The sequence below is a fragment of the Mytilus californianus genome, unplaced genomic scaffold, assembly GCF_021869535.1.
Source record: "Mytilus californianus isolate M0D057914Y unplaced genomic scaffold, xbMytCali1.0.p SCAF_6, whole genome shotgun sequence".
NCBI lineage: Eukaryota > Metazoa > Mollusca > Bivalvia > Mytilida > Mytilidae > Mytilus > Mytilus californianus.
Window position 1 is genome coordinate 62,043,815 of NW_026262712.1, and position 64,081 is coordinate 62,107,895.

The following is a 64,081-nucleotide window of genomic DNA, read 5'->3' on the forward strand; positions in this document are numbered from 1 at the left end:
TGAAAGGTTCTATAATTTTTAAAGAACAAAAGGGGAAAAACGTTATAAAACTCTTGTTAGGAAATGTTTGACTGAATTACATTCTCCAATAAAGCAAACCGATTTCTTTATAGAATTACAAGTGAATAATTATGAATATCCATATCTAATGTATCTGTTCTGTAACCCATCAGTAAAACTAGATATCACAGTAAATGAGTAAATGAATAATTCAAACATGGAATAACGTGTGATCTGATAATTCGTTACTTGAATAAAAAAAAAAACAACAGAATATCTAATGTCTGAATACAACATCTATCGTTAACGATATAACATTTTTTGTATATAATGTTGATTTGGTTACTTATGTAGAAGTACTGCCGGTGAAATTGATAATAGACTACTACCAAAGAATAATATTTATTGAAAATACGACTGATGTTTATCAGCAAACAATGCTGGGTTGTGCACGGCTCCTCCCTCACACCAACAGATGTTGTCCGGCGTGTTATTGCAAAGACATATCGACATATCAACCGGGTGTATATTTTTTTTGTACCTGAAAAATGGTGTGTAGCAACTGAATATAATGGAAAATGGAGCAATAGTTATCTATATATAAGGTTTTGATACAAACGTTTTTAATTTTTTGATAAAGTATTTTAATTCTACACATACCCGAAAAGATTCAATCCATGCAGACTAATTATTCTTTGAACAAAACATCATTTTCAAAATCAATTTTTACAAATTATTAACATAAACACATAGACTCTAAGATCAATGCAAAAAAGGAGAACGTCCATAAAGCCTGATAAAATTAAACGCTAGACTATATTGACCAATGGTATGAACGGAAAACAGCTGTCGTATTCTAGGCTTAATTGGTACAAGCAGTCTGCATAACACAACACCATAGAAAACTAAAATTTGAGCAACACAAACCACACCTAAAATCACGGGTGATCTATGGTGCTCTAGAAAGGTACTTAGATCCTGCTGCACATTTGACACCCATCGTGTTGCTTTCCAAGTAAGTCCAAATTCGATGATTTCATATTTTAGGAAAAGACGACTTGATTACGGTTATGACAATTAGTAACCGCACGTAGGAAGAACGTTTTCTCAGGAGTTAGTAAGTGACAAGTTGCTAGGCAAACCATCTGTTCCTATCCTCATACATGTGGGGCATATAATAGACATTGACCTTATCCTATCATTGTAGTAGCCTGGTTACGTATTTTGAGCATTTAAGCAGTTTTTCGTAAAATAAACCGGATATTATTTTTTGACTATCTTAAGCTAAACTGTCACTTGGAAGTAAAGTTATTAATGTATTTCGATTAAAGAATATTTCAGTTTTGTTAGCGGTTTCTTTCGATGCAAAATTTGGCAATTTTTTTTTGTATCAAAATGCCTCCAACAGCATTATTTATCATTGACTAGCATTTTCAGTGGATAAAAATACGTTAAGTTGTTTAAGAATGTTTTAAGTAGAATAAATAGACTCTTTAGCATAAAATTTCCACTAAGATTTGACATTTTGACCCTTCTATTTTTAATTCACATTAGAATAGTAAGCTACGCAATGATTTGAAAAACTTAAAAACGGTCGTCAGTTAGTAACAAATTTCGGTATACTAAAACTCTTTCGTTAATCAAAGCTGTATTATTTGTAAGACCTGTTGGTTAAGAGGACAAATTTGCTCTGTTAGGAACAGTTAGCTTGGAAGCATCTAATTCAAAATGCTCTGGTTGCGCAAAAAAAGAAGCGGAAGGTACCAAGGGAAGACTAAAAATTTATAAGTTGAAGCAAAACTGACAAGGTGGTGGCAAAAAAAGAAAAAACAACAAAAAGACAAACCAGTAAGAAACATTACTTAAACCATAACGATTCAGAAACAAAACCTCACAAAATACAGGGGTATCTCAGCAGATCCTGCACCAATAGTGTCACCTATCGTCCTGCTCATGTTCAGTACAAATTTGGTAATTAGTCTCATTCGGGTTAGTTACAATCAAGGAAAAAGGACAAGATTGTAGTTACGATATTTGGAACATGTCTGTGGTTATAAGTGACACAGATATTCCATAATAGTCATGGTCTTCGTACAATTTTCGAAGAGATAACATCGACTTTAGCACAACGAACCCTTGATTCACTAGATTCATTGTACGCAGCAACCCTCTATGAAGGAAATCATTATACGAAACGCATGCGCTGGAATATCAACAACTGGAGAAATAAACTTCAAATGCAGGCGGTGATGAAATGTTGCTACATAGAAATGGAAAGTTTATAAATAGTAGGCTGAAATGAACTCAAAATTGAATAGAAATATTCTTCTTACAATGTCCGTTTTTCGATTTCCTTTTCTATATATTTTTTTTTCTTTTTTTCAAGAAGGTAATATTTTCAATAATGTCATGTTAATCTCTATTGATATAATACAACACAAAGTCAATCAAGACTGTGATGCCTCGTTATTAAAGGAATCAAATTTATTTTGAGTGTTTCGATAGCAATACTTGATAATACAGATATTCTTTCCTTTCAGTCGACGGATACTGGATCGTTGGTTATAATTTCAACCATGATCATGACATGGAATGGATAAGTAAACCAAACCAAGTTATGCCATTCAGTAACATGAGATCGGGACAGCCCAATAAACCTGTGACCCAGCCATGCATGATGCTTTGGAGAGCTTTTGATTTTCTTTGGGGTGATCATTTTTGTTACACCCCGCTTTCATATATTTGTGAATTTGAGTTCAAATAAACTAGACCGGATCATACATGTATTGTTACTCAGTATGTTACCAATGACGGGATTGGTTAGGTTTGCATGATTTTTTTTTTTGAAAAACTGAATATTTTTTGGACAAAATATCATTCAGTGTCTTATATTGTTCGCCTTTGACTATTTGATATTGAATAAGTTCTTCCCTTTAATCTTTATCTGTATCTAATAGCTTCTATTCTCAATAATATGTTTGTTTTCAGTATTTATTATCCAAATAAAATGAAATTAATTGTACAAGCTTCGTACGTTCGATGTGTTTAACCTTTGCAAAAACAATCAGTCCTTTTTTATGTATTGCTGGGGTTTTTGTGATTGAATTTTTAAAACAGTCTTGCTTTTGATTTTCGTGGTTTAAAAGGAAAGACATCTCAGTATTTTACGCCTCTTTTTATGCTAACAAACAGTTTTCTTATGATTGTGCGTTGGTAGATAGTGATTAAGGGAGCAGCTCGTCAACATTGATACAAAAATAACTAACACTAAATGATATATGTTCCACTAGAAAATAAAATAACTAGGGTAAAAAATTCCGAAGAATTAAAAAAAAAAAATGACTGCAAGTGACGATTTAATTTTGCTCGAAGCGCTTCCTGCTAAAAGTGTGATAATCATTTCGTATAAATTGAGTAAAAACATTCAATTCTTATATTAACAGATCATCGTGTCTGAATCCACGTGCAATCATTTATACGTCATACAACTAACATTGCCATGGTAAAGATGTCAATTTCAAAGCCGATATACAGTTTGTTAAACAATTATCAAATTCCCTTAATTATTATACATGTTTGTCATCGGATAATAACGTACCGCTGTCAACCAATCAGACAATAGTTTTAAGCCGAAAAAGGCCGAAAAGTACATTAAGTGGTGCTTTATAACTAGTCGACACATTTGTCTTTAAAAATACATGTAAGGATTGTAATGATTTCATGTGGATCAATTTATCGGTTTCAATAGCTAAATAGGTAGCGCATCATCTCTACAATGGCTTCCACTTTCACGATAGAAAAACAAATGGCGTAAAGGGAAGATATTTTTGACAAAGTGAAATCTTGACTGTATCATGCTGATAAATCTGCTTATTATTACCATACTTACATTTAGAGCTCCATTTTGTGTTTTTATGTAAATATTGTATGCTTTTTTTCTATTGTATTTTTATGTCTTGTTTGTCGGTTAAAAGCTCAATAGAGCTTATATTGTGCCCACTTAACCATACACAGATTTGTCTTACGAGTCCTTACGGATCTCAGAAATTCACAGAAGATTTCTTCACATTTAAGACCGATTTTAAAGCTGTAACGAGTTATGTCGAGTTAAAACACTATTTGCACAACATACACGATCAATGTAGGAAAATTGTATTGATTAAGTAGGTGGACACAGCTTATTTTTTAAAACTACAATCATTGGTTGCTTTCAAACTAATTAAATGCAGGTGACGGATTCAAATAATTCGTTTTCAGCCAATATACGATCAGATTATTTGATAAATAAAGACGTATGCATAGAGTTTAATTTTTTTATAAATCAGATAATGCACACAAGAAGAAACAAAAAAATTTAACAACGGAAATTCGTTCAATTAGATAAACAAAACCGTCGATTTTCTAATTTAACCATGTGTATCTAAATATTTCTCACGTCATTTAACAAATGCATATCGATCTGTCGTACAAGTATCAGTTATTGTCTTTTTTACTTATTTTGTACAGAAAGAGGTCCGGGTGGTACATTCTTATTTAATGACAAATGCTATAAAACAGAGAATAAAAAAAGACAAATAGCCAATAAACCATCATTTAAAGAAGCTTTTAACAAAAACGTATCTGTAAACAACATGTCTGATATAATTTCTAAAATAATTTAAATTTAATTCAAACAGAAAGGTTCCTAATATTTAAAGAGCAAAAGGACAAAAGTCGTAATACAACTCTTGTTTGAATTTTATTTACGTGACATTTTCCAAACAAGGCCGACCAACTTTTTTCAATATAAAATTACAGGTGCATAATAATTAGTATGTGAATCAAGTGTCTCTGTTTTTTTACAAATCAGTTCAACTGGAAGATTTTTTAATAAATAGTTCGAACATAGAATAGGGTTGATGATTTATTACTTAAATGAAACCAGAGTATTTAATGTCTTAATATAACATGAATCATTAACAAATGATTATTCCCTGCATATGTAGAGGTACTGCAGGTGAAATTATCAATAGACTACCACAAAAGAATAATATTCAATGAAAATACGATTGCTGTTGATCAGAAAACAATGCCCGGTTGAGTACAGTCCTTCCTTCACACAAAGAGATGTTGCTCTGCAGGTTATTATAAAGACACATCGACATGTCGCCTTGATATATCTGGCAAATTATACGAAGCAACTGAATAAAACAGAACATCGAACACAATACGCAGCATATATAACATGTATAATTCGTTGATTCTTGTTGTTTTAATATCTAATACCTTTTTTTATCGTTTAGTATAAACCAGGATGTTGCTTTTCTCTATTGACATTTCACAATTTCGAAGCCATTTATAGCTTACTATACGTATATATGTAAATATTTTACTCATTGTTTAAAGCCATCCTGTATAATAAACTGGATCTTTGACTGTTGCTGTTGTCATATACCTCTTAACGTTGCAGTGTATTTAAGTATTCTTGGCTTTTCAATATTTAGATCTGAGCGTTCAAGATGAAGTTTAATCTAGAAAAGTGTTTCAGACTCACGGAAATTATGAAGTGTTTATTCATTTCTAAATATTTATTGAACTTTTAAACAGACATTGTCTTGAATAAACATATTTTCATGCTACCAATCGATCCGTTTAATTTCTCAGTACTTTGAAAAAACAACCATCTCATTTTTACTTAACGTTCACCCTAATCATTGTATTTGAAAAATCCGGGGTAAAAAATATTTTCCCGTACTAAGCTCATTTTTTATAATTAAATCTGTTAACTGACACCTTTTAAGATATGATTTTATTTTTTATACCTTATGTGCTATCCTTATGTCAGCAGCGAACATTCTTTAGTTTGTTACAGAAAATCTCTCCAACAACTGTGAAAAGATAGGACAGCAAAACCAACGATTTTTCCGATAACACTGAAATCAATAGGATCGGTAGTAAAGACACCAGTTATAAACATTATCATATGAAACGAAGAAAATACCGACATAAAAACACAAAGTAATTTATGTTCTTAGGTCATACCTTCCTTTTCTATAATAATCTATGTAATGTAATTCCATGTTAGTAGATTGAAGGATACGTATCCAGTCTGTCTTTGATCCTTTTTTTTACATTACGTTTTAACCTTTATGCTTTTCAAAAGTTGCAGCATCCAGTATATTCCTGCATTATCTATATGTATTTTATTGCCGAAAGAATAATTAATAAACTCAAGAAACAGTTCCGCATGTTTAAGTTAAACTATTCTAACATGTAAAGTTCCCTTCGCAACTAAAAAGATATCAAGGGAACAATAAAATATACATTTAAGAAAACGACCTCGTAATGTCAAAAAAGTGGTGCAATTAAAAGTATTTTAACTTCCCAGAAAACTAGAGATTAATCAACACAACCTCTGTAACTAGAGGTGTTCTTATGAAATGGTAAGCGGATGCTGCTCTACTTATTTAAAATGTTGTATTATAAATGACTGCCCATTGATGTTGGACGACTTTCAGTTTCAGAGGGTGCTATCCACCAATTAGAAAATTAGTAAATATTGGATTGGTTTCAATTATAAGTTTCGTTTTTAACTTTCGGTTGATAGATTATGAACTTGTACTAAAACTTAACCTGCAGATCTTGAATATAAGGTCATACAACGTTTTGTATCATGGCTTTTTTTTGAACGATGGATCTCAAGCGCACCTGATGAATTTGATATATTTGAAATAGGTGTATTGCACACTAACACTTGTAATACTTTTGTCCTTTAAGATAAATGCCCCTCTGTTATGAAAAATAGCAATACATTTAGTATAAATTTGTCTCCAAAGACATGTTATGCGTAAACAGTTGACCTGTTTCATGTTTAAACGAATTTTACGCATTGTTTTTGTGAATGGAGATTTATTCTTTACAAGGTAATATAGGGTTTTAACTTGTTTAAAGACTTTTCGCGCACTGTATGAACACCACAGATTGCAACTGTGGTCAATTGTGTGGTGTGTAACTAATCAGTGTTCTTGTTTTAGGTTTTTTAATTTAATACAGACTGCTTACTACCGTGAACACTACGGATTATTCTCCTTGGTAATTCTCTGTATCTTTGTTTTTGGTCTTAAAAAAAAATGATAAAATTTGACATCTGTTGTGTTCTCTGACTCCAAATTATAGATATCCGTGCTCCGTGTAATAAACAAAGGGATACTCCTTTCCCGAGGTCTATCGCTGTAAAAGACGTCATTAAACGAACGACTCTAAATGTGACGTTCGAACATAAGCATTATACTATAAAATTGGAAGTCGTCAAAACATAGTAACATAGACAAATTATGATACTAAGTTGTTCAAAACCCATGTTATTACATAACAGTAAGATTTATTACATTTGTTAAGTTATTAATTTAGTAAACATACAGATAAAATATATGTATGTATAAAATTAGTATTATATGAACACAGACTTGTTGAAAGCAGAACACATCCAATTTGTTTCATTGGACAGTGTCGTTTTGATGTAAACAAATACTTATTCCTTCTTTTCCGACATAAATACATGCAATAATTACATTTTAATAATCATTTAACTTCATCCAAACCTGTCTTAGAATGTTATTGTAAATTGTTTCCGCATCTGCATGTGTATACTTTCATAAAAAAGTTGTCAATTTATAATTCATTTATACTATTCACTTTTTAATACCAGTTTATGACGGTAAGTGGGCAAACATATAGAAAAACACACGCTCAGAACTATGATGAAAATAAATTCATCATAGATACCAGGATTCAAATTTTGTACGTTATACGCGAGTTCCGTCTACAAAAGACTCATCAGTGATACAGTTAAAATGTATTTTTTCAATTTTTGGTGTAAACGCATGAAGATAATCAACGTTACACAGATACTAGTGTTGCCAGTTAATTTCGTGTATTTGCTGACTATGTGTTAGTAATAATAGTGTGAAAAGGAAAATTAATATTTCTTAATTTCAATATTTTTAATATACTAGTCTGTAATTTACACATATCTTTTGGAGAAATTTAGTCTGCATTCACTAAAGTGTATTGACCCTTTAAGAAAATAGTGTTAACGTAATTTAAAAGTAGTACTTATATAAACCTACTTTCTATTTTAATTCAATTAAATTTGCGCTAACGATTGTTTTTTGTCTTTTGGCAAAACCACGAAATCAAATTTCTCGAAAACATTTTTTCTCTCAATCGTTAAAACCCTTCATTACCTTGTCGTAGACGTTATATATTCTACAGAATAAATATCCATTCACAAAAACAATGCGTAAAATTCGTTTAAACATGAAACAAGTCAAGCGTTTACGCATGAAAATGTCGTTGGAGACAAATTTATATTAAATATATTTCTTTTTTTACAACAGAGGGGCATTTATCTAAAATGATAAAAGTATTACAATTGTCAGTGTGCAATATACCTATTTCTAATATCAAATTCATCAGGTGCGCTTGAGATCCATCGTTCAAAAAAGAGCTATGATACAAAACGTTGTATGACCTTATATTCAAGAGCTGCAGATTAAGTTTTAGTACAAGTTCATAATTAATCAACCGAAAGTTAAAAACGAAACTTGTTCCCTTGATATCTTTTTAGTTGCGAAGGGAATCTTACTTGTAAGGATTGTTTAACATGCAGAACTATTTCTTGAGTCTGTAAATTATCATTTCGGCAATAAAATACAAATAGGCATTTATTGGCTGCTGCAACTTTTGGAAAACATAAAGGTTAAAACGTAATGTCAAAAGTTAAAGGATCCAAGTTAGACCGGATACGTATCCTCCAATCTACTAACATGAAATTACATTTGGTAGATTATTATAGAAAAGGAAGGTATGACCTTAGAATATAGATTACTTAGTGTTTTTTTGTCAATATTTTTTTCGTTTCACATGATAATGTTATTAATTTGTGTCTTTACTGCCGATACTATTGATTCCAGTGTTATCGGAAATATCGTTGCATGGTTTTGCTGTCCTTTCTTTTCGCAGTGTTCGGAGAGATTTTCTGTAACGAAATAACGAATGTTCGCTGCTGACATCAAGGATAACACATAAGGTATAAAGCACCAAAATCATATGTTGAAAAGTGTTATTTAACAGATTTAATTATAAGAAAATGAGTATTGTATGGCAGAATATTTTCACTCCGGATTTTTTAAATACAATGATTAGGGTAAACGCTATGTTAAAGTGACATGTTTTTTTTCAATTTTACTGCAAAATAAACGGATGCATGGTATTATAAAAATATGTTTTTTCAAGGGAATGTCCTTTTAAAAATTCAATAAAAATTTAGAAATGAAATAAACACGTCATAAATTCCATGAGAACGAATCGCCTTTCTAGATTAAACTTCATCTTGAACGCTCAAATCTAAATATTGAATACACTGCAACGTTAAGAGCAATATGACTAAATTGCCAATAAGACCAATATATAGCAACAGCAAAAGCCAAAGATCCAGTTAACTATACAGATTGGCTATCAACAATGAGTAAAACATTTACATATATACGTATAGTAATCTATGAAGGGCCTCAAATTGTGAAATATCAATAGAGAAAAGCAACAGCCTGGTTGATACTAAACAAAAGCAAAAGTAATGGCAGATATTAAAGAACAAGTATTTATGGATTGTTACCAGTGATTACACGTTCTTTACGATTTCATTCGGGTCGTGTTACGGTGACTTTACGATTTAATACAAGCATTTGACGTGAAGTTGCGAGTACTGTACGAAAGATACGCACACTTTACGTACTCTTACGTATTGTTTACGATTTGGGGAAAGATATCAGAGCAGAAAATCGTTAGGACTCGTAAATTATTGTTATTTTTCTTACAACACGTAAACAGGTCGTAAATAACACGTATAACTTAGCTCTGATGAATTGTAAAATTCCGTAGCAATCCATAAAAAGCTTTTAGAAAGCCCGTACGTTGCTCGTAGTTATCCGTGTAATTTTGCCGTAAATACATCGTAATAACTCGTAACATAAAATCAGACGTAAAAATGGACATATTGAAAGAATCCGTGAACGTGTGCGACCCGCAAGGAAAATGAAATATAGTGGGCATAACATAAGCTGTTTTGGGCTTTAATTGGACAAACAATGCATAACAATATAATACAAAAGAAGCATTTAATAAATTCCATAAAACACAAAATGGAGCACTATTCTTAAGCATGGTAGTAGAATGCAGATTTATAAGCATGATACAGTCAGGATTCCTCTTCATCAAAATTATCTCCTCATTACAGCAACTTTTTTTTCTATCGTGAATATGGAAGCCATCGTAGGGTTACCAATGTAGCTCTTTGAAAACCGATAATTCTATCCACATGGCATCATTACGATCCTTACATGACTGTGTTTTTTAAGAGACAAATGTGTCTACTAGATATAAAGCATCACTTAATGTTCTATTTGGTCTTTTGTCAACTTAAAATTATTGTCTGATTACTTGTCAGATGTAAGTTATTATTAAATCTGTTTAATCCATTTTTAACCCTAGTTACTTTATTTTCTAGTGTTAGGAAGAATTTATTCAATATCAAATAGTCAAATGTGTATAATATAAGACTGAAATATTATTTTGTCTAAAATATATTCAGTTTAAAAAAAAAATCATGCAAACATAACCACTTCCATCATTGGTAACATACTGATTAAAAGTACAGGTATGATCTGGTCAAGTTTATTGCACCTCAAATTCACATATATATGAAAGTTGGGTTTTACAAAAAAAATCACCCAAACGAAAATCATAAATTCTCCAAAGCAGCATGCATGGCTGGTCTACAGGGTCATCGAGTTGTCCTGCTTCCATGTCGCTAAATGGCAAAACTTGGGTTGATTTACTTAGCCATTCCATGTCATTATCATTGTTGAAATTATTACCACCGGTCCAGTATCCGTTGACTGAAAAGAGAGATTATTTGCATCATTGTATATACAATATATTCGTTATCATTTTACAATTCGAATAGTTAACACGTCATTTGTCATGTTTGTGCTTTTGGTAAAAGGCGTAGCTCCTCTAATTTTCTTGACGGTTGTCACATCTTCTAGGAACGGTTATTCTGTATGAAGTCTTAGTTTTTTATGTGTTGTTTGTCTTTTGATAGTTTTTCGTTTTTTACCATGTCATTGTCAGTTTGTTTTCGACTTATGAGTTTGAATGTCCCTTTGGTATCTTTAGTATCTCTTAGATATAATAATGCACACAAAACAGCACAAACGAGAATAGTTGAAGTTTATTTTTTTGTTTTGGGGTTGTTTTTTTGTTTTTGTTTGTTTTTTTGTTTTTTTTTTTGGTGAGGTGTTCATTGTAATGCTAATTGTATCGCTTTGATAGATTTTGTGGAGACCCGGGCCGATTTACAGCTTTTTGAATAAAAAATCCTATTAAACTGTCCATTTAAAGACCCTATTGATGCATTTTGACATTGTATCGTTGGGTTGCTGTCACGCTTAAGTATGCCGCACATCAAGTCAATGTCGATCTGCAAGAAAAAGTACTTTAAGTCTTCATTATATATTGTTATCAATGTAATGTTTATACCCAAGCTCTTGTTCCAAACCAGGAATTTGTATTTTGTTTTATTATTTCATAATGCCCTTACCGTTTTAGACGCTGAAGATTTTGAAAAAGTGTATCACACTTTCCATATTTTTACCGATTGTTGTATTTGATTATGTTTCCTTCGGTTGCGTTCATACTGAATATTCCGCGCATCTCTTTTGATTCATATCTCTAGTTCTGTTAATTTCTAAGTCTCAACAGGTAACACATTGTATAAATAGTAGTAGTATGTCAATACACTTGTGATACGTGTTAAAAGTTAATATCCTGTTCCTTTAGAAAAGAAAAAAAATTTCTTGTATGCAATTCCTTACAATTTGAGACGGGATTTTAATACTAAGTATAACAACATTTTCGTCTACTTTAATGTTAAACAGCATAATATGTCAAACAAAAAATGAAGAAAAACGAAAATGGGTGGTGTCATCATTTTTACATTTTTTACCTTAAGGTAATTTTGCGTTGTCTGGACGATTCATAGTTTGTAATATTGTATACACATGTATCTTTTGATGAAAACTGTGTGCTGACCTTTTATGATCTTGTATGTTAATGGGTTTTCTTAGTGACTTATACCTCATATGTTTCTTATTTGTATTTAAATTAGAAAAAAACAATTACCTCCAGTATTCAGGGTCCTCACTTTATCCTTAATAAACTCATTCTCCTCTGAGGTTTCCAATTCCACCAGCTTACCTCCCAGACATTTACAGCTTTCATTAATAAAAAAGCTATTGGCAAAATGGCTTTTTTTTTTCGATCTTTCAAAAACTTAAATATTTCATATGTAAATGTTTGTATCTTTGTCTTTAGAGAGTACGACAAAAGAATCAACATATTTGGGGGTAAAAAAAAACGATGCTTAAAGAATATTAAGCTCAATTAACGAAGAAGTTTTCTTTTGTAGCATAATCATAAAAAGCATCAAAAGGATATGGTAATACACTCTACAAAAGCCATTGGTCTATGAATAGAACTTAGCAGGCATTTAAACACGATAAACAATAGGCGAAAGATACCAAAGTGACATTCAAACTCATAAGTCGAAAATAATCTGACAACGGCATGGCTAAAAAAGAAAAAGACCAACAGATATTATAACCTTAGGCAATAATATATAGACATAGAACTAATAAAATATGTGTAAAATGACGGAAAATACAATAATATATATTGAACTTACGGTAGATTTACAATGTGATAGGTGACTGTTGAATTTGCGTATGATTATCAAATAATCAATATGTCAAATTTAAAGCAAATTTATATTTTAAAATATTTCCGCAAACTTTTGTTATTTTAGCTACATTGACATGATTAACTTGTAACATTTTAATAACCATTGACACATTACCCTTTTACTAAGCTTTGCTTTACAAACAAAGTAATGGTGATATGATGATACGAAACAGATTCTTTCAGTATGATTTATTCGATAAGTAGTATGTTGTTTTTTTTATCTTGGAAAGTAGAAATATTTGTTTGGTTTCAAACTCTTTTTGTTACTCGTGCTGTTGATAAACTTCACATTTGTATATTGCTTTTCTCTAAAGATTTATCTGCGTATTTTTATACACATGAATCCCAATTTGTCTTGCTTGCTAAAGGTGAACAAACAACTTTATGTCTTCTTATTCTATATTCTGGCATGATAGCTTTTCGTTACGTTCGGAAAAAAGAGAAAGGAAGACCGTTAATAGTAGATTTTATGAATAAGTGGCCCTTTATTTTTTAGCACTGTCAAGATAAATTCATTTATGAGTATTCATCCATATTGCCATTAAAATTCAATGATTGCCACAATTTTGTTTAGAACATATATTTTGACTATTCAAAATGATATAAAAATAAAGTTAAGTGACCTTTCTCATAGGTTCACATCAACCCTATAAACTAATAAAATGTTCACTTACTTTCGCCTTCTCCCATTCTTTCAAATCTTCAATTATAGAATACACGGAATTGGCAAAGCTAATGCATCCTGCACAGGTCATTGGTACTTAAACAACAAATAATTTAACATTGATCATCAAAAGCTTTGCGGTTGATGATTTTGTTATATAGATTTGCTTTTATTTAAACATATTGACTATTTGACAATCATATTCCAATTCAACAGCCACCTATCACATTGTAAGTTCACTATATATTATTGTATTTTCCGTCATTTTACACATATTTTATTAGTTTATTAATTTCGGCATACATTAAACAGCAAGTAAGTGTTGTAGTTAAAATAATTATTGAAATTATCAACAGGAAACCTTGCGTCTTTATTGTTTAGAATAGAATAGTGTTAAGATTAATACATTACAACTTTTAAATATGCAACAAATGTTTCAAGATTCAATCATATTGTCTTAATATTTATCAGTATTTTTGATTATCCATGATTACATGTTGTTGGATAGTTTCAATAGATACCATTGGCTTGTTTGGTTTATGTTAAAATGATATTTAGATCTTTAAAAAAATTTATTCTCAAACAATAATGTCAAAAAAAGTACTGAAAAATACACTAAAAGTGCGTAACAAAAGTTTTGAATTAGGAAACAAATCCTAGTGTGTGACATGTCCTAAAAATTCCTGACTTTTGAGAGGACAATTAAACATATTTGATTTTATCTTATTTGATAAGGAGTGAGTTAACATGGAATTTTTGGTATACATCCTCGAGGAAAAAAGATAAATTCAAAATAGGAAGTCCATAAAATCTGACAAAAGAAAACGTAAGACTATATCAACCAATGGAACGAATGTAAAACAAGTGTCATAGTCTTGACTTGGTACAGTCATTTTCAGATGAAATTGGTGGGTTAAACCTAGTTTTATTGCTTGCCAAACCTTCCACTTGTACGACAGATGGTAATAGTTCGTTATATTGACAGAATTGGGCGAGCAACCAAAACAGACATAATTGGTCAGAGTGACAAAAAAATTTATCCAGCGGAAAAAATCAGATATACAACATGTACAACACAACTGACTAAAAAATTCGAACAAGCACAAAATCAAACCTGACAAAGACGTCAACATCAATTTATGTTTGTAGTTGATAGTACATACAGTATAATAAAAAAAACAGTGTTTATAAAAAATATTTCCACAGTCTTTCTGCAGACTTAGAGTTTATAAAAATGATTCAAACTTATATGATTTATATTTCTTTAGTAAAATCCATTCATTCGTAATTTAATTACGTAAGCATATTATTTCTAAAATATCTCTCAGTATATTTTAAAAACATAAATTATTAGGGTCTTTATTATCATATATAAATGCCCTGATTTGACTTCAAAAGTTCCTTATTTGCCTTACATTCTGATCATATTTCAAAACATGTTGTTTCAGATTTCAGTTTAAGCTATCTACTCCTTTTTTCAATATACATGATGTAGTATAAAAGAATGAAAATTTCAGTGAAAATTACATGTTTGAATTCGAAATTTGTTTATATTGTTGAGTTCACAAATAAAAATTGAGGTTTGCACGTCACCGCTTATAAGCTAATTGTTTACCCTATATTTCAACAGATATAATTACACCATAAGATCTGAATTTATACAACATTGATGGGAATTTGCAGATGGCGTATGCCATCATATCGGTTTTTTATTTGATGTATGAATGCACTGTATTCAATTTCATATGTTTGGTAGAATTAAAGGTAGATATTAAATCTAACATACATTGAAAAAAATGTTATTGGAAGATAATGTTTCACTCGAAATCAATATAATACTTGTTACTAGCGACGAATGGTTTGTTCTATTTTTAAGTTAACATTTAACATTGAATAGTTCTTTTAACATTTCTTAACTGTTATATGTTTTACCACCAGTACCACCTCAATTAAGCAAAACACAATCAACATTTATTCTGTACATAGTTGATCATGCATGATTTTTAATCTGGAATCCGTTTCCAAAATACAATTTACCCTTCACGCCCTTTTACAATATTTGATGAATTGATATGTGATTCCGGAACTGTTTTTTGATTAGCTAAATGTTAAGTTATATGTGTGTGTATCTTTATTCAAATAACTGAAATATTAAAAAAGAAAAAAAAACATTTAAAGCAACCAATATCTTGATATTCAATATCGATAGTACTGCTGTTTTACTTTACTATATTATTAAACGGAAAATACCAAAAAACCGAACTCCAAGGATTATCAAAAACGGAAAGTCCCTTATCAAATGACTTGGTGCAGGCTTTTTCTTATGAAATGGTGGATTAAACCTGGTTTTATAGCTAGCTAAACCTCTCACTTGTATGACAGTCTCATAAGATTCCATTATATTGACAACAATGTGTGAACAAAAGAAACATACATAATAGGTAAAAATGTCTAAAATAGGGGTACAGCAATCATCATTATGTTATAATCTTAATCACTATAAAAACAAACAAATGTGTAAACAAAGAAAAATCCCCTTTACCTAAAACAATAGTGTTACAGCTGCCTAATATTGCTTTCATCAACTTCATTTGAACTTTGGTGGATAGTTGCTTCATTGGCAATCATATCACATCTCCTTATTTTCATATTACAGTAAAACATAAGAACAAAATAAACAAAGCAGTTGAATCAGGCTTAACCCCTCAGGTCGATATATAGCAGAAAAACAGCTAACATAAATACAGAGCGGACGCGGCATGGAATTGATACATCCCCACCATCTTACTACATACAAATCAAACCAAGTGCTTTAATGAAACCTCTTATTATCAACTGCTCCAACAATGTCAGTTATGTCTTTTGGAATTGCTGGTATTAGAAAAATGGATTAATTTTCATATCAATATTTTCATATTGTATTTTTAAAGAACTAAAAGTGAAAATGTCGAATATAAGAATTAAAAAAACCCAACCGTTCTTTAATATTTTTTTTCTGTTGTGTGTTTTGCTTCTGAAATTTATATTATCTGTATTAATTTTCGACTCCCAGCTTTTGAGAACGAAGAAAAATGTGAGCGAAGTTCTGTTACTTGCTAACATGTTCAAATTAAATCCCTAGAGATCAAATAGCATAAACAAAATGCCTCTTCTTTTACCTCTGAAAACTGTTTTTGCAATTAAATCGTCTTTATGGGAAGAATTGTAACATATATCAAGAAAAGTCCCCTCCCCCTTTTCCTCGACAGTTTTTATTTTCTTTGAAAATGTGCAACAAATGTAAATTTTCTTAATTTTCTTTCTTAATATTGGTTCTATATTTCATTCATGGAAAAAGTGATACTATATTATGTAATTTCAAAAATAGGATTTGCAAGACTACATGTCCGTTTGGTTACGAGGCTTTCAGGACACATCTCTTAAATGACCTGACTTTACTTTAATTTCAAATTTAAAAATACTTTGGATATTGTCACCTTCATCACCCCTCCCTCCACACATACATACACTTCATCCATTAGAAATCGATTTCAAAGAGAAACGTCATCACCAAAAGAAGCAAATCCATTGGATTTCTGTCTTTTAGGTAATTTGGCTGGTGATAAATGACAGTTAATTTACTTGATCAATTGAGCCATATTTGTCCATCAGCCAAAGCTCGAAAATGTCAATTTTTGACCAAAAGCACCGTTTAGTTTTCTTAGATTTATTTTGAAATTACAAATCAAAATAACGCATTTAATGTTGGATTTCCGATTCAAATCTGATAATTTATAAATATTTTTTTACTATTTTAATAAATCCGTTATCCCGGGTTAAGATTCGAAATAAAGCATTTAAGGATTCAGGATTACTAAATTTTTTTTTCAAATGAATTTGACAATACGATACATGTTTCACACAATTTTGGAAGATTCGTAATCATAGAAATTAGAGATTAGCGATTTTTTTGAAATCGTATGAATGTTATTTCCAATTTTATTCTTAATAACTTATTTAGAATTTGTTATTACAAATCTTAAATCTGTTATAGCGATTTAAAGAAATTCGTAATTCAGAATTCAATTCATTATTACGAAAGAAGCTGATATGGACTTAGGTTACTATACACATACATATATATTGTATGTGTCACATTGTTTTTTGAATGTGTTGAGAAACCCTTTTAAGAGTCGAATATAAATGTACATTTACATCTTCAGAACTAAACTGTAAATTCCGGCATTCGACTTAACTTTTCCTGCACTTGCCTTTGCATCTTCAGCTAGCGCTAGACTTTACATCTTTAGCACCAGACCTTAAATCCTCAGCGCTGAACTTTAAAACTTCATCGTTAGTCTTTTTATCTTCAGCGCTCGACTTTTAATCTCAAGCGCTAAATTTCAAGTCTTCAACGCTAGACTTTAAATCTTCAGCGCTATACACATACACATATATCTCAAGCGCTAGACTTTACATCTTCTGCACTAGACTTTAAACATTCAGCGCTAGACTTTTCAACGCAAGTGCTTGAATATAAATACCACAACTCTCTATCTGTACGAGAACTATAGGGCTCTGTATAAATGAAATATGAGTACACAAACACAAAATATGTTCTGATCTAAATATATAGATATAATGTTTCTTCTGTTTCATAAATGAATGTGAAAAGAATGTTTGCAAATTGCCAATGCTACTTATCAACATTTACTGACACAATGTTTCTAAGCGTAATATTCCCGGACGTACAGTTCTGTCACGCATATTAAAGTTAGGATTAGTTAAGATTAAAAGTATTTTTGAACATCACACTGCAGAAATTGATAACCACGGAAGGTTTGTTTTTTTAAGGTAATATCTTATCTTTTTGCGCTGGACTTTAAATCTTCAGTGTTAGACTCTAATTTTTCAGCACTGGATAAATATCTTCAGCGCTGGACTTTTAATCTTCAACGCTAGACTTTGCATCTACAGCGGTAGACTTTACATTTGTAGCCATGACTTTAAATCTGTATCACTAGACTTTAGATTCCTCAGAGATGGACTTCTTCAGCATTATACTTTGTATCTTAAGCGATTGACTTATAATCGCAAGCGCTAAACTTCACGTATACAACGCTAGACTTTAATTCTTCAGCGTTAGACTTTACGTCATCAGTGCTAGAATTTACATTTTCAGTACTATAGACTTTACATCTTCGGTTTGGGAAGGTTTGTGTTATTTTGCAAATGTTTGCGTTATATCGCAAAGGTTTCCGTTATTTCGCAAAGGTTTGCGTTATAACGGAAAGGTTTACATTATTTCGCAAATTTTTTCGTTATAACTCAGATTCGAGTATGACAGTAGACTTCTAAAATTTTATTGTATCATATTCTACAAAGAGTTTTTTTTTCTTTTGAAGACAATTGTTCCGTTAAATTTCTATTAGTTCATTACGCTAAGAACTATCACTTCTTTCTGTAATTTTATCATTTGCTAATATAATTTTTCATCCTTAAATACTCTTCAATGTTTGTATTAAGTTTTAGATTTTTAAATATGTTGGCCTAGATTAACTGTTGAAATTCGCATTATTGGTTCAGTAAATAAATTTAAAGAATAAACGCCTTTTAATCGTTATAACGAGCAAAAGTAAGAAATGACTTTGCAACAAATCGCCACTTGTTGATTAAAAGGTAACTTTCACAACATCAAGTATTTCAAATCAATATCAATAAAAGGTGTTTCGTAAATAATTGTAATGAACGACATTCACTTATCTATAACATAAATTCTAATATTAATTTAAAATTATTTCTGGTTTACAATATATTGTTGACAATCCAACTTGCTGTCCTTATATCTGCATTATGTACCAGACAAGAAAGTCCGAATAAATTTGGTTTTCGCTAAACATTTTCGTTGAGATTTCATGGTTTGCCAGTCATGAAAATGATTTTTTTCAATAATGATAGATACATATGAAATGTTCCTTATTGTTAAATATAACAAAGTTTTGAGTGGATGTTAATACATGTGATAAACTGTCATAACCACTTTATGAATACTACTATATATCAAGCAAAGACAAATTGCATATAAAGGTTGATAAATAATTGACAATGCCTGTCTTTGACTATATCTAATAGCGTTTTAGTACCTGTATAAATCTGTGACTATTCCATGTAGTTTTCTACTGTTATTTGATACTAAATACTTTGAATTGAGGTGATACAAAACTATAGATCTATTGAAAATCAATCTGGCTTCAATTTTAAAGTTTATTCAATAATGATGATTTTATTATCAGTATACATGACTTTTAAAATGAGAACATAACCCGAAGATCATCCGATACAGTTTTGATCCAATTGTGATTTTTTACCAAAGTTTTCGTAAAATCTATTTTTACCGGTTCAATTCAAATAAACAATAAAAATTATAACTGCATGTTTTTACTTTAGAGATGAAAGGTATCCTAATTTTAGATATTTGACTCAAATTTAGTTTTTTTTTATCATATAGTCAGAATAAGCTATTTTTTTTGTTTCAATAGATAAACACATGCGGTTTTTTGTTAAAATATATTTTTTCAAAATTGTTCAAAATAAAAAAATAAAGAAATACCACCCCCGACTAAATCATGAATGATCGGTACTTTAAAAACGGTTGAAGGTTTAACATTATAACATTTGCGTATAGGTTCTATTCAATCACCTGCGGATTCTAACCATGGATGATATAATGAACCTAAGGTTTACAAGGTTATTGTAGAAGTTAAATATCTGGCGTTCAGATGGGGCTGATATGTGTCGTTTCCTTATGAACAGAGTGGAAAAATACCAAAATAAATCAGAATGTTTATCCTTTTCAAAACGAATAACGAACTTTTTTATTTTTTGGACCATAGTAGCAAATCAACATATCAATGTAACAATCGAGAAAAATACACAATTAATAAAATTTCAGATAAGACGAAATAGTACGTAGATGAAGGAATCCTAAGTTGTCTGATAATAAAGGTAGACTTGATGGTATAATGCCAGTTAGAAAAAAAAATCACTATTGTGCATTATGTATAATGCTTGTTTTAGTTCGTTATTATTGAAATTGAATTATCATTTTTTCAATATTACAACGACCTTTCCTTTATATCTTTTAATTTTTTTTTAAAGGCAATGTTTTCAATTATGACGCAGTAAGTATCAATGATGTATTGCAACGCACAACCATTAAAGACTAGGCATTATTATTTAAAGAATCCTTTGCCTGATTTATCAAAATAATGTTAGTAGTTTCAATGCAAATATTTATCAAATGAAGACCTTTTTGAATATAGAAATACACAAAGAACTAAAAAGTTAGCTTTATCCAGTTTCTCTCTAATGAAAAAAAAGTACTCCATTCTCTGTTAAATTGTATTTTCAACTTCCTTATAATTGTTCTTGAAAATTAGACCTCCTCGACAAAAGTCATTTTTTGTAAGTGAATTATAATCGTTATTATTCCATGGGCTAGTTATTTACAATATGGAAACTAGAACCAAAATGTGAGCTTAAGATTTTTATAAACACATGGAAACTACTTCAAATTTAGACGAAAAGTAGGTTTGACTTCCTTATAGTTGTTCTGATATTGACATCAGCATTTGTTTGTACGACAAAATTCCGTGTTTTAAATGTTGGTTTATGATATTTTCGTTTAAATTGAATCGACTGATAAATGAATCTGTACTGTGGTATCTCATTTAATGTTATATAACAATGTAGTTGTATTTGGCAACCAATCTATATTAGGAACACTTATTTAACAAAATCTAGCATTTTAGAAAATCTTATTTTAAAGTCGACATTAGTTTGTCAAACTTCATAATAGTAATTCTGAAACATATACTTGAATGATTATGAGAATTTGCTGTTTTCCTTATTGTGCAGTTTTGTTTTTTCTTACAATACGTATGTTCAACGTAGTAAACGCAAATGAAAAAGACGTAAGTACGGAAACGTTTAAAACTAAAGGCAGCACTAGAGTTCTACCGACCGAAAACACCACTGATGTTTACTCGAAGTCGATGATTTCATGTGCACATATATGCTTATCAGATCATCACTGCTGTATGGCGAGCTTTTCCAAAGGAACATCAACATGTCGTATTGATTCGTCTGGGAGATGTTGTGTTGAAACCAAAACCCTAGAAGGATGGCGGTCTATTCAACGAAACTCTTATCGTAAGTAAAAGTGATATGTATTTTGCGTTGATATGCTGGTATTGGACTCTTTTCAATAAATGGTTTTTTCATAAGGGATGAGAGCGTAAGCAGCTTTATCAATGTTCTTGCTATATCATTTTTATAAACTTAATATAAATTGATGACTTAAATTAGTTAACCAGTTTTCCCATTCCCAATATTTATTGACAAATAGGGTCACAGAAAAGTAATAAGACTCTCCAGTGATAATCGATGCCAAAACATTTGAAAAAAAAAAAAAAAATACCAAAGAATACTGTTAAACCAAAAAGGACAAAAAAAGAGGCAAAATCGAGCGAGAAATCTAAGCTTTGCATGAAGGAGATACATATTCCTTAATTTAAAATATTTCCTAAATTTGGTAACAGCAAAATTTAATAACACAATATCCGTATTTTTAACTGATTTTATGGAATAGGTACAAAACATAACATGTTATTTGGGTTGTTGTTTTGTTTTACGGAAACCGCCAATCATAAACATGTGAACTGATAATTATTGAACATATCTTTATTTTCAATTATACATTTAAGATATAGGGACACTGTATTGCACAATTCTACTGTAAAATACATGCATACTTATAGATCTGCTCAATATTGTTGTTGTCTTCTGGCCATGGTATTCTGCTTCTACATTAGCCCATGATCATGTTTTATCACTTACCGTCTCTACACTTTGAAATCTGCACTGGGTCAAGCCCGGAATATTTATCTTGAATCAATTGTCCCGGTTCAAACTTTAGAATTAACTCCAATTTGAGTATTCCAGTAAAAAAAATTAATTATAAATTCGCCTTAATTATAAACAGTATCAATACTACGACAGCTTGCGTATTACTTGTTGAGGATCAAGAACTTTTACTTGAACTCTCTCAATCATTTCCTCGATGCTAAATGGGAGACGGTTTTTAAAAACATCCACTGTGGTTGCTTCGTCAGAATAGCAAATGTATCGTGTCTCTGTACATATGCCGTATTTACAGTCTCAAGATAGAAAGTTAACTTCACTTTGCGTTCGAACACAAAATGCGAGTCAATTAAACATAATTCGAGTCTCATTTATTTCAACAAAAATTAGGATTAATTGTAAGCCGGTGTCCTTTCAGGTTTAAATGTTCATATTACACACAGTTTATCGGATTATCTTATTTGAGTCGGATAAAGGCAGCTCAGAATACAAACAAGATTCAAACTGTGGCTTGGACATATAGTTACAGTCTTACCAATGTGTACAGGAAAGGTTCACTCTGCGATCCCCGTCTAAGAAAACATACCCCGTCCACGAAATTCCTACAAAAGCTAGCGACAGTGATATATCATGAAACTAAGTACTTCTGTGCAATGTCGGAAAATAAAAAAAAAATTATTCGTACTCGCTGAAAGCTTAAGCTATATATGTTTTTTGACAGCAAATTTATACTCTGCAAAAAAGAAGTGCATTTTCCCGAATCATTTGACAATCAATAAATGAACATCACATAATCAAATACTAGTAATTAGCATTGCGATATCAACGAAGTTTCTAAAATACAAAATGTTGGTACGAACAGTTCCATCACTTTTTTTCTTATTCAGACTTTAAAATGAAGGTTACAATTCATCGTTCACTATAGCAGATTTTGACTTCTTGACAAAGATTAAATCAAATTGAATCAGTTCAAGATCGTCATAGGCGTCGAAGACCACGCCCCAATACTCTGGCCAAAGATCGGTATATCCAGGTGCTCCAACCATTCTTTATATACGAAAAGCTTGTACTAGCCTGATAAAATCTCTTTTTATATCTTAGGGTGGATTGTTTGACATGAAAGAGAAGGAATTATTTCGATGGATTTGTTTTGTATAAAAAGTCATATCTGTGGTCTGAATGGATGAAAAAGTTTAATAAAATTGACATTATACATCGTATATATAGGTCGATCAACAAAATCATTTTAGCATGCAGTAAACCACGAACTACGGCAAATATTTTGAAATGATGGTATTGTCTGAAAACAAAATTTCATAGATAATTTTTAAGTCGTCTGTTGTATTCTAAGTCTTGGACCCATTCCCAGTTTAATCTGCCGTCATGAATTTTGTTGACAACATATAAAACTTTCGTTTTTTTGAAGTTTTGCAGTATATAAATATTCAATGATTTCTGAAAATAACTTTTTAGCAATACTTTATTTACTTATCATTTGCAACATATGAAAACGCCAATGAAAATAAAGAAAATGAAAATGTTATATGTTATTAAAATGAAGACTAACATAGTTCATTAAAATGGATAAAACACACTTTAAAAAATTGTTATGGTTTTATTTTCAAACTTTGAAAATTAAAAGCATTCTAACAAGAAAAACAAGTGTATTTATAATTTTCACAAATAGTTAACAGGAAGAGTAAACACGAGTTTTATAAGTGCACTCACAGGTAAAGATGTAAAATCGGTAGTAAACGACAGTTAACTACTGACTAAACGGACAAAGAGTAAACGCGCGTTTACTCGAGTAGATATTAGAAATTTCCATTTTGATCGAGTTAACGTAATTACAGTAAACACGAGTTTACTAGTAAACGCGAAAATTGAACTTAACAAATGAAATATGTGCACGCGGCATTAACATGCGTTTTACATTATGTTATGCTTGGTCTGACCCAACTGTACGTCATCCGAACATTCACTTCAATCACTGCTGGCATTTAACGTTTGCAGAAAACTTCCATCTAAACAGTTCGTTACAGGGTTATGGAACGCGTAATTTGATCAATAAAAACTTACATTGGTAAAGGTTTTAAACAAGGACGAGCATCGTTCTGTTGGTGCTATACATTGAGGGCCCAGTTCAGTGATGGTTCAAGTTGTTTATTCAGCGATTTGATAGACGATCCCACGTAAACAGTTGACGAAATGAGTGTTTTGTTTCTGTCTGTGTACAGGAAGTTGACTGATTTGGCGCTAGAAGTGAAATAAGTTGACAATTGCCGAAGAAACCTAATGCGGGTCAAAAGAAACTTAACAAATCAACGTTATAGAGACGATATATGAAGTCAGATATTTACAGTGGGATATATTTCAAAAGAACAGAAAGGAAGGATAACAAGAGATTCCCACTCTCAGAACAACAATAATAAATTGCCAAAGCACTCAAAGTCGCAAGGTTTTAGACCAATATGCCATCTTTTGGACGAAGTTGATAAACAAGCAAGCCATCGGAAATCGTCACTTCAACCCTTGGACTAGCAGTCAAGCGTTGCAACATGAATGCAAAAGGATAACAAATGCTCTAGTGAAAATTGGAATCGTTTCATACAAAAGATATGCTGGTGACACTTTACATATATATTTATTGAGTATTTGTTTTTCAAATCTTTATTCAGTTTCCTGTATAACATTCGTGTGTGAAAAGTTAGCGCAATAAAATTTCGCCTAAAATCCTTTTTAAGTACACAGAATAACATTATATATGTATCGTATATTAATGATATTTTCTTTTTTTTTGTTACGGTAATGACTTGGTTATCAGCATCTCATCGTTTAGCATGACATATCCATGAGTAAAATCAATGACGATTTATGAAAGGATTAGCGTTTTTACATATACATATTTAAAAAAAAAAAAAAAAAAGAACAAAAAAAAGAACAAAATGGAGAAAAGTGATTTTGTTGGTGAGCTTTAAACCGAAACCTAATAAACAAGGTTTGAAGAAATGATGAAAATGCATGACTTATCATAAACCACACAATATTTAACAATTAATTCTAACTATCTTTAATATGTATTTTTAGTTCCAATCACATATACAGGATGCATTAACTTTGGTAATTCCTCGTATTCTATTTTTGAGGAGCATATAGGATGGGACAAAGCAAAGGTAAGTTTAAAATTTTCTCAGTTTGAATATTGACATGTTATTGACAATACAGAATTGACAGAATATATGTTTAAAATTCAAATGGATATCCACATTTAATTATCTTTGCAAAAAAAATACTATGACATGTCCTCAATGACATATACTTTATTCCTGTGTTATCAATGAAAAATAAAAATCAAACTTCATGAATATGAGCTATTGAGCTGCTTTTCTGCGGGAGGTTTATCTAGATATAAAACCAGGTTTAACCGGCAATTTTTTTTTTTTTGAAAATGTCTTAACCACGTCGTTGAATATTTTCCTGAAGTATAAACGTTCTGCTATTGGAAGTTGACTTGGTTGAATTATACTTTAACTTTTAGATTAGTTACTCTCTTTTAACATAAAAACGTGACAAAATATTGCAAGGGTATTATTAAAGAAATGTAATAAATAACTTTCATTGAATGATAACGAAAGAATTAATTGACTTTCCTGTTTTTCTATTGAATTGAAATATGGATCCCACGTACTATATAACAATGATTCTGTCATATTCTTCAACTTATCAATCAGCACAAATGGGTGTTAAAACACACATTTTGTATGATAGTGTAATTATGTCATTTCCCGAAAATCTAAGGCACACGTTTGGTGCCTGTTGGTTTTGTTTTATTCTTAAATTTTTCTCCATATTACAAAAATGTTTAAATGAAATTGTGTAACTGTTTGATCGGTTTGCACTTTGCTTCATGTTGTAAAGGATTTGCGAGGGTTGTCCCCTTGCCAAAGGTTTACGGGTTTTATATGTCACAGAAGGTCGACTTCAAACTAGAATTTATGACAAACGTGATGATTTCAACTTTAAATTTCTCAGCAGTTACATACCCTCTGACCTATCATATGACGTTACCATATCTCAATTAAAAGTTACTCTCGTGCATGTTCAAACTATACGGACTTCATTTACAGTGCTGTGCTCCTGACACAAAAGCTGCTTCAAAGGAGTTATGAGGAAGAACAACTGAAATCAACACAAAATTATTTATACGGTCACTATCACGAATATACTTCGTTGACCGATACATTATGTGGTGATGAAAAGTGGGTGATGCTTGCATGCAAAGAGACACTTACCCTGACGACGCAAATTGACTCACTCCTTATGGAGTTATTGGATTTCCTCAATGTTTTTTTTAACATGATGTGCTTTTTCCTAATAAATTTATGATCATCTTTAGAATACTGTCCAATTTATATAGGTTTATCAAGTATTTCCTTTTACTTTGACTTTGTCAGCATTAGCAAACAATTAACACTCATTATGAAAGTTAATGGTTTCTGTTCAAAACTAACCTATATACTGTATTTCTAACGACTCCGACAGCAGATCTGTTGAAACTGTTTGATAGATGCTAGGAATATCTGTAGCATACACCAGTATGTTACTCAACTTGTACACAAATTGACGTGTATATGTAACGTGTATGGGGCAAAAACAGGAAATAGCATCTTCATTTGTAAATGTCTTTATGTAGATCCTGATCAAAACCACAGGGCAGTTGAACATGAAAATAACCACTGATAGATTTTGTGCGTCCGATGCGCCTTTGCAGATATCCCGCCTGTTTATCTGTAGGCCAAATTCATAATATATCATCGCTCTACTTGCAGTGAAATAGAATGAGTTTAGTAAAAAGCAGGATATATGGTTAACGTGATTTACTTTTTAAATGCAATTTATTTTAAGCTTTGTTCTAAAATGGTTTTAGGAAAATTTTGAACGCTTGGGAGGTAAGCTTGCGGAATTGGAAACGTTGGAGGAGAATGAGTTCATTAAAGAAGAAGTGAGGACTAGAAATACCGGAGGTAAAATACTGTCAAATGAATAGTCTGTCCTCGATGCTCTTCAACTTGGTACTTTATTTGGCATTTTACTTTTGATTTTATCGTCACAGATTAGTCTTTTGTAGACGAAACGCGCGTCTGTCGTACTGTAGTAATGGTCTGGTATCTTCGAGAAGTTTAATTATAAGTAAAAAGAGCTATATGGTTTAAAGTCAATGAGACACCATCTCTATAAAAAATAATTAAATTCTAGAGATCAACATATAGTATTTAATCCATCACAAAATCGTATTTACCGTAAGTCAAATTATAAGCATTTCAGAGGCTTTAAACATGTTAAATTTCAAATGTCAAAAATATCAAAATATGATAATGACTACCACTGACTGTTTTCTGATTAAGTATATAAAAGGAGATGTGGTTAGACCTTGCAAAAAAGTTGTACATAAAACAATGAAAAAAAAAAAATGACAAACAGCAAATATAATACGGACTTTTGATTTGGTACATTAACTCAAAGTTTTGAAAATGTGTATGATCATCCAACCTTCCCCTTACTATGGATATATGTATTATTCTTCGGAAAACGCAGGTACCAAGTCAGGAATATGGCAGTGGTTTTTTACATGTGTCGTCGATGGATAACTTTTGATTTTGTCAGTTTTTATAGACTTCCTCTTTTTGAATTGCCTTGGAATTCGGTATTTTTGTTTTACTTTTTTGGATAGTGGTGTAACAGCACACTTTAAGACCGACGACTGTGAATATCAGTTTGAAATAACTAGACTCATCAGATTAGCACAAAACCTCCTCATATCAAAAATAAATAAAAAAAAACCTTAAAAGACATTGCACCGATATATGAGTATTCGCAGTTACTAAACACTTGTTCAGAGCCAACTGTTACTAATACATAAACGATGGTTTCCAAGACATAATTATCAATCAGTATACATCCAACATATGAATTATAAAGACGATATAAACAGTTTACCAAAAATATGTCATTGTGCAAAACCAAGCCATAAGTAGCAAAAGGCATCAAACATGTCCATTATAGATATACAAACTTATTTTTCATTTAATTTATTGAAAATAAAATCAATGTTTAGTTGAAGCGCCACTAATGAGTCTTATACAGACGAAACGCGCGTCTTGTGTAACAAATAATAAGCATGGGTATCCGTAAGGAGTATTTAGTACTAATAAACATGATAAACACAATATCCAAAGTTCTGTATACAGTATACAGTTGCTAACCTTTCAGAATGAATACATGTTCAAAGTATCAGTAGTTGTACATGGGTCGTATATAAATTCATGAACTTTGTATACAAATCGTCGTAAAATATGGATGTGATATCTAGCTTGTAGGTAATTATATCTGTTGCCTACAGGTACAACCAAACTTCCAAATCTTTGTATTTATGAAATAAATGTGTCAAGTGATTTGTTGTAACGAAATTCCAGACTAAATAGTAAATTGCTTTTAAATTGTGAGTAATGAGTACTGATCTAGTCCTGACGTTTTTGAGTTTATTATAACATTTGATATACCTGTACATATAATATTTCTCTTATCAAGGTGGATCTGTTCATTGTTTACTTATGCTGAGCTTTAAAGTCAGCTTTCAGGAATGCATTGTTCTGTTATAATAAGAATCTTAATTTCAAAACATATTACATATATTACATATTAAGTCTATTAAAATTAAGCTACAACTCCAAGCATTAGATACTTTGATACTTGTAACAACGTTATTATGTTTCACAACTACAGACATGTTAGTATACCGCTGTTTAATATTCATAATTCGATTAAGCAAAAGCAAATCCGGGTAACAAACTAAAACCGAGGGAAAAACATCAACTATAAGAGGAAAACAACGGAACAACAGAAACACTGAACTACAACAAAAGCAAACGCCAACATACATAGAAACGGACTGTGATCACAACTGCCATATTTTATATATATTTTATACATATATACAGGACATTTTAAGAAAAAATGGTTGGTTGAACCTAGTTTTATGGGTAGCAAAACCTCCCGCTTATATGGCAATGTTAAAAATACCGCTAAAATGACTGCACTACGTGACAGGAATACAGTTCAAACAAACGCAAGAACACTCAGCACAGAGAAATACATAAATAAATAATATATTAGTACATTACAACATGTAAAGAGCAGAATCACAACGGACACCTCCCATGAATTTACGACAGCACACCAGGACACCACAAACGAAATATAAACTGCCTGTCTCATGAATGGATCAACGTCACAAAAAGTGACGTATTTTTTGTGACGTTTATATTATCACAGGTAAATTTCTAAAAAACAAATTAAATTGTTTTATTCATAGACACGTACATAATATTAAATTGGGATTGAGTTTGTAATGGTGTTATTTTATGTATTTTCTATCCATGACAAGAATATTAAAATGAAATTGGGTTTAAAATGGTGTTATTATTTGTATTTTCTAACCATGTCGGTCTTTCTTCTAAATCAAAATACTGTAAATTCAGAAATTATTACGTGCATCTATTATTGTGATTTTTGAAAAGTGAACAAAATTGCGAGATTTATTACTGCGATTTCAGGAAAATCTGCATACAGATATATGTATAAGATATCAGAATGCAAGGTCTTATTATTGCCGTATTCACAAAGTCGCATTACTCGCGTTTATAAAAACTTCGCAATAATTTCTGAATATAAAGAAGTTGCTTTAAACTTAAAATCATATAAATGAAGTTGCTGATTTTTTTATCTTAACATTAACATGCATATAGAAAATAAAAATAAAATTACTGTTATATAAGGCAAGATCATGTAAGACCAAACAGTAAACATACATGAAAACAAACAACATAAAACAAAAACCATGTAGACGAACTACGAGTAACTTGACTATACTGACAAATAAGACATATGTGAAATGTACCGAAAAAACAACATTCAAACCACAAACGAAATAAACAGACAACAACTCGGCACAAAATGAACCACCGGACTCACACGTATAAGAAAGTGACAACAAATTGAATCATAGTAAATATATGTAACAGTCACACAGCTAATGACACAAACAAGGAATCTGAAGTTAACTTTTAATTGACTCTCAGTTTAAATATTTAAAGTGATCTGAATAAATGTTATAGCGACTTATAAATATCTCCTATCAACAATGTATATCCCAAATTACAAATACATTGAAAATAGCAACAACAAAAAAAAAAAAAAAAAAAAAAAACAATTACTCGGTTCCTGACTGGACATTGACCTGGTAATAACAACAAATTACAAGATGTGTGTAAGAATACTAGTCCTTTTCCCTAAGTTCTATTTTTACTTTATTCTAATGATTGAATGTGTTTATTAAGTAACATGTACTTTATCAACTTCCCGTTATGACATTTTTCATGCAATAACCTTAAGTTTTTTTAAACCGTCACTAGTAGTTGAGTTAAATTTTTACAAATTAGAAATTAGAACAATTTACACCGGCTGATAACCTGCCACGGTGGTTGCCAGTAGAAAAGAGTGATCACTTCAGATCACTCCGTTTGTTTTGTTACGTCCGTATTTTCGTTTTTCTTTTCTGTCAAGTGTTTTGTAGACTGATGTTTGTGGTTTCGCTTCTTTTTTAGCATGGTGCTCTCTGTTTTTTTCTTCCATATGTGCTAACTTATTGTCTTCTCGGTATCTTCTGTCTTATTTTTTGAATAGTATATATCGTCTTTTGAATCTTTCGACAATTGTGCAGTGATTACGCATATATGTTATAATAACATGAATAAAGATGAGAATTAAGAAGGACACAAAATTAGCATACTACGAGTTGGTATTCTAATTTCTAAAAAACTAAGTATAACAAGGATTTCGCCAGTAAATATCTGATTTCTAATATCTATTAGTAGAGATATCTATTTGTTGAGATTTTGATATCAAGATCCGGTAAAATCCTTTGTAGCAATACATTTTAGTAGGATCCATGATACTTCGTAGACGCAGTCATGGTCATCGTTATTATACATCACCTACTTTGCATGATGTCTCTATTAATGACTTGCTGCCATTTATACAAAAGCCGTTAAGTATTCATCACATTCGCACGAAACTGTATTCACTACCCCTTTCAAAACTTCATTCTCTGTTCAGTTTATGTTTGGAAACCACTGTTACAAACCCTCATTCAAACCAATACAAACTTACAGCTATCATTTCGGATATTGCAAGTCACAGACTTTTCAAACCAGTTTGCATTGGAAAAGATGAAAAAGAGAAAAGATCTTTTTTTAAACTTTCCTTTGCCAACAAAGGTCTCGATGGTGTCAACTTCAATATCCTTCATCATAAATTAGTTAAGTCGAAAATACCTCCTTATTTTAAAGATCAGTCTGTACCAATAGTTTTTTATACCTATACCAGACCAATTGCAACTAACATTTTCAATTACAAACACGTTTTGCAGGACCTCAACTATGACGACTTCAAGTCTAAACCTCCTGATTGCACCTGTGCTAGTTCCCAATTCACATATAATCCGGCTGGCCACGTTATTACCGGAGACCTCAACATTGTCAAAAACACTTCCCTGCGAAATTTGTTATCCAAAGGTCCGAAATATCGTGAGCCTAAATCCATCAATTGGAAATACAACTTCAAAATACTGATGGATTCAGTCGAGGATTATGCCAGGCAATGGGCTAAACGCTAGAGAGAAGACGTAGATACTCTTTCCGAATGGATTAAGGCTGTGAGGTCGTTGATACAAATCCGAATTAAGAAACTAAATGGGCCTATCAATACCCACGCTACGACAATTTTTAAAGACCCAAATGTTGCAAAACACTACCTCCATGACAAATATGTTGTTGTCCCCGCAGATAAAGCCCATAACAACATCGTTTTTGTGTGTAAATATCATTACATAAACTGCTTGATAAATGAATTAGGTATTGACAATTCACTTGGAAACTCAACATATACCCTCACGACACTTACCAAAGAGGAAATCCTGGATAATCATAGGTCTGTTCTATGTTCCTTTGGAATTTCAACCAAAGACGAAGAACTGGATCTTCCATCACTGTATTGGATACCTAAACTACATAAGTGTCCTTACAAACAACGGTATATTGCTGGGTCTTCTAAGTGCTCCACAAAACCCCTTTCTAAATTATTAACATCTATTTTATAAGCAATCAAAGCCGGGCTCCAAAGTTATAGTGAAACTGCCTATTCTAGAGGTGGCGTGAATCAGATGTGGATACTAAAACAAGGATCGTTTAGAGTACATACAATCATAGACTCTCTCATCTTGCAATAGTATTAAAACATTTGACTTTCATACACTTTACACAAGTATTTCCCATTCCAAACTAAAAGACAAATTGAAAGAGTTGGTATTACTTTGTTTCATTAAAAAGAATGGCGAACGTAGATACAAGTATCTTGTCCTCGGGAGGGATACATCCTACTTTGTAAAGAATCACTCTGATTCAAACAAATTATTCTCTGAAACTGACATTATCAAGATGCTTGATTTCTTGATTGACAACATATTTGTTTCGTTTGGAGGACGTGTTTTACAACAGACTGTCGGAATTCCAATGGGAACCAATTGTGTCCCTCTTCTTGCCGACTTGTTTCTTTATTATTATGAGGCTGACTTCATACAGGAACTTCTTAGGAAGAAAGATAAGAAGTTAGCAATATCCTTTAACTTTACGTTCCATTATATAGATGATGTTCTCTCGCTAAATAATACAAAATTTGGTGACAATGTTGAACGAATCTATTCCATCGAACTAGAGATAAAGGATACTACAGATACAGTTAAGTCTGCCTCATATCTTGACTTACATCCAGAAATTGACAATGAGGGTCGGTTGAAAACAAAACTTTACGACAAAAGAGATTATTTCATCTTCCCAATTGTAAACTTTCCATTTCTATGTAGCAACATTCCAGCAGCGCCTGCATACGGAGTATATATCTCCCAATTGATACGATATTCCCGGGCTTGTATTTCCTATCATGATTTCCTTGATAGAGGATTGCTGCTCACAAGGAAGCTATAAAACCAAGAGTTCCAAATGGTGAAGCTGAAATCATCCCTTCGTAAATTTTACGGACTCCATCACGAGTTAGTTGACCGTTATGGAATAACCGTTTCACAGATGATATCGGATATGTTCCTTATGTCGTAACTACAATACCCTTCCTTTTTCACGAATGTGACCTACCGAATTAGACTATTTACCGGATTTGTAATAACATAAGCAACACGATGGGTGCCACATGTCGAGCAGGATCTGCTTGCCCTTCCGGAGCACCTTAGATCACCCCCAGTTTTTGGTGGGGTTCGTGTTGCTTAGTATTTAGTTTTCTATGTTGTGTCATCTGTACTATTATTTGTCTGTTTGTCATTTTAAATTTGGCAATAGCGTTATCAGTTTTTTTTTCGATCTATGAGTTTGACTGTCCCTCTGGTATCTTTCGTCCCTCTGTTCTAAATACTACAGTGTGTATGACTCAAGATTATATTTGTATCTGTTATATTGGTTGCAATGAATTACATTGATTTCCCAGTAAAATAAAAACCGATAATTTCACATGTGAAATAAACGTGGTTATTTCACTCCTCTGACGTCATACAACAATAGGCGTTGTCAAGACGTCGACAACCTTCGCTCAAATCAAATTATGAATGCGTAGAAAAAGATATAATGCCTTACATTTTCTACTTTAATTTCATAAAAAAGCCATTTGATTTGCCAATGTAATTAAAAGAATAACTAATCAAAGAATTCAAATATCGAAAAATATTCAACTCGTGACCGAACAACACTAATAATTAACTCATGCGCTACGCGCATTCGTGAACTAATGTGTTGTTCGGTCACTCGTTAAATATTTTTCTCTATTTAAATTCTTCGATTATTCATTCTATAATTATTATTTTTTAGGATTGTAATGGATAAATAGTAACGCAAAATAAATGATAATAATAAACTCATCATAGATTAAAATTTTGAACGCTTGACGCACGTTTTGTCTACAATAAAAAAAATTCAAACGGCAAAATAAAGTACGATGTTGTAGAGAATAGATCCCAAATTCCGAAATATATTGCAAAATAAAGCACAAGCAATCTATTTCTTGGGTAGAAAATCCTTAGTATCGGAAATTTCAAGTTTTGTAAACAGTTAATTTATAATTATGACCATACATGTATCAATGATAAATCAATAGTATTACATTTTACTTCATTTTAAAGGACAATCATAACAGAAGTTTATATAAATTTTTTTCATATGATTTGAATATGGAAATATCTATGGAAAAAGGGTCGATAATTTTGGAGGTCAATAATTTGTCCACTTAGTGACATGTCAGAAAGAGCGACCGATTTTGTGTCTTGTATGAATAAACCTTATTATTTCTTTTCTGTTATGAAGTTGATTCTTTTTTAATCCCATTTGCTTATAATGCAGGATCTGGAATTGCACAATTTTATTCAATGAATGAAAAATGGCTTAAGCCATCTCGATTTTACCTAAGCAACCAGATCATCTTCTTTGTTATCATTCGAAAAAAGTTAATTACTTTGATGTCATACTTTTATAAGGCATGTCTTTAATCAAACAAAAATGTCAATTTCACAAGAATAGTTTTCCCGCCTTCGTTTTCGGATTTGTGTATGTATTTTGCTCCTTTGTATGTTTCAACGCTCCTATATGCATCCAACCACTCTAACATTGGTGTGTGCTTCTCAACGGATTAAACAATTTATATCGGGTATTCTGTTTTTTTCAACATTTGTTTGTAAATTGACAATGTCGTATATAATACTTCATTCAGTGCGACAATTATTACGGCATTACTCATTCAAAAGTGTTCATTATAGCAGAGCACTATCATTCCTATCATTACTTTCATGACTTGTTTTTGAAGGCAGACAAAGAATAAGTTGCAACACGAAATTTTCTTGTTGATTCAGACAAAATTCGATTCAACGCTTATTTGATAATGATATAAATCAACATATTGTTTCTTATTTATTTTAGTTTGATTACTTTTGTGATGTAAAAGATGAATTTATAAAATATGATGCAAATATTTTTTTTCAGTCGAGGGATACTGGATAGGAGGTTTTAATTTTCATAAGGATTTTGACATGGAATGGGTAAGTCAACCCAACCAAACGATGTCATTTTGTGACATGGAATCTGGACAACCAAATAGACCACAGGATCAGTTATGCATGGTGATTTGGAAAGAGTTTAATTTTCGATGGGGTGATCATTTTTGTGTCACTCTGTTATCATATATATGTGAATTCATGCACCATTAGACTTTTATCAGAATATATTCACAATCAGTAACTGCATATAAGTAATTATTACTATGTATGCATGCTTTGAAAACAATAAATTTGTTTAAAATTTTTAAACAGTATGTGATATCTAATAATCGTAAGCAGAAAAATACATTCTGTATATTGCATACATATTATAATTACTGTAATAAAACTTAGTTTGTATAAACAAGCCCATATAATTTACTGTAAATTCATTTTACTTCAGACTTGGAATAAAACGAAAGTCCATTTATACATTGATCATGTTCAATTTCTATTATACTGCAATATATTTTATCTTAGCTGTCAAAATGCATTGATTAGTCATCATATATATATATATATATATTGTTGATGTTCTTTCAATGTTTGTTTCTATGTTTAGTAAACCGAGTGTATTACTTCCATTTAAACGGAAATATACTACAAAACTTTTCTATAAGAACAGGTTTTACGGCAAACTACAGGTACATATTGACTGCTGTCCAAGATTGCTCATTTGAGTGGCACCTGGGTAGAGATTTTGTATAATATTAAATGATATGAAATCAGAATATAATTGTAAATTAAAACGTCTTATTTTAATATAAAAAAAATGAATATCATTTTAATTAAAATCACTTCATATTTAATTTAATATATCCATTAACCTTCCTGTGCCATGAAATATGTATCTACAATTATACATTAAATATAGAAGCGATTATTAAACTCGTCTGTTCTTTTTTTTATAACCTGACTATCAAGCCGAATTATTATTTAACCCGAGTTTTACCGAAACATTGACTGCTTGCAAATTCTAACCCCAAAAAATCAACAGTGTATTTAGATCCTTACTTATACATAATGTTAAATAGGAATTAAAAAAAAAACTGTGAACACAAGTGAAAATCAGTTACCACATGGGCATACATTTATACCTCTTCAAAATTGATTGATCACATTGAGGAGGGAATGGGAGAAGAGGAAAACTCAAGAGCGTATATGCAAATTAAAGCGTCTTATTTGTCACGAAGATTTGTGAGTTGTATTACACTAAATGGAATTGAGTTTGATAGATAAAGAGGCTTTACAACTAGTCAACATTGACCGAGACAGTTATAATCTTAATATATTTTATTGTAACCGAATTTATGAACTTTACTAATAATTAAAGTAACAATTGATCATAGACCCTTACTGCTAGAATCCATCACACTACGTATACGTTGGTCGTATTTGAAGCAGCGTTACATTATTAGAACAAATGTATCAACAAATATCATATGATACTAAGTTTTATATAAAATGATAGAGTCTCCGACAGAGTTTGTCAAATTTGCAAATTGCTCTTAATATAATCTATCCTTAAATTGAAATCCCAAGAGTTTTTTTTTATACTATAATATTGAAAAAAGTAAAATAGCAAAAAATACGAACTCCACGGAAAATTCTAAACGGAAAGTTCCTTATCAAATGGCAATCCCAAAAAGCTCAAACACATCAAACGAATGGAAAACAACTGTCATATTCCTGACTTTTCCTTCTGTCAATAATGGTTGATTAAGACTGGTTTTATAGCTAGCCGAACCACTCACTTGTATAATTGTCGCATATAATTTCATTATATTGACAACAATGTGTAAGCAAAACAAACCGACATAATAGGTAAAAATGACAAAAACTGTGGTACATCTGTCAACATTGTGTTATTATCGTAATAACTATAAAAACATACAACTATGTCAACAAAGAGAAACAAAGCTGCATATAGACACTATATAGACAAAGCACATAAGCAAATATGAAAGACCAGAATACAAAAATTGACCATAGCACAATAAGATAATGGCGAGATGTATAAATTCAGAGCCACGCAAAAAGTATATAACAAAAAATGGACTAAACAGTAAAGGTTAAAAATATACAAAGACATATAAAAGACCACTATTACACGTGATTAAGATGATAAACTACGTTAATACCTAGAATCTTTTCTTCAATACCATCATGTATTATTTGTGAAGTTGATACGAATATTTATTAATAATATCTTGGTATCTTCCCATGAACTTTTTTTTTATAAAAAAAAAGTATTTTTGTTATATTTTTATTCTCATATCATTGTATCATTTGAATAATCAATGAACAAAAAAAGAGTTATGATTGCCAATGAAACTGGAGATCAAAGGATGACGATTTTAAACAACTTTAGGCCACTGTACGGGCTTCATCAATGATAAAAACTGATACTGTAAAGTAGGCTATACAAAGCCCGGTCATGATAAAAACAACTAAAGGACACTACACGGGTATAGGACACTACACGGGTTTCATCAATGATACAAACTAATACTATAAAGTAGGCTGTACAAAATCCTGTTATGTTATAATTGATCGATTTTCTTGATATACATTGTAGATTTTGAAATAGAACAATGCTATTCTAAACAATCATTTCCGCTTCTACACTGCATTACATATACAAACGTCATAGAGATTACTAAACAATGTTGTACAATACTCAAATTAGATTTGTGTAGAATATTGAATAAACACCACGATTATTGTCTTGTTTGAAACTGTTTATGAAATAGTTTACACATTTTTCAACATTACTAGATGTAACCGCTAACCAACAACTAGATGAAATTATTTATTATTTTTTCACAAGGAAGCTATTAAACCAAGAGTTCGAAGTGGTGAAGCTCAAATCATCCCTTCGCAAGTTTTACGGACGCCATCACGATTTGGTTGACCGTTATGGAACATCCGTTTTATAGAAGATAGCGGATATGTTCCTAATGTTGTAACTACAATACCGTCCCCCCTTTTCCAAAATGTGACCAACCGAGTTAGACTTATTACCGGGTTTGTACTAACATGAGCAACACGACAGGTGTCACATGTGGAGCAGGATCTGCTTACCCTTCCGGAGCACCTGAGATTACCCTCAGTTTATTTTTGGGTTCGTGTTCTCAGTCTTTAGTTTTGTATGTTGTGTTTTGTGAACTTTTATTGTTTGTCTGTTTGTCTGTTGGTCTTTTTATTTTTTAGCCATGGCGTTGTCAGTTTATTTTCGACTTATGAGTTTGAACGTCCCTTTGGTATCTTTTGCCTCTCTTTTAAAAACAAGTGTATGAATACATTGTAATATAATCTTAATCTAAATGTTTCTGAAACTAAACTCGAGTTTCAAGACAGTTCTTCATTTGTTTGCTTAATATGTTATTAGGCAGTATTAATGACAAGACTTATAGATTTCCATGATGTTGAATTTTTTTAATATATTCTTGTTGGATCATTGTTTTTTGACGAACGTCACATGTGAAGGAGAATATGCTTACTCTTTCTTTTTTGATGTTCGTGTCGTAAAGTCTTAAGTTTTCCAAGTTGTGTTTTTAAGAATGTTGCTTGTCATTTCGTCATACTCATTTTCCACCATGGCGTTGGAAGTTTATCTAATTATTACACCCTCAATAGGCCAAAAATCTACGAAGCTGATCAGAAGAAAAGAAAAGTTTCAATAATCTTGTTTGCCAGGACAGATTTCTGTTTTCTCCAGGAGTAGTTTTACGTGGACTGCCTGCTCAAGTCGCGGTCTTCAACTGAGCCAGTGTATCTGTATTTCTGCATGAGCCTGATAATAATAGTGTTGTTAACACCAAAATTGACCATTATTCTACGGCTACTTAGACCTGTATTTGCCACACCTACAACTTGCCAGCATCGTAGTTCTCAGTTTCCGTCTTGAATCTTAAAAGTTTGATACTAATGGCTACTTCAAGTGCGAAATCCACCTACTAAAATCATTTGTGTTTAGTCAAAAACAGTAACGCGAAAATCCACAAGACAAGTTTTAAAACAGGTTTTGAACAAGCAAAATATAATCGATTGACATTTTACCTGTATCGTAAACTTACTTATTGTTTTGAGTTTTAATATAAAGTATTACTTTTATACAAAATTTCAATTTGAGATGTTCATGATATATAATGCATATACTAGTCCACGAAATTATATGAAACAAGGCAATTTAAAACTTATCATAGTTATATTAGGTAAAACAAAAGTATGCATTTATAGGAAAAATGTCCTTGATTTAAATAGGGTAGGTCATAAATATTGTGGTAAAACAATGATACAATACTGATATGCAAAAAAGAAGCGACTGCTGGAACTGGCAAAAAGAAAAGAGAAAAGCGTCGGAATTGCGTTCGATTGGTATGTCGGGACCTTTAACAGCTTCCTAAACGATATTAAATTGCTTACTTGCACATCTCCATCATTTGGTCTTTTATTGATAGGCGTCTCATTGACAATCATACCAGATATTCATAGTTTAATTCTATAGGTAAAGTCACTTGCGCATTCTTCATATTCTCCCAGAAATTCGTCTTTCTGTTGCCACCTCAAAAATCGGGAACATCACACCAGGTTTCACATTTGTAAGAGTACCGCTTTTCATATGTGCTAACAAATCCTTAAAAAATATTCAGGTGGTCTGCATGTTATCTTTTCAATACCAAAATAATGTTGTTTCTTTATTCTATTAGTGTTCAGATTGTCCAGCTCTTTCCATCGATCCGCCACATTACAAATTCTACCAACATTTATGTTTGACAGAATGTTTAATGTGGTATTTTCCGGAATATACATTTGATATTGTCTGCTGGACATTAATCCAATGAATCACAAGTTATAGTGCATTGTAATTGATCAGCTGACCACGGTTTGAAGCAAATCTTACAATGTTATGTCGAAATATAGTTATCTTCAGAGATTTGGCATTTTGATTTTAGATTCAGGTCAAGTTTCGGATATATATACAGAAATAAGTTCCTTCTGTTTGCAGGAATATACACTGTTATTGATGTCTGGAAAGCAACATGTATGTAACTCAGCCTAGTTATTGTGTTGAACAACACCGAAGTGATTTGGCAAACACCATTATAATTGAAACTTACGAGCAAAATCAGCCGTGAAACTCAAGATAATTGCATACTTATAAATGTTTAAGAGATTTTTTCATCCATGGCTATTGATGGTATCGTATATAAAAAAACCTTGGTTTATTGCCTGGTATTAATGTATTTAATAATCAGTTCAAACATATACTTTCCGTAAAGAAATCAAAATGTTACTGCTCATTTTTAATCGTCAACTCTGATAGATAATATGTCAATCTTCGATACATACACTTAAGCATGTGATCGGGGACATTACTTTTTTTTGTAAACACTTCAGTATATGAACCTTGTTTAACGGTCCACTAGAACTTCAATTCTCAAATGACAATGGTTTTATTCAAAGAGTGTTGGAACCGCCATGAAGAGTATTTTAAAGGCATTTATCTCATTTAACGCCTTAAATCCGTACAAGAACAAACTTTTTTGGCATTAGAAACTGGGCAAACCTGAAGCATGGAGTGACACAGTTAATGCTGCCGTAATATATTGTATATGTGCATTTGGACTTTTTTTCTATTTAATCACAATTGTACTGTTTGATGCGAAAGCCTTTTTAAAGTAAAAAAATTTTTTGATTGTTTAAGAGGCCATGTACTATAGATCATTCGGTTTACATGCATTATCGCAAAAGCAGCATTCACCACAATCGCTTTCATTTTTGTCCCGTCTCTTCGTCACAGAACGCAAGTCTATGGATGATAATCCGGTGTTGGCGGCGATGGAGGGGAACTTTCTATATCAAAAAGTAGGAGATTCGGAAGCTTCGCAATTTGTATATAGATGTATTATGTTTTAAAGAATCCGTTTTTCATGTATACACTGTTTTATTTTACCTTTTCTCAAATTTTAGAGGCAGCTTAAAAACTGCTTAATTTTTTAACAAACATGTTATACTTATGTGTATAACGACAACTTTATTTGATGATAGGCATCCATGTTTAGTGGACATTTCTGACCGACTTTCATATACCTGTCAACACGGTAATATGTTTATGTATGAGTCCGTATCATAGATAAAATAAGCAATAATTCAACTATATTTGGTGTATGTAATAAATGTTATGTGAACATATCCGTCTTGCAAGTTCCATCTAACTTAAACTCAATTCCATGGTTATTTGGTAAGTGTAGTGTTGTCTGCTTCTCATATGCTATACAAAAAATGTCAACAAAATGTGGTGTATGGAATGAATGCCAAATATTCAATTATGATATTCTAATTATTCGCTTAGCACACACCGTTTATGAATTAGGGGAAACTGTGATCGGTAGGAACTGCAATATACGTTTTGGAAGGTTTTGGAAGGTTGCAATGACTTCCTTAAGCATGTTCGCTTGTGAATTAGAAAAAAAAGGTCTGGTTCAGCGAATCGGAAGGTACAAAGCAGGTTAAAATTCATATCATATTAGATTTCCTTTGAATGAATAAGCTTATAGTATTTTCCATTGATTAGTAAACAACGCTGCATCATGCTCATTACGACAAATTTCGTTAGAAATGCTTTATCAAACCACATCATTTGTACTGATTTTGCCATTTGATTTTATTTTGCCATTTGATTAGGGACTTTCCGTTTTGAATTTTCCTCGGAGTTCAATATTTTTGTGATTTTACCTTTTGCAAAAACAATCAAAGATAAATTAAAGATCAAATTAATGTAAATAAATGTTAGTGAAGAAAATTTATGATATTCATAGCTTATGTATAATAATTAGCATTATGATTTTAGTCTGCATTATTATCGGACTATATTTACGATTTTCTGAATTACATTATTTGAAACTTCAATTTCTTTTTAACCTCGACTAAATGCTTTTTCATGACATAACACAACATAGAAAACAAAAGACTGAGCAACACGAACCCCACCAAAAGATGGGGTGATCTCAGGTGCTCCGGAAGGGGCAAACGAGACGATTTTAATTTTGAAATTATAAATTTCCCCCACCTTAGCAGCACTATATCAACTTCACCTGCATATGGAATATACATTTCCCAACTCATTCGGAATTCAAGAGTTCGCAGCTGCTACTCAGACTTTATTAAACGTCACCAGTGTCTGAGCAGAAAGTTGATGAACCAGGGTTATGTCAAAGAACGTCTCGTCCTTTTTCTAAAAAAAAGTTCATCGGAAGATACCAAGACCTTGTTCATAAATATTCCGTATCAACTTCACAAATAATACATGATGGTCTTGACGTTGTTTATCATCTTAATTACGTGTTATAGTGTTCTTTTTTTGTCTTTGCATATTTTTAACCTTTCCTGTTTAGTCCATTTTTGGTAATATACTTTTGGCGTGGCTCGGTATCTATACATCCCACCATTGTGTTATTGTGCTGTGTTCTTGTCTCACGTTTTTGCTTGTATGTTTTGTCTGTAGAGTATCTGTACGCCAGTTTGTTTTTCTTTGTTCGATGATTGTTTGTTTTTATAGTGATTGAGATTATAACACAGTGTTGACTGCTGTACCCCAATTTTTGACAATTTTACCTATAATGTCTTTTCGTTTTGCTCACACATTGTTGTCACTATATGGAATTCTATGCGACTGTCATACAATTGAGAGGTTAAGCTATCTATAAAATCAGGTTTAATCCACCATGCTCTGCATAGGGAAATGTCTGTACCAAGTCAGGAATATGACAGTTGTTTTCCATTCGTTTGATGTGTTTAAGCCTTTGATTTTGCCATTTAATAAGGGACTTTCCGTTTTGAATTTTCCTTGGAGTTCTGTATTTTTGCTATTTTACCTTTTTCATCAAATTATCTTGTGGGTTTTTAAGTTTTATTGGGTTCCTCATTGTATCCTTTTATGACTTAGAAAATTGATATTTACTTATATAAGAACTCTCAAATCGCACTTGAAATGCAATATTAAACCAGTTTAGTAGGTTGACTAGCTGGGACACACATAGATTGCTCTTGTTCGTCCATGTTATTACCTATCAATATGTTTTCTAATAACATACCCATTTTCAAACTTGCAGAAAAAAGGGGGGACCAATTCTCAATTAAATTCTATGTTTGGACTGCCATATTTAAGTTCAATGAACACTATCTGATAAAAATAAGACATATACATGTAGGTAAGAACATAGTTATATGAGTAGATTTTAACTTATTAGAACTGGTATTAATGGGAAGAGTCTCATGTTGGTCACTATTATCATTCATTTGCAGTATTCATTGAATAACGCAAATGTTACTACCAGTCAAATTTGAGCTTGAAGTCATTGAAATAGTGTTTGGACAAAAGCTTTTTGTGTTTTTCTTTGCTTGAAATAGATCGTAGAAAACAAATAAGTAAAGGAGAAGTCAGTAAAGCAAGTTTGGTGCTGTTATAGGTATAGAACCACTTATTCGTCGCAGTCAGAAAGAACATACAAGAAAGTAGTACATATTCTAAACAAAATAGTTCCTACGCATGGCTGTAACTTTGTCAATAAGTGAAATATTTGGGTAATTGTTTTTTTAATTCAAAGCTAAATGACTTGGGATCACTGTGGAACCCTTGTTAAAAGTTTTTTTAATAATAAAAACAAATTATGAAATTAAGATAGGAGGGCATATTTGCCCTGATACTCAGATCAGAAGTACCTGTTTTTGCACTACTCAAATCCGGTTACCAGTGCGCTCTAATATGCAATTAAGGTATGTTGATTGTTTCATCACAAGTCAGGATAAAGTAACGTTTTGGCATGAAATTACTATAACTTTATTCAAACTTAAGACAAAATAGGTATGAATCTATGAACTTGCAGAATTTAACATAGAAAGCAAGGGCTATGCATTAGTGGTGTTATTCTTATTCCTGAAAAGGATGTCAAATTCTTTTTTTAGAAATTAAACCATTCATAATGAAAATTGGTCACATTTGTTGTTAGGAATCATTGTGTTTAAACACAGTTTTTATTTAGAAGAAAAACCGACATGGTTAGAAAATACAAATAATAACACTATTACAAACTCAATCACAATTTAATATAATTATATTAATTAATATTCTTGTGCGTGTCTATAAATAAAACAAATCTATTTAATTTTTAGAAATTTACCTGTGATAATATAAACGTCACAAAAATACGTCACTTTTTGTGACGTTGATCCATTCATGTGACGCGCAGTTTATATTTCGTTTGTGTTGTTTTGGGGAGCTGTCGTAAATTCATGGGAGGTGTCCGTTGTTATTCTGCAGTTTACATGTTGTAATGTTATTCATTTATGTGTTTCACTGTGCTGAGTGTTCGTCCTTTTGTTTGTACTGTATTCCTGTCACGTAGTGTTGTCATTTTAGCGATATTTGTAACATTGCAATATAGCCGGGAGGTTTGGCTAGCCATAAAGGGGGTCTCATTTGGGGGGGGGGGGGATCGGGGGGAGTGATCGCGGATCCCGCTTATTGTTTTGTCAGATTCCCGTATCCCGCTTATCATTGTAATGATAACGCTTGTAATTTCACGTTCCCCGCCAAACTTCGTTTCCAGTTTTCAAGCTTAATAACTTGACTTTCACGTGTCACACTTACAAAAAAATGACCAATCCCGCATCATGCTTAGACCCAAATGAGACCCACCACAAAACCAGGTTCAACCCACCATTTTTTCTAAAAATGTCCTGTACCAAGTCAGGAATATGGCAGTTGTTATCTACAGTCCGTTTCTATGTATGTTGGTGTTTGCTTTTGTTGTAGTTTTGTGTTTCTGTTGTTCCGTTGTTTTCCTCTTATAGTTGATGTGTTTCCCTCGGTTTTAGTTTGTTACCCGGATTTGTTTTTGCTGAATCGAATTATGAATATTGAACAGCTGTATACTACTGTTGCCTTTATTCATCATTTTTTTTTATGAAAAAATATGTTGGTGTCAAATTAAAGCCTGCTACAATATGGTATTCAGCCCTTTTTGGTCATTTATCATGCATACAGTTAAGACTTAAGCTAAATTTTTCAATGTTGTTATTTTTTTTAGACTGAAATCAATGAATCATGTACATTTTAACTGCTTTATAGTAAAAAAAAATAGCTTGTCATCAAATTATCTTTTGAGTTTTCATGTTTTTTTGGGTTTATCATTGTATCCTTTTATGACTTAGTAAAATTGGTATATACTTTAACGCAAGGTTATAACAACATTTACCCCATTGTAAAGCAAGATGATTACCTTGGTCTAATTCGGACTGGCATTAAAACCCTTGATAAAGTGGGGTGTCCGTTTCGGTGTGCGGGATGTATAAATATAAATATATGTAAACAAACATGTCGTTTTCATATTTATGGAAAGGAGTTATGAGGTTTAATCAATTAGGCACCAACTTATCGAATAAATTTTACCTAAAGAGAAAACTAGAGCGTATCATTGATCTCCGACAATTCAAAAGATAGATAAGGGGTTAATAAAGTTAACTCAGACGACACAAACCTGATACGACCGAACAACATATAAGACTAAAACGAGAGAGAATAACAAGTGGACATCAAAAAATCATCAGACAAATAAAAACAGAAATCACCATAGCAAAACAAAACCGACGAAAAGACAAATAAATATAACCGAACATTTCACTATATTTCTAGCGACAGCACAGAGGTAAAAGTAGATAGTTATTATGTTAATTGTTTGTGGACTTTTAAATGGTGAATATTCAATAAGTAATCTTTCTCAAATTCTTCACTTACGTTTATACTTCCAGCGATTTAGCAAATATTCAGGAAGAGGATTCGGCCTTCTCAAGTCTCAAATAATATGAATTTAATTACAACAAATGTACCACGTCAACACACATTGTCGTTCACTATTTTTATTTTATTTTGGACAGTATGAATAGAACATGTAGAACAGGTTATCCTTATAAGAAGATGGTATGATTGTCAATGAGACAACTTTCCATCAGAGACCAAATCACATAGAAGTTTACAACTATAGTTCACCGTACGGCCTTGACCTGTCTACTAAAGTCATAGAGAAATAATACTCTTTTTGTAAATTACCAAAAAGGAAAAGAACGTTAAAGTGTGTCTTTTTATGTTATAATGTTACACTACTGTCTCAGGTAAGGGTGAAGGTTGGAGCCTGTTAAAACGTTTAAACCCACTGCCTTTTTATGCACCTGTCCTAAGACAGGAGCCTGTTGTTCAGTGGTTGTCTTTGTTGGTGTGGTTCATAGGTGTTTCTCTTTTCTCGTTTTTTATATAAATTGGACCGTTGGTTTTCCTGTTTGAATTGTTTTACACAAGTGTTTTTAGGGTCCTTTATAGCTTGCTGTTCGGTGTGAGCCAAGGCTCCGTGTTAAGGATCGTACTTTGACCTATAATTTTTAACTTTTTATACATTTTGACTCGGATGGAAAGTGGTCTCATTGGCACTCATACCACATCTTCTTATTTATATAAATCAATTATTAGTTGTTAATTAATAGTGATCACTCTTGATAAGAACATTACTCTTCCAAAGCACATGAATCGTTTCTTGTGTTTTTCCCATGTTTTATAACATGAATTGATACACGTAATATGGTAACGACTATCCCTAACGATATATGTTACCGCCTAATTAACGTGTGTAATGTAAGGAAATGGAACTGTCAGCAAGATGTGCCTGGTAAACCGGTTTGGTGTCAATTCAACAATTCTCGAAACACTTGAACAGGATAGCTTTTCAGAAATTGTAGTAAATTTGTAAAAAGTAATTAAATAACATTAAAGGGACAGAACAACAAATATTGTTTGGAAATTAGAGACATAGTGTAAAAAAAAAAGATAAAATAACCCCCTAAAATTGTTGGACAGAACAAGAACAGTTTTCTAATAATAAATTTCAATACACGAAACCAGGTTGCTAGGCACATGAGAGAAAAAATGCCAGGAGTAATTATGAATTTAGAATGGTTCTCTTCAAACTTAATGTTACATTGCACCTTGGTATTTCCATTTAATTTTTGGTATTTCTATAAGAACATGGAAATATTTAATCCTTTAAAATGCTTGTCATTTTCTTTATAGATTTCCCATTTGACTAGCCATCAGAAAGGAACTCTATTTTTTATTGATGTTTTGTAACTGAATTGTATTTTATGCATGCACTTGCATTTTCTGGAGCAAGAATTGTAAACAAAACAGTGTGCACACTGATATATTTTGTATTAGAATGAAAATCTTTTTAATATTGTCTTTACATTGATTGTACAACCATTAAGTTGTTCATATCATGTACTGCTTTACAGTTATGAACACACGTGAACTTACATGCTGTCTTTACTAATATTTTGGCATTACACAAGGTATGCTTTTCGTAGACTTTTAAAGATGTATTAGACGCCGTCAATACATTAAATCAGTTGGAAATGTATTGATTGATACTTTATTCAGGGGAATTATTATGTATGTGTTAAGCTGAAGTTGGTTTTGAACCAGCCTCTAGTTGCTGTGAATACTATTAGATCGGGACGTTTTGTCCTCTGTGCATTGTATACATGTATGTTAATAACAGAAGGGCAGGATTGTACTCCCAAAATTAACACTGGACCATTTGGGATTCAAACCCGGGATACCTGGCACAATAAGCAATCCCTCTACCAACCGAGGTAACCAGTACTATTCTTGCACCGGAAATGGTGGCGGGTACTAACCTGAGAGGTAAAGGGAAGCACCCCCTTTTTCAAGAGTAATTATACTATAATGGCGATATTCTCATTACAAACCCTGGCTATGTATTACCTCTAACCACCATGGGTCCCTACAAAGGCGTCAAGTACAACGGGGTGTTTTATCAGTTCAAACACAACAAAGGGTAGTATAAAGGTTCGTTCTTTAAATACACAAATATATTGACACTAAAAACATATTTTAACAAAAAATAAGCAAAACACCAAAACTCATACCATACTGTAAGCTGTAATAGGCCCCAAAATGGCAAATGTTAAAAAGTTGAAACAAAAACAAAAACAACGGACTGAATTATACATGCATGTACAAAACAATAAACAAGTCTTTTTTCAATAACAGTTAAACAATCATCTCGAAATAAAAGTTACCCAATTTAATGCAAGATTTCTTAATTTAAGGGTTCCTTTAAAAGTGAAAAGATTTGTATGTGTCATTAAAGATACATGTATATTGCATGTTTTGTCCCTATTAAAGAAAAAGTTATAATAAATTGATCATGAGAACTCTCTACCTCTCAAATCGTCTATTATATCCCGTACTTTCATGTTGTATTGGATGTCATTTGAAAATTAAAAAAGATCGAATTATAAGTTCAATTTTGCTTGAGCTATAATGGATAAATAGTTAAAATATTACGAGATGCTTAACAGTACTGCATCACAAATGGAAAAGACACTTTTTTAAGATTTTGAACAATCATACTCCTTTAAACCATTAAATGGCAAGCTTTCAGTAACAAAAAGGTTCTAAATAATGGAAATGTGTGTTTATTTGTTTGTCTATTATCTCATTTAAAATTCTTTAGATTTGTCTATCTTCTAGCAAACCCTCTAAATGTTCCATAAAAAACGAATTGTACGCTTCACTTCATATTCGATGAGTTTTCACTTTAAATCTTTTAAAACCAAAGCTGATGATTAAAGACATTGTGTAAAAATTGAAATAAATTTGAACAAGCGGAAATAATTGCCCGATCGTGACTGTTAAACAGACGTGTCTGGTATGTACCAGCTCATTCGAGACGTGCACAGATAAATGCAAACTTATTTACATACAAAAAGAGGACACCGACAAGAGTTACACATAAAAAATATGTACTGTTCTTATTAATTACAATTGAGGTTAATCGACATTCTTTAGTTGATCATTTGCAACATGTTTACAAAGTGTTCTCTTGTGACGAACTTCATTCGGTATTAAAATGAACTTATTTTGTTCGAATGCTTTGACGCTGTCGTGCTGAATGACCAACATTCTCCGTTTTGGCGGGAACACGACCGTGTGTTAGGAACGACATCTTTAGATCATTAATTAAAAGTGAACATTTTTTCACTTGGATACAGTACGCTCAAACGCGTGAACTAATATTGATCGATACATTTCAGTTGTGTGCTAAATATTTTTAAATTCTTGCATCAACAGTTGTATTTTGTCACAAGCGCATAATATTAAAATTGCACATAAGACGGCATGTTTGGTACTGTTCAAATCAATTGAATAATGGATCCTAAAGAATTATCAGGTTTTTAGATATCTCATGAGAATAATGCGCTTGTAGGCTTTAGTTTAAATTATTGGAATAATTCATTTGAAAAACTGTATATTTGCTCTATTGGACCCCTTTTGGAGTACGGGAATATGGTTTTGGATAACTGTAGCCAGAAGGAATCTGAGCTTATCGGGTCAAATCAAAAAGATGCTGCTCGAATTATAAGTGGTCTTAGAAAGAGAATATCAAGGGAAAATTTATATAAAGAACTTGGATGGGATTCCCTCCAGAGTAGACGACAAAAAATAAATTATCATATTTTCATAAGGTCTTAGGCATCTGGACGGAACCCAGAATACATAGCTGTCATAGCTGTATGGGTCACATCATTTACAAATTCTAGTACAATTTAAGATATCGGAGAAAATTTACAACCTCCTATGTCGTACTTCATGTTATAAAACAGTTATATTTCAAATATCCTGAATTAAAAGACTGCACTTGACAATGATACTAAATGCATTGCTTGCTTTACAAAATTTAAAAGTGTGCTGAACGAGGATATCATCCAGCTTATTTTGATATTGGTAAACGAAAATACAATAATAAACATTGTCAGCTTTGGAATTAAGCAAGTGCCTTGAATCAACATATTGTTAGTGACCATTTGTCTGATAGCTCAATGTGTGTTTGTGGCGACCCGATAGAAGATAACTTTCTTTTTTATGCTTGTCCGCTCGATACTAGTCAGAGATATGAACTTTTTGGTAGTATAACATGTATAATGAAGTTCCTAAATATAAATTGTGAACTCCTGTTCTATGGCAAACTAGGTTATCGTTTCACATAAGATCGTAAATCGTACGATTTACGACTGGTCGTAAAATAATTTACCGACCAATTTAACGAGTGTTTCACAAATGTGTTGAATATTTTCGCACCGACATCTGATTACTGACCTTGGTCCCAAGAGCTCTTTTATGTGAAGGTCTGAAAGTCAAGAGGTCAACAGGCACCTGTCAGATCGTCAATAAACAATTTTGGATTCCCAATTTTCAGCTGAGAAAAGTGGGACAATCCGTCGTAACTTTCGTAGATTTCAAACAGACGACACACAAAATTGGTAGCTGAATTTGCCATAAGAGGGGTTGACAGGAGGGCTCATGATACCCACCTCCTTCCCCTTACTCCCAGACAAAAATCAGTCACTTTTCCACCATATCCCTATTCCTACTCTCCCCTCTTCTTTCGTTTCCCGCCCATGACTCCCGTTTCCCTACCACTCATTCCCATGCGGTAGCTCGAAAGACCAAATGACGCGTCGTTGTCCGAATAACACCTGAGATTTTAATTATTGCACATATTGGTGTCTTTTAAACATTGATTGATAAATAATATTACATTAGAAGTTTGTGATATAACATAAAAAAAAAAATTTATAGAAGCATGTAAGTTCATAAAAATGTCATTTAAATTAGTGGATACATTCAACATGGCGGCCAAGGAAATCAAAATGGGAAGACTAAAAGAATGATTGCATACATTCAAAAGAGGAATGTTCCCCTGTAAATCCCTTTCCATAGGAAAGGTCACTTTTTGGTCTCGATAAAAAAGACGGGTATAATGGTTTGCTTAAGTGTGAAACAGAAAATATTCAAACTTTAAACATTTTGGTGAAGGAAAAACCCAATCATTTGCCAATCTCTAACTAATATTGAAACATTTACTGCATTTTATATGATTACAGAAAGGTTTATCAATAGGGAGACAACCATTTTTAATATTCAGGGTGGTGAGCAGGATTTTTTTCAATTTCGTCTGTTGCTATGCAAGCCTTTATTCCTTGACTTTGCGGTACGAACATTTATTTTCCATTTTGTACACCCACACAATTAATTCCTGTATTTTGTGTTGCAGATGATTCATTTGCATCAGTGATTTGGGTGATGTTTTCTCATTTCCTTTCAGACTGGGATATTCATTTTCGAAATCCTCCTGCACAACCCCCTCCCGACCCAATTACATCAATTGGTTGTCCCCTACATGCTACGATGGCGATAACCTTTATATTTCGGTATTATTAAAAACAACGGATCAATGCAAATATTCATGTAAATGTCAACCTGTGACATAATCATTTATATTAAAATTGAAAAATCTCAACAAATTCTATTTCTTTAGGCCATTTACTTTTATCTAGATTATATGACAGTCAGGATGTTTTGAAAGAAAATGTTGTTTTTATTTCATAATCATCGAAGTAAACAATCACAAATTTCAGAATTAAAATTTCAATCAAAATAAATTGGTTTACATCTATAAATAATATAGATACAACCCATAATTTCTGTAAGGAAAACTCTAGGGTATATTGAGTATTTTTTGTTCATTTTTACCTTAACAGTTTTCAGGCACTCTGGCTATTGTGCAGTATTAAATTGTGTTATTATAAATTACAGATCCATATAAGTAGTTCACATGATTGGTCTATTAGACTTGGGTTAGTTGAACTATTTAGAATATGTATTCAGATTGTTGTTTTAAAAGATGACGTTCACAGCATATATAATCTTTTTGGAATATACAATTCGTTTTCATAAAATGTATAAATAATGATCAAAAATGGACAAGGATTTTCTAGATTCCGGACAATAGCTTGAGTATAAATCTATTGATTTTTATGAAATTGTACCACAAGTTTCCATACACATGATACACAAAAAGGAAGGTTGGGATTGACTTTGGGGTTATTCCCCAACCGTGTAGGAATTATGGGCCCAAAACAATACTTTGTATAAAATTGCTTATTATTTCTTGACCAAATTGAATGGGGTTTAATTCAAGGTCCAAAGGGTCCAAATTAAACTTTGTTTGAATTCATCAAAAATTGAATGATTGGCGTTCTTTGATATGCCAAATCTAACCATGTATCTAGATTTTGAATTTTGGGCCCTATTATCAAATTGGTCCACATGAAGGTCCAAAATGTCCAAAATAAAACTTTGTTTAATTTCAACAAAAATTGAATTCTTGGGGTTCTTTGATATGCTGAATCTAACTATGTATATAGATATTGGATATTGGACCATAATAAGTAAATGTCCAATTTCAAATTTCTAAGTTCAAAGACCACATTCATTCTGTGTCAGAAACCTATGCCGTGTCAAATATCTAATCACAATCCAAATTGAGAGCTGTACTAAGCTTGAATGGTGTGTCCATACTTGCCCCAACTGTTTAGGGTTCTACCTCTGCGGTCGTATCAAGCTGCGTCCTATGGAGTATTTATTCTCATTGTTGAAGGTCATACGCTGGCCTAAAATTGCTTACTACCACTTTATTTTGACTCTAGTGGATAGTTGCCTCATTGACAATAGTACCACATCTCCATATTTTTATATTATAATCTAAATAAGATTTTTTTTCTAATTCTTAGCGGATTTATCCTTTTCCTGAAATGCTGATTATTTTTATTTGATCAATGTGTGGTTCATTTAATCTCAGTTCCTCATTTGTCAAAATTCAAATATGACATCAAATGTTCTTGCTTTCCTCTGAATTTCCTATTATGACATCAAGAAAAAAGGGGACTATGCCTTGTGACGTCTCATTGAAAGAAACATCTTTTTGATGATCAATGAAAAAGAAGAATTAAGGTAGCTGGGGGTCTAAAATAAAATCGATAGAATGTTTTAATAATTTGTCAAAAAAATGAAAACAACTGTTTTAAAAATTTCATGCGTCCGAAGCGCTTTTCTGTATATACCTTCATCAGGAACGCTCAAAGCCGAATATTTGAAAGTCAAGAATATATAATAACATAAACAGTTGACGAGCTTTGTGAAAATGTAGTTTATATCGTGCTTTTAAAAAAAATAAAAGTATGGGCCACAGGGCTTTTTGTCAAGCTACTGGTTGTGCAAGATTGTCAGATTTTGTGTGATAGAGAAAAAACTAAACGATAGAATTTTAAGAAAAATATGAGAAGATAGCACTTCTTATGTGGTTTCTAAAAATAAAAAAAGAAATTGGGGTCAGATGACCTGTTTTTTGTTTCAATAGGTAAATTCAAAACACATTCTCTTATAAAAGTAACATTATCTGATTTAGCTCTCCTTATGTGGCAAAATTTGAAAAAATTTAATCATTAAAAAATTATTCTGTATAAACAAGAACAGTGTTAACAATAAGATAAAATATAAATTTCTTCTATTAGATGAAAGTCTTACAAATGAATTACATTCTCCTGTCAAAATTTGCACATTTCATTCAATATCTAGACCAATTGTTTCCTGCTATTTTATTATCCAAGATGGTGGAAAATACACGATCTACATTCAGTTTGCCTAAATATCGTCTAAAAATTATTAGAGAAACAGATTTCACTACTAAACCTCCTCCAATACGATATTTTTCCATTCTCGATAGTTGAGCCTCACGTTTTAAAGGAGAAAGTCCGGTAAGGGCTAATTTTGGCCTAACATTTGAATTACATCTGATTAAAGATTTTTGACATTTTTGAAACACTGAAGTGTCCACTTCAGTCGATTCAGTTAGTTTATATAAAAGATTTGAACTGATTCTGTCGTTAAAGACGCTCAAATGCAAGCTATGATATGAAAAATCTATCAAATATGCCATCAAACGTAAAAAATGGAGGTGGCTGCATTTGTGTTCAGTCTCATCCTTTATATATGTAATGTAATATCATCAAATAAAACACATAATTAAATATTAAGACTGAACACAAGTGCGGCCACCTGCATTTTAGACAAAAAACTGTCTCCAGGATTCAAATTTTAATATTTGATTCTTCGGCAATATATACCTGACGAGAGGAGTAAAAATTACTTTTATGTTTTGTTCATATTAAGGCAATTTCAGCTGCAATTATTCTTTGACCAAGATACATATACTGTTGGGTTAAAAATATTCTAATGTTGAAAATTGTGTTAAATTATAAATATAATATAAAGATTTACAAATACTCTATAGGAAAATGCAACTTCATTGAAATACAGGAAATGAGTAAGTTCACAATTGAGTTCAACCAGTTGTTGGAAATCTTTTTTGCCACTTTGTTATTTTCTTTTGTATTTCTTAGTATTGCAATTTCATCTAGCCCTAAAATCATAATGAGCTTTTGCCATGAGTTGCAAATTGCTGTATGTCTTCCTATACTTTTTCATATATCTTCAGATAAATCTCCTCCACAAACTACTAAACCCATTTAACCCTAATGTCACATCATCGATTTTTATTGTGTTTACATTATAGTTTTAGAATTATGTTACAGTCCATTAAGCAAAATGGTTTTCACGACTTAAAAAATAACATAAGGGTAAAATGTAAGAAGTTGTTATTAAATACCATAATAGATAAAAAAAAAAAAAAAAAAAATTATCTGACAGTTTGAAAATGTTGAGAAAGTTCAGATCTAATTATAACCCCACTCCAATGTTATACCCCACTCTGAAAGGAGAGGAGGTATACTGTGTTACCCCTGTCCATCCGTCCATTCCATGAAATTTCAGTTTCATTTTTCTCATAAACTACAAATCAGAGCCTCCTATAAATTGTTTATTTGCTTCATGGCAGCATTTCAATTTATTTTTCATATTTTAAACTAAGGGTAACGGTTATTTAAAAACTTTAAAGCAGTAGGAAAGAGAAGACCAAATCAACCAAAAATGATCTTGATATTGAAAGTTTATGTTCCTGTAGTCAGAAATTGAATCTTGTGTATTTTCTGTTAAAGTCATATATTACAGTTAGTTCAAATTGAGCTTTAAATTGAAAACTGGTCGCCATGCTATAGCCAATATTGCCAAAAGTGGTGTTTAAAAATCAATCAATCAACCCAGATCCCTTAAACTACACTGATTGGACATATATTGCAGTTGTGAACCTGTTATAATTGAACATGTTGATAGATTGTTGTTTCTCCAATTTTTCCAATCTTGGGAATGAAGATTTTTTTACCAATATTTGAGTTTTTTCCATTGAAAATCAGTACAGTAGATAGAAGATAAACTTAAAAAGACAAAACTGATCAGTTAACCAAGATCTACAATTATAAAAAATAAGGATATGCGATATGATTGCCAATGAGACAACTATCAAACAAAATCCAAATGAAACAGATTTGATCAACTATAGGTCATCATGACCTTGACCAAAATCGTCAGTTTGATTATTTGAATATTCTTATTGCCACGTACAATTTTCATTTGCAAAAATGCCAGGTGAGCGATACAGGCACATTGGAGCCTCTTGTTATGTAATTATCAACATAAGATTTGTACTTGATCATCGATTCATGCTCCTTGGAACCTCTGATTAAACTTATTACTGTGGCACTTAGCTGTAATGATCTTATGTTAGCTTACCTAGTTGATTGCATCATTTTCCATTGAACGTGAAATAAAGGTCATCACCGCAAAAAATGTTAGGTTGCTTCATACTAGATAACGACAGTTGGTTGAGATTTAACCTTTACAATACTAGCAAAAGAGATGATTTGAAGCAGAGACATATTTAGAAGGGGCAAGTGGCCTGGGCCCCCATTATGGAGCTACATGTATGGTAAATGAATAAACTTTTTACATGGCCCCCTCCTAACGTTGCCTAGTCCCCCCTTGAATCCGCCACTGATCTTGCAATACCGACATAAAAATATAAAAATTGGATGCGAACTAACCAAGGAGGCGAACGTGTTGTGGAAGCAAATGGACACAATATCACGTGGGTTAAACGTCAATAAGACAGCAATCAAACAAGAAGAACCACATAAGTACACTTAGAGGATAACATATAGTGTTCAACATTAAACAGGTGTCTACACAATATGTCAAGTTCTAAATCGTCACAAATTTATAAACAATTGTGAATAAATCTAACAGATACAAGGGAAGATTGGCATTAAAACGCAATTCTCCAAATAGTGAAACAATTTAGGTGTAAGCCTGAAATACAAAAAAAGTTAATATTTAAAAGCTACCAACCTTTACATACTTTATCAACGTAAAGGCGTATTTTCCCCGTTCTGTACTCGACAAACTAACTCAGGAGCCGTGGATGAATACCGTCCGATTATTCCCAAATGTTCATTTATATTGATTGCATCATGTGTTGAAAGTAAGTCAATCAAATCGGAATACATCAATTATTTGCACGGTCGGAATGAGCACATCGTAGATAGATCGAAAAAAAATGTTTTAACATGATGGCCATGATGTGAAATAGTTGTCCTAACCTCTTAGCAATTTTGTTTTAAAAATCTTCAAAACATATGAAAAATGTTTTTAAAAAAGTATATACAAAATATTCCAATTTTACGGTACTGATTTTCAGATGTTGAGCTCGTGAAAACAAATACAGGAGATATTATTTTTGTACATTTTGTTGATTGTAGTCTTATTGACCTGGGATATAATATATTGTTAGTATAATAGTCCCACCATTGACGTATCCCCCACATCTCTACATTATTATCTCTGTGCATTTTCATGTTAATTTGTTCACATATCAATGTTCAAATTTCATGGTTTGGAACTTTTTTCAGATACTACTTAGCCTTTCTTATATGGAGTTCAATCCATGTATTTAAACAGTAAAGACTTTCAACAAATATTAAATCATGATTAGTAAAGCAGGCTTCACATTTCGGCGTGCGCACACTTGTTTAAAAGTTTGGTTGGATAGCCTGTTTCGTTAAAGTAGAGCCCACATATATATTCATGTATATAAAAAATGTAGATTCACCTTTATTGTCTTTAAATACTTCACGTACATAATAATATAAAAGAGTCAACGTCATGAATGGAGTGAACGATTATGAAAATAAAAGTAGGTCGTAAATACATATATGATAATTCTATCAGGACTGACATTTATTATTTTCATAGTCGGATGAAAAACACGTATCAAAATACATGACCGTTTATCGTTTTGTTTCTTTATTTTCAAAGTCTTTCAAAGGAGACAAAAATAGTTTATTGGGACAGAATGGCAGGAGCTCAAAATATTAAAAAATAGGATTTAACACCCACAGAAGGACTGGAATTGTATGACTTCTTAATGTTAGACTCACAATTGAACCTCTCACAAGTGTACGACTTCCATTATCGTTACCCTCGGTACGTTCATCAATTTATTCAATTAACATCTCAAAATCTTGCGGTGTACTGTTTCCTTTATCTCTTCTTTTAGATGTTAGCGTAAAGCGCAATATGCAGCCGTTGTTATATGACATAAAACGTATTTCCCCCCGCTATTGACAAAGTTTCGGATTTACGCCTGCTTAAAACCTGTCGGGAATTTGCGACCAATATTTCTCGTAAGCTGTAAATCGTAAATATTTGTGAAACGGTCGCATATCGTAAACACGGTCGTACGACCTATTGTAAGTACGGTTGGATATTGTGTTATGTCTTATCGTTTGTGGTTTGAATTCTGTATTTTCGGTACATTTCACATATGTCTTATTTGTCAGCATAGTCGAGGTAATTTCCATTGTCCATGGATAAAGTATTGTTTTAGTCCAAATAATAATGACGTCGTCACAACATTAATTCAAAATAGCCTTTCAAGACCGTCATAATCATGATAATTATTTGGACTGGTATTGTGAAAATAATTGTGAATTTTTGGATCTCGTTCCATATAATTGTATGAATTTCAAGATTATATATACGTCACAAAAATACGTTACATTTTGTGGTGTCCTGTGCTGTCGTTAATTCATGGTAGATGTCCGTTGTTATTCTGCGGTTTACATGTTGTAATGTACTATTATATTATTTATTTATGCATTTCTCTGTGCTGAGTGTTATTACGTTTGTTTGTACTGTATTCCTTTCACGTAGTGTTGTCATTTAAGCGATATATTTTTTAACATTGCCGTATAAGCGGGATGTTTGGCTAGCTTTTAAACCAGGTTCAACCCACCATTTATTCTTAAAATGTCCTGTACTAAGTCAGGAATATTGCAGTTGTTATCAAATAGTCTGTTTCTATGTATATTGGCGTTTGTTTTTGTTGCAGTTCAGTGTTTCTGTTGTTCCGTTGTTTTCCTATTGTAGTTAATGTGTTTCCATGGGATTTAGTTTGTAACCCGGATTTATTTCTTTTTATCGATTTATGACTTTTGAACAGCGGTATACCACTGTAGCCTATATCTATTTCACGATTTACGACCTTTTGTGAAACAGTGGTCAGATCTCAATATATATGAAAAATTGAAATATTTACAAATGTTTAGTACACTGTTCAATATACTGTGGACACAAAAAGATTTAAATGATGTTAAAATTACTTGTATAATTTTAATATTTCTCCCTATTATATATCACCAATGCTACTCATTGCTCCAGACTTTTAACTTTTAATTACATTCCACTTTTCTTCTTCTGAACTAATATATAAATTATATTACTATTAGTTCTTTATTTAAACGCACTTATAAATAAAATATTTATACAAATAATGGTGGTATATATATTTTTATATACCTTACAACAAAATTATTTTTATTTACCTGTGTACGTTATGTTATTTGGCGGCATTATGTCCAAGGTTATGGTTGTCTTTCTGATATTGTCTTACATCAACCCCCTTGTTTTATTAATTTTGTGTTTACATTGTGTCATAGATCAAATTTATTCGTTCAGTGTATGTTCACTTGTTTTTGTTAATATGTCTTTTGATTGAGTTAAGCCATTTCAATTGATATTTTATAGTGTGTCTTTCTATTGTTGTGATGTTACACTATTGTTTCAGGTAGGGTGAAGGTTGGCGCCTATTAAAACGTTTAAACCCGCTGCATTTGTTTGCACCTGTCCTAAGTCAGGAACCTGATGTTTAGTGGTTATGGTTTGTTGATATGGTTCATAAGTGTTTCTCGTTTCTCGTTTTTAATATAGATTAAACCGTTGGTTTTTCTGTTTGAATGGTTTTACACTATTCATTTTGGGGCCCTTTATAGCTTGCTGTTCGGTATGAGCCACGGCTCCGTATTAAAGGCCGTACTTTGACCTATAATGGTTTACATTTACAAATTGTGACTTGGATGGAGAGTTGTCTCATTGGCACTCATACCACATCTTCTTATATCTATAAACATTGGTGGTATACATAAAATAGCTATACTGATATATATTGATATTATATGAAAATGTAAATAAGTTATAAAGATATATCATTTTTGTCACAGACAGTCTGATCATATCATGAACAATCACTCTACACTTCTCTAAGAGTGCTACCTTTTATATTTAAAACATTCGTATGATCTCTCGGAAAGCATTCTTTTCACTATTACACCAGCTGAAGATCCACTGAACTACTCAATTATTAGATTAGATACGGTTGCCCCTCCTGACTCACTGTGAGATAAAATGATGTACGAATTAACGTTATATGTAAAACCAATTATTATTTTATAGATCTCGTATGGAACAGGCTTTAAATAGTCTAGGCGTTTAAACGATCCCTTTGTTTAAACATAATAAATTTAAACAACAAAATATGTGAACTGAATATAATCTTCATTTTTCTGTCAATTTGTTAATAATAGATTTTCAATTAATGAGACAAATACGAAATCAATTTTTAATTTTCTTTATTGGTGATTTGCAGATGCATCGTACGAATTGCCATGCCAACAGAGGTTATATGCACATATTCATTATTCATGCTAGTCATGTTCCAAAACAATTCTTTACATTAGTTAATAGTTTTTTTTTATTTCACTTGTAAAACAGAAAACATAGAATCAACACCTCCCCAGTCATAAATATTCTCTTCAGCTTCTACTGTCAACGTATCACCAACCTTAAGTTTCCTTAAAACTACAAGTGAATGGGTTTGGAAATCGGTGTCACTACCTTTACTGGCTCTGGCTATCCGATTGGTATTTTGGTACAAAGCCAAATGACATACTTTGGTATCGGTGGTGAGAAAAAAAGAAACCAGATAAAAGCCATCTTTTTCACAAGTGAATTTACCATTCTTCCTAATAGAGGATAAGTCGTTGATACCATCTGATGTTATCACTTCGTCAAACTTAAAAATACTTCCATGAAAAGTTGTTCTAGCACTTGAGGACGCTGTCAACAATGCTGTAATTGAATAACAAAAATGTAGGACAATAAAAAGTTTAATCAATTAAATGTTTGGGTTATTTTATGTCTGCTGAAAAACGTGTGAACCAATTTATTTTCGCGGAGACTCTCTTTCTAGCCAATTTTGCAGGGATGCGTTTTTTTTTGCAAGCTTTCCATTTTCGTGACGATTTATATTTGCGTTATTTGTCTCTAACGAATGTTAATATAAATAAATCGCTCGCGGACTAAAGTTGGTTTACAGTAATGATGTGAATGCTTATGTATGAGCATCGCGAATAAAAATGTTATTACGAGTTTTTTGTCTGATGACATTATGATTTGATGATACGTCACGTCCGCTTGAATTTAGCTCGACTCAACATGTCATTTACTTGAAGACTACCCAAACTCGAAACTCAGTTTTGAAAAAGAGTGCCCAATATAAGCATTCTGCTACATGTATTCTGCTTTTGGCTTAAACAATTATGTTAAATGGTTTAACCAAAGGGGAAAGATAAATTAAACCCACTGCATAACAAAATGGGTATCTTGGTCTTCCACGGACTGTCTGTAACACTCTTGACAAACAAAGGCGTCCGTTTTGGTGTGCGGGATAAATGAATATGCAGGAATGTCCTATCAGAATGGGGATGATAAGCTCTTAAAGAACCCTTGTGACAATTCTTTGAGGGGTCCGTATGTAGCCTTTTTCAACGCAAATTTAATGTCCCTATCCAACATAGTATTATCCTTATTTTCTTGTGGTAGTCAAAATATCTCGCTCTTCATCTCGATCGACACTTGCCAACGAAAACCTATCTTATTTGTTATGTTAATTTGTTCTTGTCCTGAAAATGCACGAAATATGTTAGCCACTAAACGTACAACAAATAGAGTTCAAGCAATCTTTTGGTTTAAACTCAGTACAAGAAATGCATTGACAGAGTTTTAGTAAACATGTGAACGTTATCATTTAAAGCTATCAATTATCTGATCCAAAAGAATCCAAGAGTTGAAAAACTGTGTAAATTATCGAACAAAGTCCGTATTCAAAGACAAAGAAGCTGTGAAATGTCTATCATCTATCACGATAAATATGATTATTGTTCCCGTGGAAAAGGCTTCAAATAATACTGTTTTGTATGTAAATCGTACTACTACGAGTGTCTTGTAACTGAATAAGTAATAAAGTAGCACCTACATAGAAACATACCATTTGACAACGATGAGATTTTGGCGAATCATAAGTCCTTCATGGCTTCAATAATCATTATATTGAACAGCAAATTTGAAGACTTACCTTGTTTGTATTGGATACCTAAGCTTCAAAAAATTTCCGTTCAAACAACGGTACATTGCCGCCTCATCTGCATGTTCTACAAATGATTTGTCCATTAGATTGACAAACATTATATGTGCAGTGAAAGACGACCTTCAGAAATACTGTGCAACTGTTTACTCGTGTATTGGTATTAACCATATGTGTATCAAAAAAACCTCTAAAGAACTTGATTTTTATTCTACATTTTTCTCTGAAATTATTTCTATCAAAGCCTCTGATTTTTCAACCCTTTATACCACCATTCACTACTGGATGAAAAAATAAATGTCCATACCAGTAACAGTCATTGTACGACTGTCTTAGTCTGTGGAAGACTGAAAATGACTGTCAAATCAACTATTTACATTGTATCATAGGTCAAATTTATTTGTTCAGTGTATGTTCACTGGTGATAATATGTCTTTTGATTGAGTTAAGCTATTTCAGTTGATATTTTATAGTGTGTCTTTCTATGTTGTGATGTTTCACTATTGTTTCAGAAAAAGGGTAAAGGTTTGGTACCATTAAAACGTTTAAACCCGCTGCATTTGTTTGCACCTGTCCTAAGTCAGGAATCTGATGTTCAGTAGTTGTCGTTTGTTGATGTGGTTCATAAGTGTTTCTCGTTTCTTGTTTTTTATAGATTAGACCGTTGGTTTTCCCGTTTGAATGGTTTAACACTAGTAATTTTAGGAACCCTTTATAGCTTACTGTTCGGTGTGAGCCAAGGCTCCGTGTTGAAGACCGTACTTTGACCTATAATGGTTTACTTTATAAATTTTGACTTGAATGGAGAGTTGTCTCATTGGCACTCATACCACATCTTCTTATATCTATCTTAGGGTTGTGACAGTTGCCTTATTTCATTAAAACAGTTAATTTATGTCTGTCCCTACACTTTTAGAGGTTGTGAAAAACAAAATTTCTATCAACAGTTATTTGAGGACTGTTGCAGTGGTTTACGGCGTTGTCACAGTCAAATACTATTTGTTAGTCTTTCCAAAAGTTGTGACAGTTGTAAAATGTTTGTCCCAACCTTTTTACAGTTGGGACAGATGAAATTTTCAGACGTTATAGATAGTCGACCTTCCCATGGATAGAATCCTGGTCGGTCGGTAGACTACATTTTACGTAAAAAAATCGTAGAAGGGAAGCAACAGATGTTAGACCACAATTTAAGCTGAGCTGGAAATTGCATTCGGTGAGTAGAAATGAACGATGTTTAAAGCATGTCTATCATGTTTACATTTAGTCATGTTTGTTGCGGATCCAGGATTTTGAAGAAAAAAAAATGTGCACATTCTTTCTTTCTACTGGTATGAATCGACGTTCTATATCGCCGCACTCCTGCATTGTAGCATGTACCAAAGAAAAGTTAGGAGTGGGGCTTGTAAAAAGTTTATGCATTATTGAAATTCATGTATGACCCTTCCCCCCAGACAGACCCACCCCGCCCCCATCCATAACGTTGGTATGGATTGAGGCCGTAGGTCCTTGATTTTTGTAATTTTCAAATTTTTTAGACCATTATTCTCTATTATTATGTTTTTGGCCAATTATTCTCTATTCTGTAAACCTCCAGCTAAACCCTCCCTTATGCACATGATGCACATTCCTTTTTTTTTTATTGCGAAAAAACTCAAAACGAAAATAGGGAAATCATCAGCAGTTCATGCCGCAAGTATAAATACAGTATAAAAGAACTAGAATGTTTAGTCCCTACATGTACATGCACACCAGGCTATATGCAAGGATCATTATCAAATTATG

General features: G+C 32.0%; 1 protein-coding gene across 1 annotated transcript; it reads left to right on the plus strand.

The window, feature by feature from the left end:
- Positions 1-21,437: 21,437 nt before the first annotated feature.
- LOC127706566 (perlucin-like protein) lies at positions 21,438-36,023 on the plus strand. Its single transcript, XM_052211222.1, has 5 exons — positions 21,438-21,694; positions 25,493-25,578; positions 27,333-27,429; positions 35,557-35,724; positions 36,013-36,023. Exons 1-5 carry the CDS (start codon positions 21,538-21,540, stop codon positions 36,021-36,023), a joined length of 519 nt encoding a protein of 172 aa, XP_052067182.1. The 5' UTR covers positions 21,438-21,537.
- Positions 36,024-64,081: the final 28,058 nt, after the last annotated feature.

Bases quoted from the DNA above. Each gene is read 5' to 3' on its own strand.
- LOC127706566 (XM_052211222.1), top strand. From the start codon at position 21,538: ATGATTTCATGTGCACATATATGCTTATCAGATCATCACTGCTGTATG. The intron at 25,579-27,332 runs GTAAGTTTAAAA...AAATGGTTTTAG, and splicing joins TAGGATGGGACAAAGCAAAG to GAAAATTTTGAACGCTTGGG. The intron at 27,430-35,556 runs GTAAAATACTGT...ATTTTTTTTCAG, and splicing joins GAGGACTAGAAATACCGGAG to TCGAGGGATACTGGATAGGA.